The sequence below is a fragment of the Eublepharis macularius genome, unplaced genomic scaffold, assembly GCF_028583425.1.
Source record: "Eublepharis macularius isolate TG4126 unplaced genomic scaffold, MPM_Emac_v1.0 Eublepharis_29, whole genome shotgun sequence".
Lineage (NCBI taxonomy): Eukaryota > Metazoa > Chordata > Lepidosauria > Squamata > Eublepharidae > Eublepharis > Eublepharis macularius.
The window spans coordinates 6734-78822 of record NW_026559731.1 but is presented as its reverse complement, the minus strand read 5'-3'; the positions used below and the strand labels follow the sequence as shown (position 1 = coordinate 78822).

General features: G+C 45.6%; 5 pseudogenes; all 5 read left to right on the top strand.

Annotated features, from left to right (window-relative positions):
• The first annotated feature begins 22456 nt into the window (after nt 1-22456).
• On the top strand, nt 22457-27053 carry LOC129346879 (F-box only protein 34-like; annotated as a pseudogene).
• A 5173-nt stretch (nt 27054-32226) lies between these two features.
• LOC129346880 (ETS domain-containing transcription factor ERF-like) lies at nt 32227-34616 on the top strand (annotated as a pseudogene).
• Nucleotides 34617-34623: 7 nt separating this feature from the next.
• On the top strand, nt 34624-39607 carry LOC129346877 (inhibitor of nuclear factor kappa-B kinase subunit alpha-like; annotated as a pseudogene).
• A 1803-nt stretch (nt 39608-41410) lies between these two features.
• LOC129346876 (S-adenosylmethionine sensor upstream of mTORC1-like) lies at nt 41411-42143 on the top strand (annotated as a pseudogene).
• Nucleotides 42144-44377: 2234 nt separating this feature from the next.
• Nucleotides 44378-47748, top strand: LOC129346875 (protein phosphatase Slingshot homolog 2-like; annotated as a pseudogene).
• Nucleotides 47749-72089: the final 24341 nt, after the last annotated feature.

Sequence of the window (72089 nt, the reverse complement as noted above, 5' to 3'; positions counted from 1 at the left end):
AATCATCCCAAGACCATTACGAAAAAGACAAAAACTAAATACGGAACCCTGTTTGCATCTCACCCTAGGTATAGAACTCTTTAAAACTCTAAACTACAGCCCCACCCCTCCTCCAAAGACTGAATAGAACCCTATATCAAACCCTCAAAGCTGGGCAGGCAGGTAATGGGAGGAACTCTAACTCCCTTGCTCACCCGCGCTAAGGGCGAATCTTTCGCTGTTTGGAGACATCCAGCCAAAGGACATCACGTAAATCATCCCCAGACCATTACAAAAAGGACAAAAACTGAAGACGGAACCCTGTCTGCATCTCACCCTAGGTATAGAACTCTTTTAAACTCTAAACTACAGCCTTACCCCTCCTCCGACGACCGTATAGAACCCTATATCAAACCCTCAATGCTGGGCAGGGAGGTAATGGGAGGAACTCTAACTCCCTCGCTCGCCCGCCCTCAGGCGACTCGTTCTCTGTTTGGAGACAACCAGCCAAGACACATCACGTAGATCATCCCCAGACCATTATGAAAAAGACAAACACTGAATACAGAACCCTGTCTGCATCTCACCCTAGGTATAGAACACTTCCAAACTCTAAACCCCAGCCACACCCCTCCTCCAAAGACTGGATAGAAACCTATATCAAACCTTCAATGCCGGGCAGAGATGAGAGGAGACGAGCTCTCACTCCCTCGCTCGCCCACTCTCATGGCGACTCGTTCTCCGTTTGGAGACATCCAACAAAGAGACATCCCGTAAATCATCCCCAGACCATTACGAAAAAGACAAACATTGAATACGGAACCCTGTCTGCATCTCACCTTAGGTATAGAACTCTTCCAAACTCTAAACCAAAGCCCCACCCCTTCTCCAAAGACTGGATAGAACCCTATATCAAACCCTCAATGCCGGGAAGGGAGGGGAGGAGAAGAACTCTCCCTCCCTTGCTCACCCACCCTCGGGGCAACTCATTCTCTATTTGGAGACATCCAGCAAAGGGACATACCGTAAATCATCCCCAGACCATTACGAAAGAGACAAACACTGAATACGGAACCCTGTCTGCATCTCACCTTAGGTAAAGAACTCTTCCAAACTCGAAACTACAGGCCCACCCCTTCTCCAAAGACTGGATAGAACCCTATATCAAACCCTCAATGCCGGGCAGGGAGGGGAGGGGACGAGCTCTCACTCCCTCACTTGCCCACCCTCAGGGTGATTCCTTCTCCGTTTGGAGACATCCAGCAAAGGGACATCACGTAAATCATTCCCAGACCATTACGAAAAAGACAAACACTGAATACAGAACCCTGTCTGCATCTCACCCTTGGTATAGAACACTTCCAAACTCTAAACTCCAGCCACACCCCTCCTCCAAACACTGGATAGAACCCTGTATCAAACGCTCAATGCCGGGCAGGGAGGTAATGGGAGGAACTCTAACTCCCTTGCTCACTCGCCCTAAGGGCGACTCGTTCGCTGTTTGGAGACATCCAGCCAAGGGACATCACGTAAATCAATCCCAGACCATTACGAAAAAGACAAAAACTGAATACGGAACCCTGTCTGCATCTCACCCTAGGTATAGAACTCTTTTAAACTCCAAACTACAGCCCCATGCCTCCTCCAAAGACTGGATAGAACCCTATATCAAACCCTCAATGCTGGGAAGGGAGGGGAGGGGAGGAACTCTCACTCCATCGCTCAACCACCCTAAGGGCGACTCGTTCGCTGTTTGGAGACATCCAGCCAAGGGACATCCCGTAAATCATCCCCAGAACATTACGAAAAAGACAAACACTGAATACGGAACCCTGTCTGCATTTCACCTTAGGTATAGAACTCTTCCAAACTCGAAACTACAGCCCCACCCCTTCTCCAAAGACAGGATAGAACCCTATATCAAACCCTCAATGCCGGGAAGGGAGGGGAGGGGAGGAACTCTCCCTCCCTTGCTCGCCCACCCTCAGGGCGACTCGTTCTCTGTTTGGAGACATCCAGCCGAGGGACATCACGTAAATCATCCCCAGACCGTTACGAAAAAGACAAAAACTGAATACAGAACCCTGTCTGCATCTCACCCTAGGTATAGAACACTTCCAAACTCTAAACTCCAGCCACACCCCTCCTCCAAAGACTGGATAGAACCCTATATCAAACTCTCAATGCCGGGCAGGGAGGGGAGGGGACGAGCTCCCACTCCCTCGCTCGCCCACCCTCAGGGCGATTTGTTCTCCGTTTGGAGACATTCAGCAAAGGGACATCCCGTAAATCATCCCCAGACCATTACGAAAAAGACAAAAACTGAATACGGAAACCTGTTTGCATCTCACCCTAGGGATAGAACTCTTTAAAACTCTAAACTACAGCCTTACCCCTCCTCTGAAGACTGGATAGAACCCTATATCAAACCCTCAATGCCGGGCAGGGAGGTAATGGGAGAAACTCTAATTCCCTCGCTCGTTCGCCCTCTGGGTGATTCGTTCTCCATTTGGAGACATCCAGCAACGGGACATCCCGTAAATTATCCCCAGACCATTACGAAAAAGACAAACACTGAATACAGAACCCTGTCTGCATCTCACCCTAGGTATAGAACTCTTTTAAACTCTAATCTACATCCTTACCCCTCCTCCGAAGACTGGATAGAACCCTATATCAAACCCTCAATGCCGGGCAGGGAGCAGAGGGGATATGCTCTCACTCCCTCGCTTGCCCGCCCTCAGGCGACTCGTTCTCTGTTTGGAGACATCCAGCCGAGGGACATCATGTAAATCATCCCCAGACCATTACGAAAAAGACAAACACTGAATACAGAACCCTGTCTGCATCAAACCCTTGGTATAGAACACTTCCAAACTCTAAACTCCAGCCACACCCCTCCTCCAAAGACTGGATAGAACCCTATATCAAACGCTCAATGCCAGGCAGGGAGGTAATGGGAGGAACTCTAACTCCCTCGCTCGCCCACCCTCAGGGCGACTCGTTCTCTGTTTGGAGACATCCAGCAAAGGGACATCCCGTAAATCATCCCCAGACCATTACGAAAAAGACAAACACTGAATACGGAACCCTGTCTGCATCTCACACTAGGTATAGAACTCTTTTAAACTCCAAACTACAGCCTTACCCCTCCTCCGAAGACTGGATAGAACCCTATATCAAACCCTCAATGCTGGGCAGGGAGGTAATGGGAGGAACTCTAACTCCCTCGCTCACTCGCCCTAAGGGCGACTCGTTCGCTGTTTGGAGACATCCAGCCAAGGGACATCACGTAAAATATCCCCAGACCATTACGAAAAAGACAAAAACTGAATACGGAACCCTGTCTGCATCTCACCCTAGGTATAGAACTCTTTTAAACTCTAATCTACATCCTTACCCCTCCTCCGAAGACTGGATAGAACCCTATATCAAACCCTCAATGCCGGGCAGGGAGAAGAGGGGATATGCTCTCACTCCCTCGCTTGCCCGCCCTCAGGCGACTCGTTCTCTGTTTGGAGACATCCAGCCGAGGGACATCACGTAATTCATCCCCAGACCATTACGAAAAAGACAAACACTGAATACAGAAACCTGTCTGCATCTCACCCTTGGTATAGAACACTTCCAAACTCTAAACTCCAGCCACACCCCTCCTCCAAAGACTGGATAGAACCCTATATCAAACGCTCAATGCCGGGCAGGGAGGTAATGGGAGGAACTCTAACTCCCTCGCTCGCCCGCCCTCAGGGCGACCCGTTCTCTGTTTGGAGACATCCAGCAAACGGACATCCCGTAAATCATCCCCAGACCATTACCAAAAAGACAAACACTGAATACGGAACCCTGTCTGCATCTCACACTAGGTATAGAACTCTTCCAAACTCGAAACTACAGCCTTACCCCTCCTCCGAAGACTGGATAGAACCCTATATCAAACCCTGAATGCCGGGCAGGGAGGGGAGGGGACGAGCTCTCACTCCCTCACTTGCCCACCCTCAGGGTGATTCCTTCTCCGTTTGGAGACATCCAGCAAAGGGACATCACGTAAATCATTCCCAGACCATTACGAAAAAGACAAACACTGAATACAGAACCCTGTCTGCATCTCACCCTTGGTATAGAACACTTCCAAACTCTAAACTCCAGCCACACCCCTCCTCCAAACACTGGATAGAACCCTGTATCAAACGCTCAATGCCGGGCAGGGAGGTAATGTGAGGAACTCTAACTCCCTCGCTCGCCCGCCCTCAGGGCGACTCGTTCTCTGTTTGTAGACATCCAGCAAAGGGACATCCCGTAAATCATCCCCAGACCATTACGAAAAAGACAAACACTGAATACGGAACCCTGTCTGCATCTCACCTTAGGTATACAACTCTTCCAAACTCGAAACTACAGCCCCACCCCTTCTCCAAAGAAAGGATAGAACCGTATATAAAACTCTCAATGCCGGGAAGGGAGGGGAGGGGAGGAACTCTCCCTCCCTTGCTCGCCCACCCTCAGGGCGACTCGTTCTCCGTTTGGAGACATCCAGCCAAGGGACATCACGTAAATCATCCCCAGACCATTACGAAAAAGACAAAAACTGAATACAGAACCCTGTCTGCATCTCACCCTAGGTATAGAACACTTCCAAACTCTAAACTCCAGCCACACCACTCCTCCAAAGACTGGATAGAACCCTATATCAAACTCTCAATGCCGGGCAGGGAGGGGAGGGGACGAGCTCTCACTCCCTCACTCGCCCACCGTCAGGGCGATTCGTTCTCCGTTTGGAGACATCCAGCAAAGGGACATCCCCTAAATCATCCCCAGACCATTACGAAAAAGACAAAAACTGAAGACGGAACCCTGTTTGCATCTGACCCTAGGTATAGAACTCTTTAAAACTCTAAACTACAGCCTTACCCCTCCTCCGAAGACTGGATAGAACCCTATATCAAACCCTGAATGCAGGGCAGAGAGGTAATGGGAGTAACTCTAATTCCCTCGCTCGCCCGCCCTCTGGGCGATTCGTCCTCCGTTTGGAGACATTCAGCAAAGGGACATCCCGTAAATCATCCCCAGACCATTACGAAAAAGACAAACACTGAAAACGGAAGCCTGTTTGCATCTCACCCTAGGTATAGAACTCTTTTAAACTCTAAACTTCAGCCTTACCCCTCCTCCAAAGACTGGATAGAACCCTATATCAAACCCTCAATGCCGGGCAGGGAGGGGAGGGGATATGCTCTCACTCCCTCGCTTGCCCGCCCTCAGGCGACTCGTTCTCTGTTTGGAGACATCCAGCCGAGGGTCATCACGTAAATCATCCCCAGACCATTACGAAAAAGACAAACACTGAATACAGAACCCTGTCTGCATCTCACCCTTGGTATAGAACACGTCCAAACTCTAAACTCGAGCCACACCCCTCCTCCAAAGACTGGATAGAACCCTATATCAAACGCTCAATGCCTTGCAGGGAGGTAATGGGAGGAACTCTAAATCCCTCGCTCGCCCGCCCTCAGGGCGACTCGTTCTCTGTTTGGAGACATCCAGCAAAGGGACATCCCGTAAATCATCCCAAGACCATTACGAAAAAGACAAAAACTAAATACGGAACCCTGTTTGCATCTCACCCTAGGTATAGAACTCTTTAAAACTCTAAACTACAGCCCCACCCCTCCTCCAAAGACTGAATAGAACCCTATATCAAACCCTCAAAGCTGGGCAGGCAGGTAATGGGAGGAACTCTAACTCCCTTGCTCACCCGCGCTAAGGGCGAATCTTTCGCTGTTTGGAGACATCCAGCCAAAGGACATCACGTAAATCATCCCCAGACCATTACAAAAAGGACAAAAACTGAAGACGGAACCCTGTCTGCATCTCACCCTAGGTATAGAACTCTTTTAAACTCTAAACTACAGCCTTACCCCTCCTCCGACGACCGTATAGAACCCTATATCAAACCCTCAATGCTGGGCAGGGAGGTAATGGGAGGAACTCTAACTCCCTCGCTCGCCCGCCCTCAGGCGACTCGTTCTCTGTTTGGAGACAACCAGCCAAGAGACATCCCGTAAATCATCCCCAGACCATTACGAAAAAGACAAACATTGAATACGGAACCCTGTCTGCATCTCACCTTAGGTATAGAACTCTTCCAAACTCTAAACCAAAGCCCCACCCCTTCTCCAAAGACTGGATAGAACCCTATATCAAACCCTCAATGCCGGGAAGGGAGGGGAGGAGAAGAACTCTCCCTCCCTTGCTCACCCACCCTCGGGGCAACTCATTCTCTATTTGGAGACATCCAGCAAAGGGACATACCGTAAATCATCCCCAGACCATTACGAAAAAGACAAACACTGAATACGGAACCCTGTCGGCATCTCACCTTAGGTAAAGAACTCTTCCAAACTCTAAACTACAGCCCAACCCCTTCTCCAAAGACTGGATAGAACCCTATATCAAACCCTCAATGCCGGGAAGGGAGGGGAAGAACTCTCCCTCCCTTGCTCGCCCACCCTCAGGGCGACTCGTTCTCTGTTTGGAGACATCCAGCCGAGGTTCTATACCTAGGGTGAGATGCAGACAGGGTTCTGTATTCAGTTTTTGTCCTTTTCGTAATGGTCTGGGGATCACGTAAATCATCCCCAGACCATTACGAAAAGGACAAAAACTGAATACAGAACCCTGTCTGCATCTCACCCTAGGTATAGAACACTTCCAAACTCTAAACTCCAGCCACAGCCCTCCTCCAAAGACTGGATAGAACCATATATCCAACTCTCAATGCCGGGCAGGGAGGGGAGGGGACAAGCTCTCACTCCCTCACTTGCCCACCCTCAGGGTGATTCCTTCTCCGTTTGGAGACATCCAGCAAAGGGACATCCCGTAAATCATCCCCAGACAATTACGGAAAAGAAAAAAACTGAATAGGGAAACCTGTTTGCATCTCATCATAGGTATAGAACTCCTTAAAACTCTAAACTACAGCCTTACCCCTGATCCGAAGACTGGATAGAACCCTATATCAAACCCTCAATGCCGGGCAGGGAGGTAATGGGAGGAACTCTAACTCCCTCGCTCGCCCGCCCTCAGGCGACTCCTTCTCCTTTTGGAGACATCCAGCAAAAGGACATCACGTAAATCATCCCCATACCATTACGAAAAAGACAAACACGTAATACAGAACCCTGTCTAGTTTTCACCCTAGGTATAGAACACTTCCAAACTCTAAACTCCAGCCACACCCCTCCTCCAAAGACTGAATAGAAACCTATATCAAACCCTCAATGCCGAGCATGGAGGGGAGGGGACGAGCTCTCACTCCCTCGCTAACCCACTCTCAGGGCGACTCGGTCTCCGTTTGTAGACATCCAGCAAAGGGACATTCCGTAACTCATCCTCAGACCATTACGAAAAAGACAACCTCTGAATACGGAACCCAGTCTGCATCTCACCTTAGGTATAGAACTCTTCCGAACTCGAAACTACAGCCCCAGCCCTTCTCCAAAGACTGGATAGAACCCTATATCAAACCCTGAATGCCGGGAAGGGAGGGGAGGGGAGGAACTCTCCCTCCCTTGCTCGCCCACCCTCAGGGCGACTCGTTCTCTGTTTGGAGACATCCAGCCGAGGGAAATCACGTAAATCATCCCCAGACCATTACGAAAAAGACAAAAACTGAATACAGAACCCTGTCTGCATCTCACCCTAGGTATAGAACAGTTCCAAACTCTAAACTCCAGCCATACTCCTCCTCCAAAGACTGGATAGAACCCTATACCAAACTCTCAATGCCGGGCAGGGAGGGGAGGTGACGAGCTCTCACTCCCTCGCTCGCCCACCCTCAGGGCGATTTGTTCTCCGTTTGGAGACATCCAGCAAAGGGACATCCCGTAAATAATCCACAGACCATTACAAAAAAGACAAAAACTGATTACGGAACCCTGTTTGCATCTCACCCTAGGTATAGAACTCTTTAAAACTCTAAACTACAGCCTTACCCCTCCTCCAAAGACTGGATAGAACCCTTTATCAAACCCTCAATGCCGGGCAGGGAGGTAATGGGAGAAAGTCTAATTCCCTCACTCGCCCGCCCTCTGGGCGATTCTTTCTCCATATGGAGAAATCCAGCAAAGGGACATCCCGTAAATCATCCCCAGACCATTATGAAAAAGACAAACACTGAATACGGAACCCTGTCTGCATCTCACCTTAGGTATAGAACTCTTCCGAACTCGAAACTACAGCCCCACCCCGTCTCCAAAGACTGGATAGAACCCTATATCAAACCCTCAATGCCGAGAAGGGAGGGGAGGAACTCTCCCTCCCTTGCTCGCCCACCCTCAGGGCGACTCGTTCTCTGTTTGGAGACATCCAGCTGAGGGACATCACGTAAATCATCCCCAGACCATTACGAAAAATTCAAAAACTGAATACAGAACCCTGTCTCCATCTCACCCTAGGTATAGAACACTTCCAAACTCTAAACTCCAGCCACACCCCTCCTCCAAAGACTGGATAGAACCCTATATCAAACTCTCAATGCGGGGCAGGGAGGGGAGGGGACGAGCTCTCACTCCCTCACTTGCCCACCCTCAGGGTGATTTGTTCTCCGTTTGGAGACATCCAGCAAAGGGACATCCCGTAAATCATCCCCAGACCATTACGGAAAAGAAAAAAACTGAATACGGAACCCTGTTTGCATCTCACCCTAGGTATAGAACTCTTTAAAACTCTAAACTACAGCCTTACCCCTCCTCCAAAGACTGGATAGAACCATATATCAAACCATCAATGCCGGGCAGGGAGGTAATGGGAGAAACTCTAATTCCCTCGCTCGCCCGCCCTCTGGGCGATTCGTTCTCCGTTTGGAGACATCCAGCAAAGGGACATCCTGTAAATCATCCCCAAACCATTACGAAAAAGACAAACACTGAAAACGGAACCCTGTTTGCATCTCACCCTAGGTATAGAACTCTTTTAAACTCTAAACTACAGCCTTACCCCTCCTCCGAAGACTTGATAGAACCCTATATCAAACCCTCAAAGCCGGGCAGGGAGGTAATGGGAGGAACTCTAATTCCCTCGCTCGCCGGCCCTCTGGGCGACTCGTTATCTGTTTGGAGACATCCAGCCGAGGGACATCACGTAAATCATCCCCAGACCATTACGAAAAAGACAAAAACTGAATACGGAACCCTGTCTGCATCTCACCCTAGGTATAGAACTCTTCCAAACTGTAAACTGCAGCTCCACCCCTCCTCCAAAGACTGGATAGAAACCTATATCAAATCCTCAATGCCGGGCAGGGAGGGGAAGGGAGGAACTCTCACTCTCTCGCTCGCCCACCCTAAGGGCTACTCGATCGCTGTTTGGAGACATCCAGCCAAGGGACATCCCGTAAATCATCCCCAGACCATTACGAAAAAGACAAACACTGAATACGGAACCCTGTCTGCATCTCACCTTGGGTATAGAACTCTTCCAAACTCGAAACTACAGGCCCACCCCTTCTCCAAAGACTGGATAGAACCCTATATCAAACCCTCAATGCCGGGCAGGGAGGGGAGGAAACGAGCTCTCACTCCCTCACTTGCCCACCCTCAGGGTGATTCCTTCTCTGTTTGGAGACATCCAGCAAAGGGACATCCCGTAAATCATCCCCAGACCATTACGAAAAAGACAAAAACTGAATACGGAACCCTGTTTGCATCTCACCCTAGGTATAGAACTCTTTAAAACTCTAAACTACAGCCCCACCCCTCCACCAAAGACTGGATAGAACCCTATATCAAACCCTCAATACCGTGCAGGGAGGGGAGGGGAGGAACTCTCACTCCCTCGCTCGCCCACCCTAAGGGCGACTCGTTCGCTGTTTGGAGACATCCAGCAAAGTGACATCCCGTAAATCATCCCCAGACCATTACGAAAAAGACAAACACTGAAAACGGAACCCTGTTTGCATCTCACCCTAGGTAGAGAACTCTTTAAAACTCTAAACTACAGCCTTAACCCTCCTCCAAAGACTGGATAGAACCATATATCAAACCATCAATGCTGGGCAGGGAGGTAATGGGAGGAACTCTAATTCCCTCGCTCGCCAGCCCTCTGGGCGACTCGTTATCTGTTTGGAGACATCCAGCCGAGGGACATCACGTAAATCATCCCCAGACCATTACGAAAAAGATAAAAACTGAACACAGAACCCTGTCTCCATCTCACCCTAGGTATAGAACACTTCCAAACTCTAAACTCCAGCCACACCCCTCCTCCAAAGACTGGATAGAACCCTATATCAAACTCTCAATGCCGGGCAGGGAGGGAAGGGGACGAGCTCTCACTCCCTGGCTTGCCCACCCTCAGGGTGATTCGTTCTCCGTTTGGAGACATCCAGCAAAGGGACATCCCGTAAATCATCCCCAGACCATTACGAAAAAGACAAACACTGAATACGGAACTCTGTTTGCATCTCACCCTAGGTAGAGAACTCTTTAAAACTCTAAACTACAGCCTTAACCCTCCTCCAAAGACTGGATAGAACCATATATCAAACCATCAATGCTGGGCAGGGAGGTAATGGGAGGAACTCTAACTCCCTCGCTCACTCGCCCTAAGGGCGACTCTTTCGCTGTTTGGAGACATCCAGCCAAGGGACATCACGTAAATCATCCCCAGACCATTACGAAAAAGACAAAAACTGAATACGGAACACTGTCTGCATCTCACCCTAGGTATAGAACTCTTTTAATCTCTAAACTGCACCTCCACCCCTCCTCCAAAGACTGGATAGAAACCTATATCAAATCCTCAATGCCGGGCAGGGAGGGGAAGGGAGGAACTCTCACTCTCTTGCTCGCCCACCCTAAGGGCTCCTCGTTCGCTGTTTGGAGACATCCAGCCGAGGGACATCACGTAAATCATCCCCAGACCATTACGAAAAAGACAAAAACTGAATACAGAACCCTGTCTGCATCTCACCCTAGGTATAGAACACTTCCAAACTCTAAACTCCAGCCACACTCCTCCTCCAAAGACTGGATAGAACCCTATATCAAACTCTCAATGCCGGGCAGGGAGGGGAGGGGACGAGCTCTCACTCCCTCGCTCGCCCACCCTCAGGGCGATTTGTTCTCTGTTTGGAGACATCCAGCAAAGGGACATCCCGTAAATCATCCCCAGACCATTACGAAAAAGACAGACACTAAATACTGATCCCTGTTTGCATATCAGCCTAGGCAGAGAACACTTCCAAACTCTAAACTCCAGCCCCCTGACGACTCCAAAAACTTGATAGAAACCTCCGTCAAACCCTTAATGCCGGGCAGGGAGGGGAGGGGAGCAACTCTCACTCAATCGCTCGCCCACCCTCAGGGCCACTCGTTCTCCATTTGGAGACATCCAGCAAAGGGACATCCCGTAAATCATCCCTAGACCATTACGAAAAGGACAAACACTGAGCACTGAACCCTGTCTTCATCTCACCCTTGGCAGAGAACTGTTCCAAACTCTAAACTCCAGCCCCCTCCCTCCTCCAAAGACTAGACAGAACCCTCCATCAAACCCTCAATGCCGGGCAGGGAGGGGAGGGGAGGAACTCTCACTCCCTTGCTCGCCCACCCTCAGGGCGACTCGTTCTCCGTTTGGAGACATCCAGCAAAGGGACATCCTGTAAATCATCCCTAGACCATTACGAAAAAGACAAACACTGAACACTGAACCCTGTCTCCATCTCACCGTAGGCAGAGCTCTCTTCCAAATTCTCACTCCCTCGCTCGCCCACACTCAGGGCGACTCGTTCTTTGTTTGGTGACATCCACCAAAGGGACTTCCCATAAATCTTCCCTAGACCATTATGAAAAAGACAAACACTGAACACTGAACCCGGTCTGCATCTCACCCTAGGCAGAGAACACTTCCAAACTCTGAACTTCAGACCCCTCCCTCCTCCAAACACTAGATAGAATCCTCCATCAAACCCTCAATGCCGGGCAGGGAGGGGAGTGGAGGTAAAAGGAGGAACTCTCACTCCTTTGCTCGCTCGCTCGCCCACCCTCAGGGTGACTCGTTCTCTGTTTGGAGACATCCAGCAAAGGGACATCCTGTAAATAATCCCTAGACAATTACGAAATGGACAAACACTGAACACTAAACCCTGTCTACATCTCACCCTAGGCAGAGAACTCTTTCAAACTCTAAACTGCGGCCCCCTCCCTCCTCCAAAGATTAGATAGAACCCTCCATCAAACCCTCATTGCCGGGCATGGAGGCGAAGGGAGGGAAAGGGAGGATTTCTTTCTCCCTCGCTCGCCCGCCCTCAGGGCAACTTGTTCTCCATTGGGAGACATCCAGCAAAGGGACATCCCGTAAATCATCCCTAGACCATTACGAAAAAGACAAACACTGAAAACTGAACCCTGTCTGCATCTCACCCTAGGCAGAGAACTCTTCCAAACTCTCAAGTCCAGCCCTCTCCTCCAAAGAATATACAGAACCATCTATCAAACCCTACATGCTTGGCAGGGCAGGGAGGTATGGAACTCTCACTCTCTCACTTGCCCACCTTCACTAAGGGTGACTCGTTCACCCGTTGGAGACATCCAGCAAAGGGTCATCCCGTAAATAATCCCTAGACCATTACAAAAAAGACAAACACTGAACACTGAACCCTTTCTGCATCTCACCCTAGGCAGAAAACTCTTGCAAACTCTCAACTCCAGCCCCCTTCTCCATAGACAAAACCCTCTATCATTCCCTACATGCCTGGCAGGGCAGCAGAGATAGGGTAGGAACTCTCACTCCCTCTCTTGCCCGCCCATACTCACGGTGACTCGTTCTCCCTTTGGAGACATCCAGCAAAGGGACATCCCGTAAATCATCCCCAGACCATTACGAGAAAGACAAACACTGAACCCTGTCTACATCTCACCCTAGGCAGAAAACTCTTGCAAACTCTCAAGTCCAGCCCCCTCCTCCACAGCATAGACAGAACCCTCTATCAAACCCTGCATGCCTGGCAGGGCAGGGGAGGGAGGGGACGAACTCTCACTCACTCACTCACCCGCCCACACTCAGGGTGACTCCTTCTCTCTTTGGAGACATCCAGCAAAGGGACATCAAGTAAATCTTCTCTAGACCATTACGAAAAAGACAAACACTGAACACTCAACCCTGTCTGCATCTCACCCTAGGCAGAAAACTCTTGCAAACTCTCAACTCTTACAAACTCTCAACCCCCTCCCTCCTGCAAAGACTATACAGAACCCTCTATCAAACCCTACAGGCCCGGCTGGGCAGGAGATGGAGGGGAGGAACTCTCATTCCCTCACTCACCCGCCCACACTCAGCGTGACTCGTTCTCCGTTTGGAGACATCCAGCAAAGGGACATCCCGTAAATCTTCCCTGGACCATTACGAAAAAGACAAACACTAAACACTGAACCCTGTCTGCATCTCACCCTAGGCAGAAAACTTTTCCAAACTCTAAACTCCAGCCCCCTTTTTCAAAGACTAGACAGAACCCTCTATCAAACCCTACATGCCTGGCAGGGGAGGGAGGGGAGGAACACTCCCTCAGTCGCCCACCCTCAGGGTGGCTTGTTCTCCATTTGGAGACATCCACCAAAGGGACATCCCGTAAATCATCTCTACACATTTAGGAAAAAGGCAAACCGTCAACACTGAACTCTGCTAGGAAGATCCTAGTACATGTCTGTTACCCCTCTACAAGCTCTTCCTGCTCCTCTAGGCCTATAAGAAAGAGTTTTCAGCTTATTCTGTACTAGGGTGGAAAATTGAGTGTCCTATTAGCTCCCCCTGCTCCCGAGAACATCCTAGGTGATTCATGTAACCCCTTATTTCACCCCCTGGACTAATAGAAATGTTTTCTGATTGTTTGTGTGCTAAGGATGGAAATTTGGTGACTGCTCTATCTGCTCTGCTCTCTATAGGTCCCCAGACAGACTCATGTGTTGCTGGTATGCACACATCATGACTGTCCCTACCTCCAGGATGTTGTTCAAATGTACCAGTGGGTATGCAGATGGCAGGGGAGCCTTATTTTAAATGAAGAAGCAGGACTACAATCTCACCTTTTCAGCGACTGTTCTTGCTGATGCAAGATGGAGAACACACCGATAAACTTGCTTTAAACAGCAGAACTGGTGGTGGTGGTAAAATGTGAAGCCCTAAAAGGATATATATTAAGATGTCCCACAAAGGAGATGGTGGCATGTCAGTTGTGAAACACCTGTTTGGTTCACCACCAAGGACTGTTGAAAATGACCAGGCAGAACCTAATTTCAACAAAAGATGTAGCCCTGAGGGAGGCCTTTCTACAACCTAGCAGGCCGCTACTATAATAGAGGTATGCATGGCTCATTTTGAGGAGGAATGCACAGGAACGCAGTTCAGGTAGTTCTCCAAAGAGGTCATATGTCAGGTGGCCCTGCCCATATGATTGTTGGCCATTTTGGGCTGGTTGCAGGTGCCAGGTGGGGGAACCCTCCCCTGCCTGGCACCAACCCAGTACTGGCCATTATGGTCAGGTTTTGGGCCAAAAATGGTTGCTTTCGGTCATTTTGGGCCCAAAACAGCCAGGATTGGTCCTGAAATGGGCCAGATTGGGCCTCTGATGGATGGTGGATCCTGACCCTTTTGGACCCATTTTTTGGCCATTTTCAGCCCCTTTTTGCCATTCTGGATTGTTTCTACCCTGAATGGCCACAATTGCATCCAAAACAGTCAGGATAGGTGAAGCCAGAGGGTGTGGCATGTGCAAATCAGTTATGCTAATGACACACTTTCTGTGATGTCAAGGGTATTGGCATATGCTAATGAGTTATGCTAATGAGTTTCAGCAGCTCTTTTTCTACAAAATGATCCCTGGAGGTATGCGTGCTCTAATTTTACAATGCTCATCCAAGTATATGTTTGCAGACTGTAAAAGCTTGGTCTAAACTCTTTGTTGTTGATTTCTCTAGGAATGCTGCCACTTAGATACTCCTGGTCTGATATGGCCCCAGAACTGGATATCCTTCAAGAGGATTACATGAACCCTAAAAATCGAAAATCTGCAATGAATGTAGTCAAAGCTGTTTCATATTCCATTTTGAACCATTGTTTCAGTGAGATGTTTTTTAAATGTACAAGGTGTATTGAAGATATTCCTGCCTGGGGGGCAGGGGCATGATTGCCTGACATGGGAAGAAGATTTCTATAACCAGAACTTGAAATATGTATCTACTAAACTCTCCATGGGGCCCATGCGCTATATTGTAACACTGTTAGCCACAAGTATCCACTGTTTTACAATGAATAAGCGGCATATTAGATGGCTAAGAAGGTATATAGAAGTAATTCAAAATGCTACAATTGCACAAGATGCTCTAAAAGGATTATTAAAGCAGTCCAGACGTTATATAGATCTCACTATGATGATTATTAGGGATAAATTCACACATCATAACTCCTTACTGAATTACTGTGGTATATGTGCTCCAGTATTAGAGATCAGGATGTAGCCCGAGTCTGATATATAACAGAGAGAGCAGTTTTCAATTTTTAAAAATGTGTTCATGCCATTTGTCTCACAGAGAACTGGCAGCCTTCAAAAAGGAGATTGTGCAGAATTTAGTCCATGTTTGTATAAATAAAGTTGCTTTTCAATCAGTTTAATTTGTTTATTCCCTTTGACTTACCACCAGAACAATGTCTGCCTACAGATGATAAAGAATGTGCCATTGTGACATTATCACGCAGGGTGGTCATGCTGCCAGTGGAGCGGCGGCAGCACTGGTGGCTGGGAGGCCACCCGCACCACTCACCTGCCCTGCTGAGGGGGCAGCCAGCTTGCTGAATGCTCCCTGTCCTGTGGGGCAGGCAAATGGCATGGGCAGCCTCCCAGCCCTCCATGCCACTCGCTTGCCCAGCAGGACAGGGAGTGCCCAGCAAGCTGGCTGCCCCCTCAGAAGGGCAGGCAAATGGCACAGAGGGCTGGGAGGCCATTAGACTACCCTGCAGGACAGGGAGTGCGTGGCAAGTCAGCAGCCCCATCAACGGGTAGGCGAGTGGCACAGGCATCCTCCCAGCTCTCTGTGCCATTCACCTGCCTGGCTGAGGGGATGGCCAGCTTGCCATGTGTTCCCTGTCCTGCTGGGCAGGTGCGGGCGACTGCTCAGCTGCCAACGCTGCCATCAGCATGCTCCCGGAAGCTGGCAGCTTTGCCTGGCACCCTCTCTTTGGTGGTGCTGGGGCAGACTACCCTCCCTGCCCCCCCAATCTGGCTCTGCTCCTTGTTGCCCTAGAGATCTGTATCTCAGTTTGTCATTGCCTATTTTTGTCATTGATGAGTCATATGTGCTTTGAATTCATGCTTTGTAAATTGTTTAAGACAGGTCTGTCATTATAGAAATTACTCAGTGCTAAATAAATGGATGAATGCTGAGATAGATTTCTCATGTGAATGGAAAATAAGCCTGGTATGTCATTGATGCATACCAATAAATAAAGTCCCATAAAATTTCATCATGTATTGTTTTGCACATCACGTAATGGCACATCACGTAACCCCACAGGACTTCTGAAGATGGCTAACATTCATATCCCAGTGAACGAAAATAGGTAAAGGTGGTCCCCTGTGCTACCACCATGTCATTACTGACATGGGGGATGTCACATCACAATGTTTTCTTCGTGACTTTTTACAGAGTGGTTTGCCATTGCCTTCTTCAGTCATCTACACTTTAACCTCAGGAAATTGGGAACTCATTTTACCATTTTTGCAATGATGGAAGGCTGAACGAACCTTGAGCTGGCTACATGAACTCGGCCTCTGCCAGGATCGAATTCAGGTCATGAGCTTGGATTGCAGTACTGCAACTTACCACTCTATGCCACAGAGCTCATATTCCAGGGAAGAAAGACACTAAATTGAGAAGTGATGTGGTGGTGGGAATGGGGCAGACATCAACAGATGGATAGCAACCATTTCACTTTGATGAAAGTCTCAATACATCTAAATAGGAAGGAAGGTATTACACAGGTTTTAAAACCTTCCTCTTAAGTTTGAAAATAAATTTATGAAACAGTTAAACATGCACAGTTATATCCCGGTGAACCCAAGGCCGAGCCTCATAGAATCTCATTTTAGAAGCTTTTTAAATTGTCCATTTAATGCAACTGGGAACTGCAACTCTACCTCTTTGAGTCAACATTTTAGAAAATTTTTCTCTTTTAAACTTTAAGAAATTCTGTGCTGAAAAGATGTATTGTTTCCCCCTTCATTTACTTCCACCAAGGTGCTACTATTCGTTAGGTTGCAGTTGCTTTATCCTCTTCAAGATTGTGGAGAATAATTTCCTATTTTTCTTCTCCAGTTCTGAGGACCATAGAAGGATTAGTATAGTTACTGTTTACATAAAATCATGAATGATCACTCAAACAAGTTCCTTAAATTGATGGCCAAATGTTAAAATGTTTTTGTCTCTCTTAAACTTGAGTCCATAGGGCAATGAAACTTCTATGTATCACTGAAAATATCTTCCAAATTAGATATAGTTTTTGGGTGATGCAATTAGTATGTGCAATGCACAAATTCAGTGCTGCTTAGAATACTGCAGCTTCTAACCCAGTTTATTTTTTTGGATTGAATGTGTTAAAAGGTTGTACCTGACATCACCCATTGTACTGTAAAAGAATACTTAGGCTGTATTGTCGAAGGCTTTCACGGCCGGAGAATGATGGTTGTTGTGGGTATGACACTGAGAGATCTCTGTCTTTTGGTGCTACACCTCTGAAGATGCCAAGACCCGGAAAACCCCGGAAAAACCACAGCAATCATCAATACTTAGGCTTTCCATAGCTGTATTGAGAGAGGACACTGAGAGAGCTCTATCTTTTGGTGCTACACCTCTGAAGATGCCAGCCACAGCTGCTGGCGAAACGTCAGGAACTACAATGCCAACACCACGGCAATACAGCCCGGAAAACCCACAACAACCATCGTTCTCCAGCCGTGAAAGCCTTCGACAATACATTAAGACATCTCTGTATGAAGACATCTGTTAGGGATATCCTGTCAATTACCATGAAACACTAAAAAATGAGCATGACCTGGAAAAGAGAGATCAAATATTGTCTCCTTGTTTTCTCAAAAGTGATATGAATACATTATGGATCCTCGAGAATGTTGTTTTGTGTTCTTAGAACCTAGTAACATCTGAGCCCCTACAATTTAAAGTCCAATATATTCGTGTTCACTCTTCAATTCAGTAATGGCATTCTACTACCTTCACCTTTGGATTTCTTAAATTTGGATGAACCCAAATGCTGGCCATTTCTATGTATAATGAACTAGCACCTTTTCAGAGCACAGAACCACTATTTCTAAAGGCTGCCCTATAGGAATGTCACATCTAAACATAATATTTAAATTACAAAGGTTTGGTACCACATAAGATTTTGTACAGCTCTTAAAAGTCCTGTGAGTCAAGACTGTCCTCATGCACAAGCATAGAAAAGTAGACATCTTTCAGGTTCTTTGAAGACCCAGTCTAATACACAGAACTGGCTCCAGTTCCTCCTCTCTTGAGAAACAACCAGAGCAGGCAGAATGCTGGGCCAATGACTGTTGCAGTCTGTTGCAGAGTGAGAAAGAGAGGCCTTTGACGTTCCTGTGAGAAAGCAGCAGAGAGATAGCTGGCAGTTAATATGTTCTGTTACATTGAAACAGTCCATGTCTAACCACCGTTTGTTAATGAATATAAAAACCATTCACTTTTATGTGTCATCTTGTAAATAAAGTTTATTTTGTTTTGTTTAACCCTGGCTGGCTTGTAGTTGTTGGCTGAGTTGAATTAAAGAGTGCACACAAACCTCAGACCCTTTAATCAAGACAAGGGTCATTAATCTAAATGGTGGCAGTGTATACAAGATCAAAAAGAGTCCAGTAGCACCTTTAAGACTAACCAATTTTATTGTAGCATAAGCTTTCGAGAATCAAGTTCTCTTCATCAGATGCCTGTACATTGGACAAACCAGCCAACCTCTACACAAAAGAACAAATGGACACAAATCTGACATTAGAAATGGAAACGTCCAAAAACCAGTGGGAGAACACTTCAATCTACCAGGACATTCCACCAAAGACTTAAAGGTCGCTGTGGTTCAACAGAAACCTTTCAAAAACAAAATCCAACGGGAGGCTGCTGAATTGGAATTCATATGCAAATTTGACTCTGTCAAGCTGGGACTGAATAGAGACTATGAATGGTTATCACATTATCACAGGTAACTGATTTCCTTTACAGAGGCATGGTCTGGGGGAGCCCAGTGACGCCTGGTGTGGGCTTTCGGGGACCACAGTTCTCTTTGTCAGATGCATCTGGCAGGGAGAGCTGTGGTTATCGAAGGCTTATACTACATAGGAATTGGATACTTTCACTGCTGAAAACTAACACGGCAAACTGACTCCACACCAAAAGGAGATGTTTACATTTACTAGCAAAGGAATGTTTGGGTTGCCTCCCCGCTAATTGCATCCTGTCCCCTTGTGATATATGTCCCCTTCTTTCCCCTCTCTCTCCTCCTCCTCTGTATTTGACCAGTTTGGATCAGGCATCTGACGAAGAGAACTTGATTCTCGAAAGCTTATGCTACAATAAAATTGGTTAGTCTTAAAGGTGCTACTGGACTCTTTTTGATTTTGCCACTACAGACTAACACGGCTAACTCCTCTGGATCTATGAGTGTATACAAGAGAAACTATTTTTCAGTTCCCTTTTCGAGAGCTCTGGACAGTACGTGAGTGAGAGGAAGTAAACACAGGGAGTGGAGTGCTTATCTGGTGGAGGCTCCAGGATAGGAGAGGGAACCCTGGGAAGTTTTGGGTCAGGGCTCTCTGACTTAAACTTAGAAGGTAGACAGCGTGTGGTAAATGTCTTTTTCTGCCAGGGAAGCCCCTGAACCAGTGAAAAAAGGTTTAGAGAGGATGGCAGGGTGTGGGAAGGCTGTTTCTTCCACTTTCTCTGAGTTGAAGAGGTTTTTCATTGCTTTTCATATTTCACTGCAGATGCTCATAAACATTTGTAAACTTCTTTGTGTGAGAAATGTCCCCCATTAACTAGCCTGGGAAAAATTGTCCATCTATCCAAATATTTCAGAGACAATGTTTGCAATTTAAAAATGTTTTTGATTTATTTATTCTTTTATTTAATAATAACATCTTAATGCCTTTTCTACAGAGGATCCCTCCTGAGGCATCTCACAACACAAAATAGTAGTTTCGCAAAACTCAATAGAAAGAAAACTCCAGTCGTGGAATAAAAAACTTCAAATTATTTTGACACATTCAGGGTTGTAAGCACAGTATAAAAAGGTGTTAAAACATCAACCATTTACAGAGCAATCCTAAGCAGAGTTACACCGGTCTAAGCCCATTGAAATGAATGGGCTTAGACTGGTGTAACTCTGCTTAGGATTGCACTGTTAATTAAAAGCCTGGGCAAACAGAAACATTTTGACTCTAGAAGAAAATTAATACAAATATTACTGAAAGTCGTTATTTTTTACTCAAAGTTTTTATTGCTTACATCATTGGCCTCTGTCACTATGCATCATTGTGTGTTTTATCTTAAATTTTTGGCAGAGAAATTACCAAACACATTGTATCTAATTACAAAAAATTACATAACATTTCCCCTTTTATACATAATTCACATTTCAATGATTACAGAATTCAACATTTGTATACTTTACAGATAAAGTATTTGTATTTATCTTCTACTCCTCTGGTTCCACATAATCTCCGCTGAAAGAAAAATTTCTTTGCAACAGAGGATGTTCTGTAAATAAAAAATAAAAAATAAAATGTGTAGATTTTCAAAATGCTGGTAGAATTTTGGTTTACAATTCCCAATGGTGTGGGACTGCATAAACTGCTGTGCCCCCAAAATAATTTTGAGTGGCAGCTGCCCTCCCCATTGAAGGAAGGATTGGCATCGGTTCCCCTTTGGGAAGAGTCACAGGAGTTTGGGGATGCATAATTTGTGTTGCAGCTGCTCCGTTTGCTTACTTGGGGCTTATACAGAAATTGCTGGAGGTATCCACATATAAAACCTTTGTTTTCAAACCCGTTATTTTTCCATAACATATTTTGATAGTTTATTGTTTTTTCAGAGTACTAAATGTGCTTAAGTTTGTTTTCCTGCTTAATCGAAGTACACAGAAACCAGTGGCAATTAATATACAAAAACAAAGAGCAATTGTGGTAGTCAAGCATAATCTTCATTTATTTCTCACAACCTGCCTATTGACCCTATTGTCAAGATAATGCATCACACAAAACTTACTCCCAGACCACATAAACCAAGAAAAGTAAGGGGCAACAGCTTTCCTCTTCCCCACAATGAATAAAACAATCTGGTAGTACAGTGCCATAGCAACAGCTCTACCATAGTATTTCTGCATTTCTTTTTTTCCATAACAGAAATACATGAGAAAAAAATGCAAGGAGTGTTCTCTTTGAAATGTTAAAACTGACAGTAAGGTATGTTCCTTGTAGGATATTATTATGAAGGCTAGTCTGTATGTCTGCCAAAGGAGAACTGCCATTGACACTGTGTTCAGGGAGCATTTCTTTTTTTTTTAAATAAACATAAATTACAAAGACAGTCTCTTCTTTTTCCTCTGGGGATGCATGAGTGGAAAGGAGGTTTATCCTTCCCTCCTTATTTACTACAACTCTAAGAAGCTACTGTTTCCCCCTTGGAGCAGATATACTAGTTTAGAAGTTGTTTACATAATTTATACTCAGCTTGTTCTCCCTGAGCAGATCAAAATGAGCTTACAACATTACTCTCCATTTCTGTATTTTATCCTCACAATAAAAAAATTAATACTTCCTCTAGAGCTCTCTTGCACAAGCAGAACCATGAGAAAAGATGGTGATCTCTCTCTCACACACACACACACACACTCAGAAGTGCTGGATGAGTTAGCCTGGGTGGAGCGGCCTACCACCCTTGAGGCCTTGATTGCACTCAGCCTGCAAATAAATGGGTGCCTGGAGGACAGATGCCAGGCTAGGAGTAGCAGCCGGGGCCACATGACTACCAATTACCCTTCCCCCAGGGGGGCCTGCAACCTTTGACTCATTCCCCAGAAGACGTGGTGGAGCCTATGCAACTTGGGGCTGCAAGACCACGCCTTACCCCAGCGGAAAAAGGCCAGCGGCACCAAGCTAACCTGTGCCTCTATTGTGGGGCACCAGGACACTTTGCCAGCACCTGCCCTGAGAAGCAGCAGACACCGGGAAATGCCAAGCCCCAGGGGCCTTGGGCCCTGGCTTCCTGGGGCAAGCAAAAGGGCTCGATGGACCTGGTGGCAGAGGACCACAGCACATCCTAGTCCCTGTCTGGCTACAAGCACCAAGGGGGGGGCATGGATCCTGTCCCATGCCCTAGTGGATTCTGGGGCCTCATGCTTCTATATGGACCTCATCTTTGCCACCCAACACCAGGTGCCACTACAGGACAAGGCTACAGCAGTCCAGGTGGAAGCTATTGACAGCTGGCCCTTGCGCTCTGGACCAGTCATGAAAGAGACCCAACCCTTGACTTTGTGTATCCATCAGCATCAGGAGACTCTGAGGTTGGACATTGCCCATATGCCCCGTTTCCCGATTGTACTGGGAATGGACTGGCTGATGTTGCACAATCTGCTGATAGATTGGACAGCACAAGAGCTTAGTTTCTGGGATTCCTGCCCTCATCTAGACCACTGCACCCTGTTAGGAGTGACTGCGCCTACGGAGACCCAGTCTCCCTGCACCGTATGCAGATTTTCAAGATGTATTTGAAGAGAGGGGGGCAGACCAACTTCCCCCGCACTGTCCTTTTGATTGTGGGATTGACTTGCAACCAGGAGCACCCCTGCCTGTTGGTCAGTTGTACTTGCTTTCCAAGCCGGAGTGCCATGCCCTCCGGGATTTTCTGGACAAACGTGGGTTCATCCAACCCTCTACCTCACCCACCTCAGCACCTGTGTTGTTTGTGGTGAGCTTCGTCTCTGCAATGATTACCGTGCCCTCAATAAGACTATGGTGAAGAATCGGTACCCCCTGCCATTGATCCCGGAACTGTTGGAGTGAGTGAGCGGGGCACAGCAACCTCAAGTGGAAGCACCTTGGACTGGGATACAGGAAAGTGGGTTAAACGCCTTGGACAGATCCCAGTGATGTGGACTGAAGTGTAAAAGTGAAGAATTGGAGAATCAGAGAGGTAGAATGCAGATTGTTGATGAACTGCCTATATTGCCTGCAATGTTGCAAACAAACTTGGGGAACCCAGTGACAGTTGTGACAACTACTGCAACTTCAAAGCCAAATGGTGATGGTGATTATCAGTTAGTGCATCATGGGGTATGCTCTGTGACAAATACTTATGAAGTTGTTGATTTCCTTGGCTAAGGGACCTTTGGACAAGTTGCAAAGTTCTGGAAAAGAGGAACAAATGAGATAGTGGCAGTCAAAATTCTGAAGAACCATCTGTCTTATGCACGTCAAGGGCAAATTGAAGTGAGCATATTAGCAAGACTAAGTAATGAAAATGCTGATGAATTTAACTTTGTGAGAGCATATGAGTGCTTTCAGCATCACAACCTGCTTAGTTTTTGAAATGTTGGAACAGAATTTATATGATTTTCTGAAACAAAACAAGTTTAGCCCTCTTCAGTTGAAAGTTATATGGCCTATTCTGCAACAAGTGGACACTGCACTGAAAAAACTAAAAAGTCTTGGTTTAATACACGCTGACCTCAAGCCAGAAAACATGTTGGTGGATCCTGCCCTGCAGCCATACAGGGTTAAGGTAATTGACTTTGGGTCTGCTAGCCATGTATCAAAGACTGTTCAACATACTTGCAGTCTCGGTACTACAGGTATGACCTCACAAGTCTTGGTCTATCCACCATATGTTTATCAAACCCAGTCAAGTGCCTTTTGTAGTGTAAAGAAACTTAAAGTGAAGCCAAGTAGTTGTGTGTACCATGAAAGAACCTACCCACAGATCTGTGTGAATGGTAAAAATATTGGAATCATTCAGCATCCAAGCAGGGTTGGTACTTTTTTTCAGGCAACAAACCTATTGGACAGACCTCAAGGAGAGACTTGTAGGGATGTACAGATAAAGATTTTTTAACAAGATAATAGACTAAATTATTTACAAGTTTTCACTATATTGAAGTATGCCAATACATAAATATGATGTGAAGAAACCCATTATAAAGCTCTGCTCTTTGTAGCTTTCACCCTTTAATGCTAACTAATTGTTCTGTGCCACTGCTTTGAAGATTAGAAAAATAGTCTGATGTATCTGGGGTCTGAGGCACAGCCCTTGGACTTGCTGGGAGGAGGAGATGGGAGACAGCCAGGATACAGCTGCCCAGTTGCCCCAGCAGGCTACCAGGGCCAGAACCTACCAACACAGGAGGGAGGGAAAGAAGCATCCAAGCCTCAGAGGGTTAGAAGGGGCAGGTAGAGGCCAGCTAGTCTCACCCTCCAGTGGGAGTCTGTATCTCAGCCGATTATTTTGGATACACTGGAAAAATATCTTGCTGGACAACCAAAGGACATTATGCAGATTGATGAGATGATGCTGGTCAAAAAGTTGTTGATGGAGATCTGCCACTTTATCCACACCTACTGTTAAGGGAATCAACATGCAGTGGAACTTTGCAATTCTGCCTTGGGAGTTCTCTCTCAGCTGCAACAACTTCAATGCAATGTTCAGCCGCATTTCTACCCAATTACAGGAACTGACAGTGTGTTTTGAAGACAATGCCAATGTTCATGACATTGAACTTTTGCAATACATCAGGGTGGACTGTGCTAAACTGAAGCAGATCCTGCAAGAGACTGTTTAAATTCAAAGCCCTAAATCAAGTAACGCAACTGGCTGTCATTGACAGTCTTGAAAAGGCATTTTGGAACTGAGTAGAAAACTATACAGATGAGTTTATGAAACTGTACCAGACACCACAGATGGATCTTAAAGCCATATCTCAAGCTGCAAAAGAGTAGCCTCTTGAAATCAACCAGGATCCCCCACAAAGCCCACCCAAGAGCCAACAGAGACTGGGAAAAGAAGAAAACCGTAGCAGCCCCAAGGCCAATCTCTTAGCCAGCCCCTGTCTCCAGAAGCCACTGGGAAACCTCTCTGCCAACTTTCTCTGCTGCAGGAACGGCAGCCACACTTGTGTCAAAGGGCCAAACGTGAGGTAGAAAAAGAGCGCCTTGCCTGCCACCATCCACCAGGTGGAGGATGGAGGGGCTGTTGGACATCTGGGCAGTCATAAAACCAGGAAATACCAAGATCACCTTTTTGCAGCCCAGCAGTGTAGCAGCAACAGGATATCCTCCAAAAAGACATCACCTGGGACATCAATGGGAGGGTGACCAGGCGCAGGAAAAGTCACTGGACCTCAGGAAGGCAGATTCACCTGGAAAGGCCAAGAGAGGCCAGTGGGAGGTGCTACCAGTCTGAGCCATTTGCCTGAGGCATTGAACACTGCTCCATCCATAGTATGAGTGATGGCAGGGAGGGGGGGTTCCCAGGGAGGCCTCTGTCAATGATCAAGATTGTTGCTTTCTTGGAACAATGAGCAAGTGCGTTACTGGCTGACTGCACCAAAAACTGCCCCAGTGCCCCAGCTGTGACCAGGGTTCCAGAGCAGCCCAAAGTCACGCTTCCTGCACCTGCCCCATTTTCCACCTTAGGGGGCTGCAAGCCACAGTCTGAAAAGGCAATTGGGGGAGCAGTAGTGATGGAGAGCAGCAGGCTGAGCCGGTGCATGTGTTGGACATGGTGACAAAGCTTGAATCAGAGTGCCTGAGATGGCAGAGCAAATGCAAGGCAGGAAGCCTCTCAAGGAACAACAGCTTCTGGCATAATGTCGGGCGAGTGCTACTGGCAAGCAGAACACCAGCTGCGAATGAAGCTGTCAAGGTGCCTTCTGGAGTTCTTAACCAGGAAGAACAGGGCAGAGGTGATGATGGGTAGAGCTCAAAGCATGGCTCTGCGGTAGCAGATGACTTATGGGAAGTTCCACCTGTTGGCCAGTCATCTTCATTTGTGACTGCTCTTTAGGAGAACTCCAATCCTAAACTCAATCTGGAGTCTTCAGAGCCATCTGGTAGTTGGTGTGAGACTAAAAAGATCCCAACAACACTTCCCTCTACATATCCAGAAACCGCTCAGGACACCCGTGTTCTTTACATGGGAAAAATGCAGCTGTTGGTTGTATGCCTAAAGAACCAAGAGCTGTTCCTCATCTGAATTCACATCTAAGGACAAAAGAGTCCTTAAGCATTAGCATCTCTGTCACAAAGACAGATAAAGCATGTAGAAAAGTGCACCCTTCCAACTCAAGCTTCGGGGAAGATTCTCTTCCAGGGAGGTTATTCCTACTGTTGTCTGAGCATGAAATTCACCACAAGCACCTCCGTACAGGAGATGTTACCACAGAAGAGCATCAAGAGGATGCTCATGGGAAGGAAGACCCAATGACACACCTTGTATGATAAACAGCATTTTGGGAGACCCTCCAGAATCTCCCATGGAAAGTGTTTTTCAGGCTCTTCACTCTTGCCATTTAAAGAGACAGAGCTCACATGACTTTCTGGAGACCAGGTTCAAGACCCAGCAGCTGCTGGAACCCCAGAAATATCTGGTCTTCCTGCCCCACCACAGCCTCATGAAGATCTTCGGTTTGCTGCCCACCCAGAGTCCACTGGCCTTCAAATGCACTTGTGGCTATTTCAAATTTATCATTACTACATCAGGCCGGCAGATTCCCGCTGGGTTCATGATCCTCGCTACCAGGAGGACCCTTGTAAGCAGTGCAAGAAAAAGTATGTCAAGGGAGATGTCTCTCTCTGTCAGTGGCACCCAAAGCCCTATTGCCAAGCTTTATCATACGGACCTGGCTATTGGATGTATTGCCACCACTCCCAGAAGAATGTCCCCAGGTACAAACTAGGCCTTCATGACCATCATTGGATCCCTGCCTGCCACAGCTTTAACTGCTAATCGCAAAAAACCCAGGGAAACAGAAGAGGACTGTTAGCCCATTCTGTGGCTTCTTTGGGAGCCTTGGTCGTGCGTGGGTGGAAGATATCACACCTTATGCTGTTTACACTGTACATAGTTTGTGGGTGTTTTTTTTCTTTTGTCCCCTTTCCACAGGGCTTTGAAACTGCACATACTTTAAATCACAAGAGCCTTTTAGAGGAAAGAGCTCTCGGCCCACCTGTGTAAATAACACTCCAGAATCTTCAGTCTTTGAATGTCTCAACAGCTGACTGACCAACACAAATTGCTACAACACAACGATGAGAGTGTTGCGGCTACAGTCCCATGTTTTAAAGTGTCTTGTTCTTGGAAATCTGTATACCCTGTATAATATATACATATTATATATATAAATATATATTAAAATGTTTCTGAAAAGAAACTCTAAATAGGTAAAGGTGAATCTTCAATGAGATGGTTTAACTGGTCCCACAATCCTTCTGGGGGCATGGGACCTCATTGGGGTCATCCCATGGGTGGTCCACCACAAGCATGGGGACATCCAATGCAAGGTGGTCCCTAGCCATGGGGTCACCCCTCAGGGCCCATGCAAGGGGTACCCTGAGGTAGTTCACTAGGGGTCCACAACAGCCCCCAGGCTCTGAGGTGGACAGCTTCTGGGGGACGGACAGAGCAGGGCATGAGCAGGAGCACAAGTGTCACCTTGCAGATATCCAATGGGTCACCCGTCTTATACATAACTTCCAACATGTCTCTGAGGGTGGTGATTCCACTGGAGCTGCCTGCCAACTGAAACTGCCAACAGACACCCTCTCTGGGAGCCCAGCACAAGCAGTGCGGACTCTGGGTGCAGGCTGGTGAGCACATTCATTTGGGAAAGCGTTGTTTTGGGTTTACTAGCAGGGATGTTATAGTATTTGGCTGCAGAGTTCTCTTACCTTTTTTGTTTTTTAAGGAAGCAGTACAAAGAGAGGGTGGCTTTTTCAGTGGTAGGGGTGGAATGGTCTTTCTTTTCCAGTGGATTTGGACAGCTCCCTGCCTCCTGTAGTTGAAAAGCTGCCTGGGCATTCTTGGTTTCCTCTCTGTGTTTATCTGTGCCCTTTACCCCTTGGTAGGGTTGACCTCTTGCTGAAAAGGGAAGTAGGCCAAGAGGACTTTGCCTGCTGAGAGAAGCTGGGGAAGAGAGGAAGTGCAGACTCTCCACCCCAGTGCATGTTCTCTCTCTTGCACTACCTGGTGAAGTTGCTTAGGCAGGCCTTAGAAAAAGCTGCACTAGTGAAATGCACCTGCCTGAAGTCTGTTTCTGGTTCAGCCCCACAGGCCTGGGTTGTGTCATGTGCAGATGCAGGAGGAAAGAGTTGGGTCAGGAAGGCGGTTCTCCTTTCTGACTTCTCATCTTAGTGAAGCATCAGAACAACTTGCAGGACACCCAGAATCCCCCTGGTCTGTCTTGTTTCTGATTTTGCAAAGATGCCTGTGTAATCTGTGAACTGGGGAAGAAGTCTTTTTCAGGTTCTTGGTACATTTGTTTTCTATCCCTTTGTTTCTTGGAATCAATAGCCCTGGGGGTGCTTCTGTGCCCTGACCCCAGCTTTGCCAACTGAACAATGAATACTGGTTTGGTAGAGATCCAAACTGTGATTATAATTTTCTGAGGTGGAATTTGCCGCATTCTGAACTTTACAAACAGTACAGGAAGAACCACTTGTGCATCTTCAGAGATGTTTAATTGTTCTTTCTCCAAGAAATATGGACCAAAAACTTCCATGTGACTTATATTGAAGACCACAGTGCAAACGGGACCTACATCAACTTAAAATTTTCAGTTGAACAACTGCTCCATCAGCAGCCCTTGAATTGCCACACTGGCAATGGGGAGGAGGCTCAGCTTCCTTTTTCCTTTATTTGTCTTTCTCTGGACTTTTAAAAAGCGAACACCCCCCAAGCCAAGTCCTTGCAGCCCACAAGAACAGCACATTGACATTAGCTTAGGGGTTACTGGAGTGCTGCTCACCAAGGAAGGCTTAGCTCAGACACAGAAAGTGTGGAAATTTTTGTAATAAGACTATACTGATCACCAAACCTGAACGCATAGGAAATGGCAAGTGTCCATAAGCAAAGGTATTTTTGAACTTTAATTGCCTACCAAAGAATATGTCTAAAAAAACATAAAGGCAGAGGTGATTCATACTCAAACTTACAAAGAAGTGTAAAAAAACTTTTCAACCAAGGTATTGGGCTGTCAATCTTTTGAAGTTTTTATATGAAAGCTGGGAGTAGGGAGAGAAGAGATATAAAGGAACAGGTTACTACTCTCTTTACACACAATAACTCTGAAAAGGCTGCAGTAGCAAAGTCTGATTGACCCCTGCATGACTGGTTGCGCCGGGATTTACTAATGCAAGTTCCTACAAAACAGAAGTGAAATGCACTTCCTACTCTGTGCTAAGAGATCACTGGAAAGGGAAATGCTTAAACAAAGTATTCAAACTTGGCAGAACGGAAGTCAACTTTGGTAGCGTGGCTAGATCAATTTTTTTGTGTATCCTAAAATATTAAAAACAGAAGATGGAATCCATTTTCAAAGATAAGACAGAATGACTGGAATTAAAGGGGGAGGGGAACAAATACCTCTTTATCCCCAGAAAAGATTATTAAACCATCTAATTCTAGAATAGAATATTACATATGAGTTCTTCTAAGAATGAAAGTAGCTTATGTCTCCAATTACTGGCCATTTACTTCTTGTAAATTTTGCAATGCAGGCAGCGACAGAATCAGACTAGCCAATAATTGGGGATTCCTTTAGCCAACCATAGAAAGTGCAGAGACAGCTGTTAGTTCTTCTAAGCTACTGGAATGGCTGATACAAGTAATTCACTTTTGAGTAAGTCTTTATAGGAGATATTTTAGTGTTTTTTAATTTGAGCAGGCTTCACATTTAGTAAAAATCTGTTTTCCAAAAGATTTAATAACAGTTCCAGTTCTGAGGAGATTGTTCCATTAAGCAATACTGATGGGTGAGAGTCTCTGGGGAAGACTGATGGAAATTGGAACAGACCTAGGTATCTCATCAGCTGCCCACATTGTCACCTAGCTTATCAGATTTCAAAGCAAATGGAATAAAATGGGCTGTGTCCTCTACAGTCTTTCAGAGTCCCCCCATTCCTATTTTCTAGCTTGAGAGAAAGGTTTGTTTATGAGAGGTGTCTGCATCCCAGTGCCGGTGCATAAAGGGTCAGGGAATGTGTCTTGTACTGTGAATGCAAATTGGATGTCAGTATGCCGAGCAGCATCTCTGGGATGAGTGTGGTGTTGCCCCATTGTGGTTCCTGGGACTGGATTTGGGCCCTGTCACTATTGTGTGTTTTGACTCAGGCTTTGGAGAGCACCTGATACCAGATACAGATTTTTGACTGAGGAGGAGGTTACAGTAGATTCCTTCTGATCTGATCTCTCTTCCCTGTCTGTCTGCTTTCAATTATTACCCACCACCTTCTTGTTCTGAGTCAGGCTTCTGCTCTAGATCCTGTAGTCAGCTTTGCCTTCCACCCCTGGGAAGAAGGCTGAACCTTTTCACCTGTGTCGGGGTTCTTCTTCTTTGAGAATTGGGTGCTGCTGAGCTTCTGAGCCTGAGCCTGCTTTAGTGCAGACTGTGGTGGATTTCAGCAGCTGCTTTGAAGCAGCCCCAGTGCTGTAGCTGTTCAACACAGTGAATCATCTTGGCTGAATTGAGAAGTCTTGTGGCCTTTTAACCTGTTCCACCAACATTTTTGAAAGTGTTCTGAGGAAGAAAGTTAGCCAAGTAGCTTTTATGAAGCCGATAAGTGTATTTTTTGTTCACAGAAGTCACTGACTGGCTTTTCAGTTACCATGCAATGTTCTGAGGCTTTTGTGTTACAATAAAAGACAAAACACCCTTCCCTCCTTGTAGCATCCCAAAAACGTTCAGCTCCTTTATTAAGACAACAGGTCAAAAGAAACTGTGTGAAATTATCACAAAAATTGCTTTTAGAAAGCTCTGGCTAAACTTTGCCCTTGCTTACATATAAAATGTACTAGGGTTGCAGCAGGTGTGATGGAGTCTGAGGCGGCAATACATCTGGGAGTCTGCAGCACCCGAGGGAGGATCCATGGCACTCAAGCCCTAGGATGACTTCCGGGTGCATAAACATATGCAGCACTTCAGTGCTTTGAAAAAGGGCCATTTGGGAGATGCTGTCAATTCCTACACTGGCCAGGAGGTTTTTTTACCCATAGGTACCATTCCATATATTATGTTTGTGGACCTAGCACTGCAGCATGTATTTCTGATGGAACTTTTCTACATGTGTCCTTTTTGTCCATTTCTAGTGTCTTGAGATTTAAAGTGGCATTGTCTTTGAACCAAGGATAAGCAGGTGTATCCCACAAGTTGCCCTTCTGTGTCCAAAATGAGCTGAGAGGGATTGCAATTGTACAGGAGAGTGCATCAGGAGAGAAATCTTACTCCAGCATGTGATTTTCTAATTGCTTTCTTGGTCTGTCTGCTTTCTCCTTAATAAGGATTTGAATGGTATTTTTAGTGGTAGAATTAGCTCTTACATCCAAAACAATGTAAGAATTCATGGTATTAAAGCTGTAATGATATAAAGGAGAAGGAGTGTTTGGGGAGATGTTTCTATATTTATGAGGAAGCTGAGATTGTCAATGGGTACTCTGATAATCCAAAAGTATGTACATTACACGTTGTTGGAGGAAAATGAGCAGGAGTAATAGGAGGAAATGTGTGGAAGACTCCAGCACTAAAAATCAGACCAACATGAACCAGGCCCGGTTCTCTATAGAAGATTGCACACATGTCTGCAGTTGACTTCCCCATGTCATCTGGAAAATTCACCCAACATTCCAGCTGCAACAGCCCCTGAAGGACTCACTAACCAGGAGAGAAATGTGAGAGGTGGAAGAAGGCAACACAGTGACAGATACTGTGGCCACAATTCTGACAATACCACCAAGCCTGCAGACAGGATTTTCTCATAAAGGTCTGGAAAAAATGGAAACATCAATAAAGGCCTTTGACCTTATACAGGAATTTCTGATGGTGGAGTGGGGGCCAGCGGGGGGTGGGGGTAGAGCCCGAGAGCGACCTGGCGGCTGGAGGCTGCACACACCAGGAGCGAAGAAGACCCTGGCGGACGCAGGTTTCGCCTTACCAGACTGGGCCTACAAGCCCGAGTTGAGTCCTGGCTCATGGCAAATCCAGCTGTGGCATTTTATTCTGGAGCTGTTGCATAAAGAGGAGTGCCATGATGCCATCACCTGGCAGGGGGACTATGGGGAATTTGTCATCAAATCTCCAGACGAGTGGGGTCGCGAGCAACATGAGTGAGCCCAACCACTGGACCTTCCCCCTACTGTCGTTTTTCTTCTTGCCTCCCTCATCCTTTCCTTTTGCAGGTTTTCTCCCTTCCCCCCATGACCGGTCGAGTTTCTTCCTCACCTGCAACCCGTGCCTTTTCATTTATTCCTCCGTCACCTCAGCCGCGCATCGCCTTTTTCCTCCCCCTTTTTTTAAATCACACGTTGCAGACAAGCCAAAGAGAAAGGCTGAAGGAGATACCAAGGGTGATAAGGCCAAAGTAAAGGATGAGCCACAGCGGAGATCAGCAAGGTTATCTGCTAAACCTGCTCCTCCAAAGACAGAAACTAAATCTAAAAAGGCAGCTCCAAAGAAGAGTGAGAAGGTACCTAAGGGAAAGGGGAAAGCTGATGCAGGCAAGGATGGGAATAACCCTGCAGAAAATGGAGATGCCAAAACAGATCAGGCACAGAAAACTGAAGGTGCTGGAGATGCCAAGTGAATTGTGTGAATTTTTGATAACTACTTCTGGTGACTGTACAGTTTGAAATACTATTTTTTATCTAGTTTTAGAACAATGCAGAATTTTTGTTTTCCTTTTTTAAAAAAGCTGTGTTGTTAGCACACAGAGCGCTTCGTTGTTGTGTTTTGGGGGAGGAGAGGGGACAAATGTAATTGACTCTGTTACTTAGAACTTGAACTTTTAAAGGTCCTTCATCTTTGCAAGAGGGATTCTTGGGCTCCAGAAAGGGGGGTTTGCTAATACTGTAAATCTGTCATGTTCTCTGAAATGCCTTGGAGTAAATACTGAAATTCCCTAAAAAAAAAAAGTCTCCAGACAAAGTGGCCTGGCTCTGGGTAGAAATGTAAGCCCCAAATGAACAATGACAAGCTCAGCCAGGCACTCAGGTACTACTAGAACAAGCAGATCTGGCACAAGACCAAGGGCAAGCATTTCACCTACAAGTTCAACTTCAACAAGTTGGTGCTGGTCAGCTATCCCTTCATTAACATGGGCATGGGAGGTGGAGCAGTGCCCCAGAATGCCCCGCCGGTGCCCTTAGGTGGCTCCCACTTCCAGTTCCCACCCTCCACGCCATCTGACATGCTGTCCTCTGCTGATGAGCTGCACTCACCTGGCATATTCTCAGCGGTGGCTCACCACTTGGCCCGTGGCTCAGTCAGCGACTAGTGATGGGACGTCAGCTAACGCCAAAGTGGAGGAGTCCTTGGATGAGGAGCAGAGGCATGGTGGAGAGGGATGTTGTTTCCGTGGGGGCCCCGTGCCTAGCCACCCCTGCTTGACCCATGACAGCCTCTTCAGGTTTTATCCTCGCCTTCAGGTTCCTGAGCCCCTCAGTACATTTCCAGTGTCCCCCATGGCTGGACCCGCTGCCCTTCTACCTCCTCAGTTGTCCCCAGCACTCCCTCTCACTCAAACACACATGAACTACACTCCTTCACCCACCCTCAGCCCCATGTATCTAGGTGGCAGCCACTTCTTCAATCCTGACGACATGAAGCGCTATCTTCAGGCCCATACCCAGAGTACATGTAACTACCACCTTAGTCCCAGAGCTTTCCTACACAACCCCAACATTGTTATCCCCCAGCCCCAGCACCTTGACAAGGCCCCTCTTCCACCACTGCCACCACAGGCTGAGGATCCATCAAGCTCTTTCAAGTTTAAGCTGCAGCTGCCACTGCTGGAGTGCCACAACCGCGAGAAGCAGCAGCTCCCAACAGTGGCCCCTGGAGAATCCAGCAGCGGCCTCCCCTCTTCTTTCTCTGCATCGGTGGCCGATCTGCCTCCATTCCCTCAAATCAAAGTGGAACCCATCTCAGAGGGGGAGTCGGAAGAGGATCTCACAGTGGAAATCACAGATATCAGCAAGGAAGAAGACAACAATGAGGATGTCTTCAAGGCCCCTCCTACACCCCCAGAAAAGGTTGGGGGAGAAGAGGAGATGCAGCCAGCAGCTCCCCCTATTGCCCGGGCTGGGGAAAGTGGGAAGTGTATCCCACTCAAGCTATGACTCAAGCGTCGTTGGAGTGAGGATCAGTGGCTGGAAGCTGGTGCAGGGGGCAAGGAGACAGACAACAAGGTGAAGGGGGAAGGTGACACCAGCAGTCACGGAGACGGAGTAAGCGGGTGGCGGATCAGCACGGAGCTGCAGCAGGCCACTGCTGAACTTACCCTTGAGAACTGGGACTCCTAGAGCTGTGATGCTGGCCCCCTCTCTTCCCAGGACAGACAGACTTACGGGTGGGGGACTGGTTTTGCTGCCTTAACTCAGAGATTATCTTGCTACTGTTGTCGATTCCCTTTTCTTCCTTGAAACTCTGTAAATTTTATTTTATTTTGCCTCCCTCGAAAGCCTGACAAATTTGGGGGTAGTGGTAATGTTGAAGAGTTTTTACTTGTCTATACACATACAAAGTTATATATATAAAAAACATTAAAAAACCTCTTTGTGGGGATGGGGGGATTTCTAAAATATTAATACACTGGGGCAACTTTACTTTTAGTGGTTATCTTTCCTGTTGAGCCCCCCCTAAAATTCTTTAAGGTATAGAGCCACCAGGGCATTTTTTTAAAGGAAAAAAATGAGTATTTTAAATTGACCAAGATCTTGTCTTTTCCGCTGCATTATGAGGAAAGTTTCCATTCACTTCAGTGTCAGATTGAGTCTGAGACTGGCATAAGCACAGTCAACCAGGAACTTCTCAAAATGCGGCTATGCCTGGACCCCCAGGAGCCAGCCTCTGAGTGTATTATTGATGGCATAAGAGACTGGGATAGCTACATGGTTTATTTGTTCATTAAAAGCAAAACTATATATGATGGTCCCTTTTCTTCTAGGAACCTGCATTGTACAGGACAGCAAAATTCAGTTGCCTATTTTGCAACTTTGTAAGATATGGGCTGAAGCTGTGTACTACGTGATGGGACTGAAAGAAGATTATAGCTGAATGTTCCGAGGGCAGAGAGCTGCCATGCTGAGTCTTCTTAGATACAATGCCAATTTAACCAAAATGAAAAACAACATGGTGTCAGCATCACAGCAGTTCTTCCAGCAGAGCATCCACCTTGACTTGGAAAGATACAGTGATCAAATAACCTACGGGATTATCCTCAGAAAAAATGCTGAAAGCCTGGAAAGAAATGGAAGAGAAAGCCTTGCAGTGTGAACAGGCTGGAGATATTGGCTACCTCGATGACCAGATCATGCCTTTGCATACAGAGATTGTAGAATTGTGAAGGAACCCCCATGCACGGCGTCAAGGCGATATACAAAGACCGATAGAACTCTACAAGCAGTTAAAGCCCTGGGCCCCAGATCATTCCTACAGCGACAGCACAGAGATGGTGAAGATCATCACTCAGATGGCTCAGAGTCAGGACTGGGTGTTCAAGGAACTCTACAGACATCTTTGCAAGCTATTAGGCTGCAAGCAGAACATAACTGATTTGCTGCCCAAGATTGAAGTGGCTCTGAATAATATCAAGGAAGCCAACATTTCTGTGATGCAGATGCAGAGAGAAATCTGGCATTTGCTCAAAATAGCTTGCACTCAGAGTTCTGCTAAATCTCCTAGTTCCAGTGTAGATGCTTCCCCGGTGTCTACGTGGCTCTCACAAATGTCTCCAGGAAATGGCTGCCATATCTCAGCCAGAAAGCAGAGGGAGCCCTCATTCTCACAGGTTGTGAACCATTTTTGCTTTTTAGAAGGCATGCTGGTTGACTGATCTGAGCCCCAAACAGAACTCTTTTCTGGCATCACTCACAGATGCCATGTTCTTTTTCCACAGCCCAAGCCACTGCAGCCTTCCAGGCCCAGTACTCCCGACATATTCAACACCAAGGTTTGCCTGCAGCTCAAGATCCAAGAGGTGTGGCAGAAGATTATGGAGGCAGCCACTCCCACAGAGCAGGCACCCAGCACACCAGAGCCTGGAAGCTCCACCGGCCAAGGTGGCTCTGCCGAAGGACAGCCTTTGGAACTGGTTCTTGCACAGGACTCGTCACCAGAAATGGAGGCGACAGCTGCAGCTGCTCCCACCCCAGCCCCCCCTTCCAACACAGCTGCTGGCTGGGACTGTAACCAGCAGTCTCTCCCCCCCCCCCCCCCGGGGGTGGTGGCAACAGCAGCAGCACCAGCAGCAGAGATGAACAGCCTGCAAGTAGCTGAGCAAGATAAAAAACAGTCTTGTGGGAGGAGGGCGGGATCCTGGAGCTTCCCCTCATCTATCCTCCCCGCACATCCTCTTCCCCGCTAACTTTGCCTTCCCCAAAAGAGACTGAAATGGGAAATTGGTTACCCTTGCCCTGAGCACTTTCTGGCCTCCCTTTTCTTGCTCCTGCCCAGCTGGTTTGCTCTGCAGGGGGGGGGGGCCTGTGGACTCCTGCAGCTCCCTTCCACAGACGGGAGCAGTGGTGCTGAAATTGCAGCCATTCCAGGATGTAGGTGGAGATGCCGGGAAACTTCCAGGGGCAGGGTGGGACTGGGGGCGCCGTGGGCAGGACACACCTGTAAAGCGGCATTCTAGTCCTCACACCTCCTTTTAATGTTAAATATTTTCAGACCACCCAGCCTCCATGCATACTCATTGCTTCTGTGTCAGTAACTGGGGAGGGGGAGGGAAGTGTCTTCCCCCCCCCCCATGCTGCAGAGGGGGTGCATTTATGGCCATGCCTCCTGAACAGGCAACTTGCTTTGGCTATTCTAAAGGCCAGGTTAGGAGAGGAAGAAGAAAGCGAACTAGGAGACTTTCCCCAGGTGTTCAAAATGGGGAGTGGAGTGGGACTGGGGGGGGGAGAGGTTGATTGGCTTGCAGCACAGCCTGGATCCAACCGGGCGCAGAGACGATCTTTGGGTGCAGGAGACGACCCAGCTAGAGGGCTGTGCTGGCAGGTGGGGGCTCCCCCCCCCCAAAGCGTGAGCATGCTGGTGGCCAAAGCCACATGTTGACCATGTGTAACCCCTTCTGTATCGGCGTGGTCCCACCTCACATGCTATTAAAGCTCCTGAACAATCAAAAATCTAGAGTTGGACAGTGTGTTAGCATTGGATAGTGTGACAGACTGATTTACCTCAGTCCAGTCATTACAGGGGGATTCCCAGTATTTACCAAGTAAGAATAGAAAGTTTCTTTATGAATAATGCTGCACTGATAGCATGCCACCCCACCTGCGTTTTAACAGTTTCTGCTGACATGTCCTTTTTAACAGGTATTGGCACATTGTAGTATAGCCTGCCAACTGTCTCTGCAGGCCTTGCCCTTACGGTGGTGTCATTGTCCTAGCAGGGCTTGAAGTCACAGGTGGGTTTTAAAAAGTAATACTATTACAGAATGTTTTGTGCAAGACAAGAGATGCCAGCATAGCAGTGTATTTTACTGCAATGTCTTTTGCTGTTTAGATAACTGTTCTCGAGATTTTTTTCCATGATGTTCCTGGATGTTTATAAAACCAAACCTTACCCTATTTGTAAACATTTAATGAAATTTGATACTAAGTTGTATAAGATCCTTGAAAAAGAAATGGGGAAAAGGTCTGTCATTGTATGTAACATAATACCTCATTCTGTCTGTCAGATTATGTATTTTATGTTTGGGGAGATAACATGAATCTTCAGAATATATTAATGTATTCAGTCCAGCAGTTGGAACACTGCATTAGTATAGATATTGAAATGAATCCAAGAAAGCACTAGCATTGGTCAGCTTTAAAAAAAAAAAAAACTTTGCCATCTCCTATTGATAACCCATGACGTACATCCACCAATGGTTCTCAGTCATATTCACTTCATGTCAACCAGTTTCTCTCCAAGGGACAATGCTAGTTATCATTGTGTAAATGAATGTAAGCACTCTCGCTTCTCCTTGCTCTTGTCCAGGAAATTACAAATATTGCTATGCTCAGTATATCATTTCATGCAAATCACAGCTATGGTTGGTTCTGTCTTAAAAGCAACTTAAATCTTGATTTAGAGGATAGAGACTAAATCTTAGCTTGTCATTTTGGCTGAATCATAAACTATGATAGATACAAAACCACTCTATTTATTAGCCTCATACTGAGAGAGTAGAGCACATGAACACAACAATGTCCCATAGATATATTTCTGTAGTGAAAAACCATGGTTTGCTATTTTGTGAATCATGGTGGGGCATCTCCCTTTTCCTACTGTGTGTTTTAGAATGCAGTGGAAACACCTTGTTGAGGGAGACTATCTATTCTACTATAAACATAGGAGCATGTAACATCTTAAGTATACTTTTTCCAGTAATAAAAAGTTCAATGTGTGTGAAACATAATGGTGTAATACTACAACTGTGGTAGAGGTTTCTCATTTAGCTAGTCTGACTAGCAAAAGAGAAGTATTGAATTCCCTATCTTTCATGGAAGTACTATTAGACATACTATGAATTACAATAGCTACAGCTACAAATGTTTTTGGATTCACCCATTAGAGTGTTTTTGCAACCATTTTGAATGTTTTTTTTATTTTTCAGAGTTGTAGTTCTCTCTCTGTCCTTAAGACAAGTAGCTAGTCCTCTTGACCACAGAACTATTCTATTTCCTGCCTTTCCCTTACAAGGGACTACAGGCTAGTACAAGAAATAGATTTTAACCACAAGAACAGAAAATGTTGTCGGTGGCAGAAGCTAGAACTGTAAGGGGAGGGGCCCTAGGCAGGATTTTCAGTTATTGTGGGTCTGGGTAGGCATGCTGACCTTTAGCAGAATACATTTGGATAGGAATGTACATTTAGGAACTTGGGGAAGAACTCCAGATCACTGCATCAGAACAAAATCCACTTAAAACTGATTACAGTCTCATTCTTGTCAAAAGGAAAAGAATTTCTGTGCCAGCCTTTAAGAAGCTCCTTTCCAACCTGGCAAGCCCTGGGCACCAGCCAGAGCCAGCTGGCGCCCATGGATGGCTCCCATGCTTTCCCCAGCCGCAGCGACCTGTGCAATCACTGGAATGGTGCAGGGCAGTCAGGAGCCAGTAGTGGGGAGCTCCCTGCCACATCCCTCTGGGGGAGCACTAACTATTCCGCCAGCCTCTGGGGGGGCTCCCTGGGCAGCAGCGACAGCCAGGGCATGGGCAGCCCCTCTCCACTCAATGCATTCCTCTCTGTGGACCACCTGGGGGCAGGGGGGATTCCGTGTAACCCTCTTTCCTCCTTCAGCGAATGAAATTGTGACCTCAGAAGCTGCAAGGACACAGCACTGAATTTGGACTCACCCCCCCCCAATCCCAGACCACCTGTATCTTCCAGGGGTCACCTGCGGAAACACTTACTTTTGTGTACATTTTCCCAATTTTGTGTTACCTTCAAACATGCCAGTTGGAATACTTGAATCATACAGACCAATTCTATAATGTGAAAAAAGTTATGTATGGAAACTCCCAGCTAGTGCTTTGGGCAGTTTCAAAAGCCTCTCCAGAGTCAGCTTGCTTTAAGTGTGCATGTGTCTGTCATGTGGTTTTCCTTTGAATTGGTTCCATTTGTGCTTTTTGCTGATCATACGTGCGTTTGAGCCTTTCTCGCTCTGCACAGACTCGGTCTGCTTCCTGCCTGGCAATACTGTGATGAGGAAGCAGCTGTTTGCATGCAGCATTTCCTAGTGGCTGATGTCAGGGCCAGGGGATTGCTCCACAGTGCCTGGAAGACCACCCAGCCACAATCAAGCACCTGACCAAGGACGAGGAGGATGGGCAAAGCCAGGATGCAGCCAAGATTTTGAACCCAGCCTGGTACCCCTGGCAGGTTCTGCACTTTCAATAGGCTTCTGGGTTTTTTTAAATTTTTGTGCGGGGAGGGAAGGGGCTCCTGTGTTGGGGGCACTGCCTTGTTTACAGAAATTTTGGTGGGTTTTTTTGAAAAACAATGTTTACTCTTCCTTCCCTTTAAAAAATATTTTTTTTAAATGACACGAACAGAAGCAGGGCTGATTAAGATGCTTCTTTTTCTGGGAATCCCGATTAGTTCATGGCCATGTTGTGTGCATGTGTGCATAGCCTCTCCTTGCTTCCTGATTCACAGAGCATGGCTCTCAGGAAAACCAAGGTCCCAGTCTAACTCCTATAGTTCCTTATAGGAAAAGAACATTTAGCACTGATCTTACGATTTGCTCAGTAAAACTTTCTTCTGCCAAAAATTGCTTCAAATCAATCGACCAGTCCTACTTTCCAAAGCTGGTGGGGTGGGCTTGGCCTCTGACATTCTTGATTCCTTCCCCACCTTTGTGAGTTTGTTCAGTGTTTAACCTTAAAGCTGAATTGAGTAACTATGCAGAAGTTCCTTTAAGACCAATATTAAACCAGTATGAATCCAACGGTACATTTCTCTTTTACATCTCAACAAGAGATGCAGCAATACTTTTGAATACATATCAGTTATACAAACATTTGAGTAAACCCTGTTTATGCTATTAGACAAGCCATTCTACATAACACACGCACTTCCAATTCTCAATACAATAAATTTTAAAATTTCTTAGAAGAAAAAAAAAGTGAGTTCTCAGAACCTTTTGTATTTCCTTTTTTGTACAGGAACAGATGTCATTATGGCAGATTTAGTTTCATGGTAACGAGATTCTGAACCAGATTTTTAATTGTTACATTAACTTAGAAGTAAAATAGGATCTTCTGGCTCACAGAAAGGGATTGAGCTGGCCTGGCTCTCCCCAGAATCTGAATCATGAGGAGCATCTGGGAGTTCCATGAAGCTGTATGCTAGTGGTTCATCTGCAACATCTGACCAGATATAGCAAGCAGAGTTCAAAAACTCCTCTTCATCTACACTGTTGAAATGCTGGGGGATATATAACACCGCAGGAACACCGAGTTCCTGCTCACAAAGTAACTAGTACTTTTAAGTGAGATCTTTCTAAATGCAATGAGATGCATGTGAGAAAACTTGGAATATTTGAAACATTTAAAGCCCAGGGATTCTACTGCAATTTTCCAGCTTTTCAGCATCATAGCATGGCGATTTTGATGGGAAGAGTCAGGAGTAATAATAAGCACCGGCACCTGCACAAGAAATACTGTGAAGTGGGAGACTTTGACAAAATCTGGCGTGAACATTGTGAGGATGAGGAAACTGTGAATATGCTGAGGCAATGAAAACCCTGGCAGACAATCACTGGACTAAAACCTGTGAAGGAGGGCCGTATTGAATGGTGTTGCAGTGTGTGTCAGGAGTATTTTCAAATTGGTGGGAAAAGGAAGGCACTCGAAAAAGATGAGAAACGAGCAGTTCTTGCTACACAAAGTACTCAAACTATGAGTGTTCACCTGACTCCAAAAATAGAGAATTCTTCTGAAAACTTCATCAACCCCACTTCTTTAATGGATGAATTGCTGCATCCTTCAGAGAAGGTCAGATTACTTGATGTTGTCAGCTGTTTTAATCCCTTTCTGAAGTTTGAAGAATTTTTGACTGTAGGTATTGACATTGTGCCAGCAGTTGAGAGCATCTACAAATGTGATTTCTTAAACCTCCAGATTCAGCAGCATCTTTAGCTGGCACAAGATGCCATAGATGCTTTTCTGAAGCAAATGAAAAATCTTATTGACTCTCTGCCTGGAGAATTATTCCATGTTATTGTCTTCTCCCTTCTTCCTTTCACCCTCCCCCTTTGGAACAGGATAGTCACGGGGGAATTGGCAGCTGCCTCTCCAACAAATTCTCTCCACTTTTTTTTAAAAACTTTAAGATGGTAGACTTTTTTGCTCCCGCAGTCAAGTTATGAAGCGTCCACCTCTAAATTGGGCAGGGGATCCACGGGTGCTGCTCGCTGTGCTTCATCTCAGCATGGCTGCCTGCAGCATTGGCAGAGGTGGCTGCCAGATCTCCCATCTCTTCAATCTCTGGCTCTTTGCCTGGGCCTCTCTTGCACCCAATTAAAATCCCTGGCACTCAGTGCCTTGAAATAATTCTCCTGTATTCTGAATATTCAGAATAGTGAGATAGAAATGCAAAAGATGGCCTCACGTTTATCCTGCTTCCCAGACTGCTCTTCTGTGACTTTTGAAATGGATTGTGTACCTACACTTTACATTCAAAAAGGGCTGTTTTGGACTAATACAGGAGAACTGCAGATAACTGCATAAACACATGACAAAGCTCTACACTGCTGGCAAGGAAGGACTGACCCATCATATGGGTAGAGAATACAGCAGCTTGTGCCTGCATTTCTTAGGGATGTAAAGAAAATTGTTTTCTTGAACCAAGAGAGTAGAATCAAATAGTATTTACAAGGTTTCTTGACATTGCTATATGCAAGGCTATACAAATAAGAAGTGAAGAGACCCACTGTAAAGCTCTCCTCTTGGTAGCTTTCCCTCATTTAATGCTAACTGATTGGCCTATGCCACTACTTTGAAGATTAGGAAAATGGATGGGGCAGGAATGTAAACCTCTGGGCCCTCATTAGGTACTCAGCAAGAACCACAAGCCTGCAGGAACATGCATTACACAGAGCTAGCATCTAACTCCTCTGCCATGTTGGCATCACCCATGGCAGACTGTTGCCTCTAGGGACCTGCTCCTACACATCTTCCTGGGCCATTTATGTCACCTGCATTGCTGGCCTTCTGTGTGCTCGGGCACAAAGGCCCTTGAACCATGTGTAAACTGCCACCTCCAGATCATGCTTGTCCAGTGCCAGAGATGGCATCACTACATCCTGACCTCCCCATTCTTGTCCAGTGCTGTGCAGCAATGGCTCTGTGTGTAATCCTGTGCACAGAGGATACACAAAGCAAGAAAATGACATGTACAGGGCAACGTTTCATACAAATTGAATGTGCACTGGTCATTGTGTTAACAGCCCTTAATCTGAGTTTTAAAAATTCCTTGTCAAAAGGAATTCCTGTGCCAGCCTTTAAGAAGTTCCATTAAGACCAATATGAAATCAGTATGAATCCAATGGTACATTTCTCTTTTACATCTCAACAAGAGACGCAGCCATCCTTTCGATTATGGGATGCTAAAAAAATTCTCAATTGAATGACAAAACGGATTTTTGCTGAGCAGAATAAGAGTTGACAGTAGCATATTCAGATATATGATTGATAAGCAACAAGAAATGAAGAACTCAATGCAGCCAAGTTTCCCTGGGAGAAATATTAAGAGAGAAATATTAAATATGAAGTACCTATAACATTGGCATCGCTGGGACTTTGCATTCATTGCAGCCAAACGTAGCACATGGTTCCCCTCCCCCACAAACTAGTATTTTTTAAGCCATAAAGATAATCTGACCTATACAGCTAAACATTATCACCGTTTTGCTGGTATACCATACCAAGCAGAGTGAAAGCTGACTTTTTAAATGGATTGTGTTCTTAACTCTTTACATTCTAAAAGGGCTCTATGTTTTGGACTAATACAGGAAAACTATAGATAATGGCATAAAGAGATGACAAAGCTCTTCACTTTTGGCTGGGGAAAACTCCCCATTCATATGGGAAGAGAATACAGCAGTTTCCGCCTGCATTTGTTAGGGATGTTAAGAGAATGGTTTGTTTACCATGTTTGTTTACATTCAATTAGTATTTACAAGTTTTCTTGACATTGCTATATGCCAGACTATACAAATATGAAGTTGAGACCCATTGTAAAGCTCTCCTTTTTGTAGCTTCCCCCCTTTAAGGCTAACTAATTGGTCTATGCCACTGCTTTGCAGATTAGGAAAATGGATGGGGCAGGAATGTAAACCTCTGGGCCCTCATTAGGTGCCATCAGCAGGAACCACAAGCCTGCAGGAACATGCATTTCACTGAGCAACTAGTCTACAAGTGATGTGATGTGTGAAACAATGGGGGGCAGAAAGCGAGGGTTTTTTTAAGTTTAAATGGGGCCAAGAGTGACTTCACAGGAAGGGGCAGTTTTGTGGAAGGGAGGTAACTGAAGTGATATCACAAAATGGGCGTGTTCAGCCAGCAAGCAGGGGATGACATGGGCAAAATGTTACAGTTCCTGGCTGCCTGTGGCCACTCAGATCCAGCAGGATGTGATCAAAGCTTACGGCTTCAGTAACAATGGGGAAGGAGTCCTTGAGTTTGCCTGCTTGATAAAATCTTGTGAATCTCAGGACCTGGAGATTGCCAGCATGCCCGGGAGGCTGAAATCCATGTTACTCCCTCCAATGACGCTGCCCCCATGGAGCTGGAAATGGGGGCCTGGCAGCATCCTGAAGCCCTCAGCCATCTCTCTGGCCCCTGTCAGTGTCCTGGCAAGCACGTTAGTTGCCTGGATTCTGGGACATTTGATTTTTTTGATTTCCGTATACTCTCTTGGACTTTGCCCTTTCTGTGACTTCCTTTTGTGCAGGACAAAGTTTCGGTGTAAATATTTTTTTTTTGTCATTTTTTCTGAATGAGTCTGTGTCAAAGTTCACCGCAGTGGGGACCCATTTTAGGGGCAAATAAGATGGAAGTGTTGCTTCATTCTATGTAAACTCATCCTGGAACCCTAATAAGTGCTGAGACTTTATATACATGCACATGGATGGATATATATATATATATAAAAATGTAATGTATATATATAAAAAATACTGGGCAGTTGGGCAAAGAGCAGAGAGAGGACCACAGAGTTCTCTGGGCTGGGAATGGTGTCTTACAATTAGGTCAGAGGGTTCAGGACTGGATAGAGGGGATGAGGGATAGTGGGGGAAGAAGCCGGAGCTGGGGTATCTGGAGGGGGGAGTGTACTGGAATGGAAAGGAAGTGGAAGCAGCAGGGAGCAGGAGAGGGAGAACTCCCAGCTTTGTGGGGAAAGGAGGATATAGCCCCAGATGCATTAACACAAGTGAAGCAAGAACAAGGACTTTTCCATTGTTGAGGAGGGTGGGAACAGGGTCCGGTGTCGTGGTTGTACTGGCTGCTCAACAGATTCCCTGAATCTCTTCCTTGGGGTGGGAATATCTCAATCCGATGGACAGCTCCCAAAGTCATCACCTTCCACAAATTCACTTCAGCAAGCGATGTCTGGAGTTATGGCATTGTGATGTGGGAAGTGACGTCCTTTTGAGAGAGGCCATACTGGGACATGACCAATCAGGATGTGAGTGACACTTTCAGGTCCTTGAAGGGGGTCCTCAACCTGAGGCCACCCACCAGATCTCTTGGATGGGGTCTCTGCCTGTTTTCCACCCACCCTCATGATGGCCTGTGTTGCTCTGAGGCTGCAAGTTCTTCTTTTCTTTGCTGCTACACTGATGTAGCAGAAAGGGTTATCAAATATTACAGTTCTTTAAAATTAAGCTTTTGCAATTTTGCAATAAACAGGGAAACTGTCTGCCTAATCAAGCTTGCTAGGCCTAAAAGTGGTCGGGCCAGAGTTTGAGTCTGCCTCAGTGGCTTTCAGTCAGCAAATTTTGGACCAGGAGTCCATCCACCCAGTTGAATGTTTGTTTCAGGCACAGCTGGAGTGAACGGAATAGAGAAAAGAATTTGGCAGCCAAAGCATCTGTCCTTAAGACAAGTCTCTAGTCCTCCTGACCACAAAACTATTCTACTTCTGGGCCTGGGACAATAAACCTGGGAAACCTGAGCATGGAGAAGGAGCCAGCTTGCTGCCAAAGGAGGCAGCCAGAGAGCCTTTGAAACTGGATCAAGGAAGCATGTCAGTCCCACAGATGCCTCACGCTAAGCTGGAAGAGAGTGACAACTTGACAGAAGACTCGCTGGAGAGTCATCTGAATCCTGGGCCCAACTGGTGCCCAGGCTCTGTGCAGCGTGCCACCCTGGAGTTTGAGGAGTGCCTCTGGCAGGAACAGGAACTCCAACACGCCTCCCCTGCTGCGCCATTACCCATCCACAAGAACTCCAAGAACGAATCAGCAGCGGCTGATGCATCCTTGAAGGGCAAGGATGAAGAACCATCTCCTGAGCTGGCCCAGACCTCCAGGGATAAGGAGGCTGCAAGAGTTGGGTACACCAAGAATGAGACGGGTTCCGAACAGCCCACTGCGCTGTCTGTCTCTCCCCCTCAGGATGACCTGTTGGAGAGCTCTCATGCAGAGGTCTCAGGGTTGGCCAAAGAGCAAAGAACAGTGATTTCAATGGAAGGCCACAAAAAGATCCCTGCTCCTTGCCTTCTCCCAAAGAGAATTGAGATTATCGAGTACACCCATGTGGCCAGGTTGCCCAGTCTCTCTGGAGCAGATTTCCCAGCAACAGAGCAGAACCATGAATCTGAGGTGCCAGAGAAAGCCCAGGTGATAGTTGCAGCATCCATGGTTGATGAGAACTGCAATGCACCATTATGCTCTGAAAATCCTCTTGACTGTTATTGAGGCCTTCAAGACTGGAGCACAGGGACTTCAAGAAAGCTGTCTTCTCCTTGGGGAGTCTTGAGGAGGAGGACTTTGGGGCATTGACAGACCCGGAAGCTTCACTGTTAGTGAGCCAGGTAAGCTGTCCGCCCCCACTGCACTCAGATTGCCTTGCTCCCAAGCACTTTGTTTGCTTAAAGGGGGTCACGCAGGACAGCACAAGCTCAGACCCAGAGCCTGCCCCTTTGCAGGGCTATGTTGGAAACGGACAGTTTGCATTTGAGGAGTGAGGGGACACCTTTTGCTGAAGGAGCAAGGGGGCCCTAGCACAGTGGAGCCTGGGGGACTTAAACATGCCCTGTCAGCTAGACCCATCTGCTGGGGCAGCTCCAGAAACCATGGCTGCCTCCTCTCTTTGCTGCAGCCTCCCCCACAGCGCCAGCAGTGACAGCATGCAAGACATGAGTGGCAGCCCTTGCTCAGTGAAACAATGCGCAAAGGAAATGGAGGCCCAGATCCAGCAAGCAGGCCTCACCACGCCTTCCCACATGAAACGATCAGCGTCCTTAACCACGCTCGGTTGCCTGGATATGTTAAAGGACACTCTCTCTTCCTGCGCCAGCCCAGCCTCCGTTGACCCGCTTCCTGCCATCTGTGGCCAGAGAGAGCATGCAAATGCTTTGGAGCACAGTGCACAAGGCCTGGATGTGACACTTTTGCCCCCTGTCCTCCAGGCACACCAGCTAACAGTGCATTTTGTGGAGCTGCTCGAGATGACAGAATGCATCGCCCTCAGCAAACCATTGGAGGGGCCGCCAGCACAGTATGCCAAAGAGTTCAGTCTGACTCCACCGCTCTCAGAAGTGAAATTGACTAACCCCCAAACGGCTGGGTTGCCGGGTTTGCCGATGCCCCTAAGGCTGGCTGTGGTGCCCAGGTATCAACACGGTAGAACTCGACTGCCAAGGAGACTGAAAAAAGCAAATGACAGGAAACGTGCAACCAATCCCCTGTATAATACCACGTGATCTTTGGTCACCCCCCTTGCCCCCTCCATTTAAAAAAAAAAAAGAAATCCTTGACATTTTTTGCAAAACCATTATTGTGTTCTTCAGATGGGGCAGATGTGATATATATTGAAACATGCACATTATTGGTTAATTTTATATACGTTTGTCATTTTTACTGTTCCTGTTGCATGTAGGTTTCAAGGTGGCTGGTTTCTTGGTTCTCCCCCACATGAGTGACTGCAAAGTTGCAGTTTTATTATTTTCATATTCTACTTCCTGCCTTTCCCTTCCAAGGGACCACAGGCCAGTACAAGAAATACATTTTAACCACAAGAACAGAAAATGTTGTCAGTGGCAGAAGCTCAAACTGTAAGGGGCGGGGGCCCTAGGCAGGATTTTCAGTCATTGTGAGTCTGGGTGGGCATGCTGGCCTTGAGCAGAATGTACACTTCGATGGGAACGTACATTTAGGACCTTGGGGTAGAATTCCAGAACACTGCATCAGAACAGTGCATTCACAGGGAGAAGGCACAGCCAGCCAGTTGCAACAAAGATCTACTCGCGTTTATACAATTTTGCACTGACTTTCATTGATGATATACCCACATTCACCAAAAACTTCCCAGGGCACCTCATACACTTAGAAAAACATCTCTGTTTTGAAAAAGGCAGTCTTGACAGTAAATGCTAACAAATGCCACTTGGGGTTACCAGAAATCATATATCTGAGACACAGAATAGGAAGTGGGAACATACCACTGTTATAGGACACAGAGGAAGCAATTAAGAAACTAGCCATATCACAGACCAAAAAACAAGTGAGTGTACTCCACAGAACGGAAGGTATCTATAGATGATTCATCCCAAATTTTGGGGAGATTGCAGTTCCCCTACATAACCTCATGAGGAAGGGCAACCCACCCCACAGTAAAGTAGGCAGAGAAGTGTCAAGAGGCTTTTCAGTCTTTAAAAGAGGCCTTCATATCGAAGCCTGTGCTGTGAGCCCCAGAGTATTTTATGCAATTCATCATAGCAACTGATGCCAGTCAGGGAGCAGTTCTGAAGCAAAACCAACATTGTCTAAGACATCATGTGTCTTATCTGAGCCGTAAGCTAAATGACAGATTGCAAAACTATTCACCTGTTCAGAAAATGTGCCTAGCCATCATATGGGCTCCCTCCAAGCATTATATTTGGCACTAAACACACATTATTAGGAGACCACCATTCTTTGAAATGGCTGCAAACAATTAGAAAAAACAACGCATTATTACAGAGAATGTCCTGGTGTATCCATGAATGCAATTTTAGTAGCCACTCATAAAAAACAAAGAGAACACTGTTGCAGATTTCTCAGTGTGAGGTGTAGGTCAGTGACCAGAGGAAAGTTCCCAGACCAGAGCAACCCATGCTGACTAATGGCCAGTGACAAATAACCAGACTAGAGTAACAGGTGATAAAAGTGAACCGATTCAAGTACACAGACCCGAGAAAACAGATGACCGGCACCCAGAAACAAGTACCAAGACGAGATCAGCCAGTGATGGAGAGTGATCTGAGGTGGATGTCCAGCCAAGACTGAGTAGGGGTGATCAGAGACCAGGAAGTCAAGACCAAGTCCGTGAGAGTTGACATCAGACCGGAGAACAATTGTGTGCCTGACAAAAGGGAAGAAGAGAATCCGACTTTAGCAGAGGCAATGGCAGAGACTCCCAAGGGGTACTGCATTGCGAAAGGGATGCTACATGCTGCCCTTCTGGGAGAGACAGTGTTCTGCTACGAAAAAGTGGGGGATCTGTAATGTTTTGTATTTAAATACTTTAGGCTTCTTTTCTGCTTGCTAATGTGGGTTAATTTATTAATGTTAGTTTAAATGGAGGCCTCTGAGGACAGAAGGAGGGGGCAGGATGGATGAGTGGAGTATAATCAGATTGGACAGTAGCTGCACCACAGAGGGTGGAGTGAACTGCAGTACTGAGTGCTGTGAGAGAGCCCAGCACAGGCTCATCCCTTCATGCCCTCCCTCTGCCAATCTGCATATATTCACATTGGTGGCAGGTGACTATCTAGCCTCTTCTTAAATGCTTCCAAGGAAGGAGAGCTCGGCACCTTCTGAGGAAGCCTGTTCCCCCAAGAAACCACTCTGTCAGGGAGTCCTTCCTAGTGTTTGGCCAAAAAATCTTTTGCTTTAATTTTGTCCCAGTGTTTCTGGTCCAACCCTCTAGACACTCTCCATCTTTGAATTGCTCCTTTGAGCATGTTACAGCTTGTCAACATCCTTCTTAAACTGTCATGCCAAAAACTGAGCACAGTACTCAGAGTGAGGTCTAACCAGAGCAAAGCGATACCATCACTTTGTTAGATCCGGATACCATATTTCTGTGGATACAGCCTAGAATCGCATTTGCCTTTTTATCTACTGCATCACACTGCTGACTTATGTCCAGTGTGTGATCTATTAAGCCCCCTAGATGCTCTTCATATGCACTACTGACAAGACAAGTCCCCCTCATCCTATAATTATGTCTTTGGTTTTTCCTACCCAATACAGAAGTTTACGTGTATCTCTGTTGAAATGTATTTTCTTAGTTTTAGCCCAGTTTTCCAGCCTGTCAAGATCATCCTGAATCTTGGGTACCAGATTGCATACAAGTAAGTTGTGTTAGGCCCAGATTTTAAGCTAGAGTCTCACCTGAGCTGTCTCTGATTCAGTGGTCATTCTGACAGCCTCAGCGTTTGTGGGATCAGGCACAGCTTAATACAAACACTTTCTTGCCCTAGAAAAGAACAAGGGAGGTTAGTGAGAGGGGCTGCTTGAGGGGACAGGCTTTGGCTTTGTGATAGTGCCCCCCTACTCAAAGTACACAGGAAAACCCTTTCATATAACCCTGTAAGGAGGGCAATACAATCAGCCCCACATTACAGATCGAGGACATTGATTGGGTGGATTATCTCAGGCCCCCTTGTGAGTTTGTGGCTGAGCTGAGAACTAGCCTTCTCCAGCTCCTACAGTCAGCCTTTCTGTCACACCACCTGCTGATAAGAGCATCCCAACTCCCACTATTTCGCTCATTTAATGATCTGACTATTTTGAAAAACGCAATTGTGGGGGTTGTGATATACAAATAAAGTGGCTCAAGAGTTCACTTGGTTTCATGATGGCAGTTTGTTCTAGATTATTGCCAGGTTGCAGTGAATCAGACTGCTGTTCCATTTGGCCTGCTACCACCTGCTCTGATTAGATTTCCTAGCCTGTCTTGGATCAGTGTTCTCTCTGTCTCTTTCTGGATTCTCTTTTCTACGCTACAGGACTGAAGTGGATGGAATTTGTTTTTATTTTACATATTTAATTTTATTAATATATCAGTAAGTAAAGCCCTGCAAACTCAGCTGCATACTCAGTTTTTCTAGATAAAAGGTGTGGGACTGCAGAAGTCAACCAGACTTCAGCGTTCAGAGACAGAAAGGTGGGATGTGTTTGATCCCGTCGTCACAGTCTCTGCCCCCCCAGCCAAAGCTCAGCCAGCAACAACAAAGGAACCCCCCTAAAAGACATATACTTTGCAAAAAGTGAAAAGAGTCCAGTAGCACCTTTAAGACTAACCAACTTTACTGTAGCATAGGCTTTCGAGAACCACAGTTCTCTTCGTCAGATGCATGGAGGGTATGAATCTGACTGTGGTTCTCTGTAGGCCGGAGTAGGCATGCCACACAGCCTCCATTAACTGCTCTTTACATTTCTACATTCCTGATCTCCTGGTCAGTTGGCACACAACAGGAATCAGGAAGTAGTTGTAACATGTTTCATCTTGTTCTCTCATCATTCACAGAGCACAACATTCCCATACACTCTAAGTAACATTCTCCTATGCTCAGAAGCTCATGATGTACCTTTCTTTCCGTCATGCTTCCTAGATAAGGCAAAAGTCTGATCACAGCATATTTTGCTTAGTTGGCTGAGAATGGAATGTGTAACTTGTAACTGTTGCTATAGCCATATTTGGGCATCCGGGACTTCCTGAATACAAGCTAATAAAACTCTCACCTCCATCTTTGGAGGGACAGACTTTGCATCCAGATCCTGCCTCGTGTCGTTCTCGAGAGCCTATGCTACAGTAAAGTTGGTTAGTATTAAAGGTGCTACTGGACTCTTTTCTATTTTGCTACTGCAGACTAACATGGCTAACTCCTCTGGATCTATTGCAAAAAGTGGAAACCCACAATTCAAGAGAAATCTCTGTATAAGACCACATACAAAAAAGAGATCTTAATAAATATTTATAAATAGATTATAAAGTCCAAAGTGACTAGGTGCTACAATACATTATAAAGACATTAAAGACAGTCTCTTCTCAATAAATATGAACTATTTACTTCAGAGAATATCCATATCTCACAATAAATATTCTGGCACAGAAATAGGTGTGTTTTTACAAAATTGGATGAATGGCCAAATTGGGAAAATGCACTAACTTCAGAAAGTAGGAAGTTCTTTCTCTTCTTTACTAGGTGAGATGAGAAAAAGCATTCCTGAAAGAGAATTCAACAGGTAAGTTCAACAGGTAAATATCAAAGATGAACCTACATGGACCCAACAAGTGGCCAGCGGCTTTATTTTGTTTCATTAAGTAATCGAGCCCAGACATGCGCAGAGCGTGAAGAGGCTAGCTCTGCATTCTGGCTGGCTGCATGACTGGCCCACAGCAGCTCTTCCCTGGACTGAGCTTCAGCTGCTGATCCTCAGCCCATCATGGTTCAGAGCGCCCACTGCACAAGCAGGCTCCAGTCTCAAAAGCCAAAGAGAGCCGAGAAAAATGGGCCACACTTTCCTGTCTCATTCCCAGCTAAGGCTGCCTATTACGCAAACTGGAGAAAGCCAGACTGAGACGGTTTAGAAGATCGTTAGCCTTATCCAAGATTTGGGTGTGATCTCAGTTGCACTGAAGCTGAACAGGCTACTTTCCTGGCAGAAGAGCCTTTTAGCAAGTTATAAAACTAAGGACTAGGAACAGAGGGGCACCTGCAAGTTTGTTTTCTGTTTCCCCTTCTGTGTGATTCTCTGTCTGTGCAGGCACGCAACCATTACGCATATGCAACACAGCCGCTCAATATATTTGATGCTGTCCCTGGTGCTGAACTGACTGTTCTCTCAACTATTTGTCTTCGGACAAAAACCAAAGATGAACAACTGTCTCTTAGGCAGGGAATCTGTGCCAGAAAGAGTGCAACAAGAAGCCAGAATTTGGTACCAAGGCAAACAGCAATCGCTCTCCTTCACTAAGGCGCAGCCACATCGGCAGAACTCTGCCCATTTCTGAACAGAAACAAAAGCAGGCAGAAGAGAGTGCAAGTTACACCAGATGTGTATAAAGCATAGCAGCTTACTATCTAAAGGACCCCCATGGGTGACCACACTAGGCGACACCAGTTGCTAAGGCACTGTGTTAAAGGCGCACTTATCAAATGCTTCAATATCTTGCAGGCACGGACACACAAGTTTTCAAACTCTGCATCTCACCCCTCTGAACTTCAAACAAGCCACGTATCAGTTCCTTCTGAGTTCTACCAGAGCAGACATTTCCCTACTTCTCCTCCTTTGGAAAGGCAGGTCTGTACTCCCCAAGAGCCACCACCACGCATGCTGACAGAGAAGAGCCAGCAGCCAGCACTCCAGTTTGTGCCTGCAGAGCACAAAATCATGCTCCCTTGGAACAATGAGGCTATGACCTAAAGGCTTCTGCAGATTATTACAGAAACATCTGATCTAAGACCTTGACGGAAACACAGGGACAAAGAGTTATAAATAAATAAGGTGGCATAAGGTCCTGCATTTCTTTCAAAACCAAACTCTCCGATTCTTTAGCTCAAACATCCGCCCAGCAGTATTCACACAGAAGGGGAAAAGGATATCAGAGAAGGGCTTCGATGGTTCACACCTGACCTGCCGCAGGGCACAGTTCTAAAGCAAAGAGAGGGCATTTCTGAACCAGCCCACGGCCGCAGGCGCTTGAACCAGCCATTCCCACCACCCACACAAACCACCCACTGCAGCGGGTGCCTCACCGGAGAGCCTTCGCCTTCTCGTCTAGGTGGACGGATGCAGGAGAGGTGAACAGTTTTCTAGTCACCAGAGTTAAGCTTCACCACAACGGCATCTGCATTCAGCACCTGCATCACCTGAGCAGACAGAGGAACAGGAATCGATGGGGAATCCCAATGCCATCCTGAGCTCTGTGGGCAGGAATGTTCTCTCATCTACAGGAAATCAACTACAGGGCCAAAAGGCTCCCAAGAACCCCTTTTTTATCAGCAAGTTTTAGGAGGAGGTCAGGATTTCTCCTACACAGCCCCACAGTCTCCCCACCCCACCCCAGGCTCAGAGCAGCACCAGAGGCAAAACAGGCTCAGCTGCCCACCCACCCCCCCGGGCCCAGAGATGCTGGCGGTGCCTGCTGCAGAAGGCAAGCCCGTGAGCCACACCAAAGCACTCCCAGAAGAGCAGACAGGCGTCTGTCCCAACCCCTCAGCCAGCCCTCAAGTGCAAGAGGGAGCATGAGGCTGGGCAGGCCATGGTCAGCCCAGCAGAGCTTTGCTTGGCCTCCTATTCGGCCAGTCTCACCTTTCCCCAGATACACCATTCCATACTCCTTTCTGGCCTTGGCGAGTCTTGTGCTCCACTCTGAAGCAAGCCTCCTTTCCTTTCCGAAGGGATTCACGGGCTGGAAATCCCCACGGCTGGGAGGAGAAAGCAAGGCACAAGTCACTTGTGGATGAAGTCACTGCCATGCAATTCTAGCCCTACCCCTTCTTTTTGGACAAAACCGTACTTTGCTGTAGGAAAGCCACCAACCTTCCTGCTGACAAGAGGACACTGTTACCTTCACCTCACCTGCTTGACAGGCTATCCTGAAACATCACTGAAATCCACCCACTACCAGTCTTGCAATAAAAACATATCCCTCTGCCACAGATTAACAGGGCCCCACAGCAATCTCAGGGATGACCAAACCCACTAGGTATCAATCGCTCATTTCTATAAACCATGTCTGAGCAGATAAGAGTATACCCGTAGGGCTGGCATTTCAAACATACGTACGTACATACATACTGCTTTTTCAAGCTTTTAAAAATCAATTAACGTTTTGCTGCAGCACAATACTGTTACAGCAACAAAGTGTTAATTTCAAGCTACCATTTTTTAAGTCTCTAACGCTCTTGATTGCAAAGTTGTAAGGGGAAGTGTGCAGCGTGCACATTTCACCTTATCAATCTGGAAGGAAAACGACTAGAGAGTGACCATTAGTTCTGGGGGGGCCAAGTGGGGTACTCTCCAGGAAGATCCGTACTTCAGTCAAAGGGCAAGGGGCAGAAGCACCAAACACACAACTGTTGCTTGCCTTTTGAATAGCGCAAGACCCCCTGGTGCTTTACTCACAGGTTCTATTAAAGGCTGAACAGAAGCATGAAGAAATTATCCTACTTGTTAATGATACAAACTGGCAGCAGCTACAATGACTGTAGAGGAACAGATACACATTCCCAGCAGTCTCGATACCAACCATGGCGAGGACCAGCTCTGCGCCTCCTTTTGTGTCACCAACAGCTAGGAGTCAGTGTGAACAGGCCTCTTGGCAATGCAAAGGGGTTCACCTTGGGAAATAAACATTATGGGGACAGAACTACAATTACCTTCATGAAGAAAAACGGGATGCCAGGGAGCAAGTCTGCTAGATTTCAAGTCTTGAAGTCTCTCTCGACTGCTGGCAGGAAAGTTCCCCTCAAGCATGAACAAACTTATAATCCTACAAAATTTGTTTCCATCCGTTACCTCCACTGGGAGAAATGTTTTTGTGTCAAAGATACACAGGTTATACCCATCTTCTAGAAGATCAAGGACATACTTCACAGAGGGATATCTTCCCTTCAACACCCTTGACACCCAAAACCTTGAAAACGCAGCTTGTTTGACAGTGAGGTGTTTTATGGGATGTTCCTTTGGCTCAGATAGCTTATAATTTTTTTCATAGTATTTGACTCCTGAGATGATTCTCAAAGATTGGGGACCTTTATTTTATACTCTTGCCTCACCCTCCTCTTCCGCTCGGAGAGTATGCTGGGAGATGGTTCAGTGCCTTCCCTGCTGGTGCTGGGCTCAGACTGGGAACTGGGCTCTTCCATTGTCATGAGGGGGGTGGATCTCAACTTTGTCCTGAAGGCTTCTGAGAAGGGCCCCTCTTCAGTGGCAGAATCCGGCACAAACACACTCTCTTCCAGAAAAGGCTTTTCGACTGGTGGAGCTCCAGGTGAAGCTGTTTCTGAGGGAGGGCATACCAGGCTTGGCCTCTGGAGGAGGTCTTCTTTGCCATCTGCAGCCTCCGTTGCTGATGGTATTGCCTCTCCCTCACCTTTTTCACCTTTGTGTGGGTGGCCTTTTTCTGAACTGACAGATGTTCGCTGTTCAGAACATTTCCTTTTCCAAAATTCTGTGGATCCTTTTGCCTCCTCGATTGTTTTTTGCGGGAGCTCAATTGTTTCGTTAGCCTCCTTTTTTCAGTTTTTATTGAAACTGCATAAAATACAAAAATGCAAAAAATATTAGAAGTCGTAAAATGATAATTACAAATGACAATGAAGCAATACATAGTGCATTGAATTACAACAGATTGTAGCTGGTTAATTACAGATTACAGAGAGAATGTGCTTAACAATACCCAACATGGATAGCCTTAATGTAGTAAAACAATATTTAATAAGAGCGTAAAGATAACTTACACATTGGCACACACGCTTGACAGCTTGCTGTTGATTCTGTATTTTGTCCTTTACCCTTCTCTGAATTTCATCTAGCCTGGATTTTATGACATGGACCTGCTTGCTGAATGCCTTTATTTCACTCCTCCTCTCCTCAGCTTCCTTTTCATAATTTCCCAGTGATTCTTTGTGCCTCAAAAGCCTTTCTTCCTTTTCTTTGGCTCTGTGCAATATCCGCTTGGCTGGCGCTGAACACTTCTGAGAAGAACTCCTCTCCAACAGCAGAATCTTGCACAAACATGCTCTCTTCCAGAAAAAGCTTTTGTCATTCTGAGGAAGGGCATATTGGATTGGCCTGCTTTCTGTCAGTACGAGTGCTTTTTCATAATGTATCCTGAGAAGGTCTTCTTTGAGATTTGCAACATCAGTGGCTGATGGCACCACCTCTTCCTCGGTGTCTTCACCTTCTTTTTCCGGGCCTTTTAAAAAACTGACAGCTTGTTACTGTGGCTTAAACCAGCAGGTTAAAAATAATTTTCTCTGGGTGCTCCAGCCCAAGTATTTCTGAAAGAATGGTGCATGTTAACTAGTTAATCAATTGCCAAAGCATGTTTATATTACAACTAAACAGAGTATCTAAATTTTCCAGGATGGCATACTTTGATAGATCTAAAAACAGAAGCTTAATTTTCCCACAAAATGTTCACATAGACAACCATTCCGCATCCCCTAAGCTGTCCTTAAAATGTCTGAATCTATATTCATTGTAGGCCTGGAGTTGGCACGCCACGCAGTCTACATGACGACTTCCTGCATTCCTGATTCCTGGTCGATCGGCACACCACCCAGGAACCGGGAAAGTAGCGTCAATATGTTTCATCTGAGCGTAATAAAAGTCACTCATCCTTCTCAGAGCACAATACTCCCATACACTCCAAGTAATACTCTTACATGTCTTAAGGTCCACTGTGTTCCTTTCGCTATGCCTGATAGATAAGACAGAAGCCTGATCACAGCATATCTGCTTAGCTAGCCATGACTGGTTTAGAATGTGTAGCTGTTGCTATAGACATATATGGGCATTGCTCTTATCCGGGTTCCTGAAAGCTTTCTCAATAAAACAGTCGCCTCCATGTTGGAGGGACAGACTTTGCATCCAGATCTTGTCTCGTGTCGTTACTACAATTCATAATACGAGAGGCAAGCAAACCAAAGGGCTCAGATATTTAAGAGCAGGAAATTACACAAGTTCACAAGGTGGGCCCAGTGCACAATCCTCTAAATGTTACAGAAGATGACATCTCCAGGAGTCAGGGCTAGACCAGCCAGACCCTGGCTCCCACTATCAACAATAATAATAATGACATTCGATTTATATACCGCCCTTCAGGACAACTTAATGCCCACTCAGAGTGGTTTACAAAGTGTTATTATTACCCCACAACAATCACCCTGTGAGGTAGGTGGGGCCGAGAGACCTCCAGAGAACTGTGACTCGCCCAAGGTCACCCAGCTGGTTTCATGGAGGAGTGGGGAATCAAACCCGGCTCTCCAGATTACAGTCCCATGCTCTTAACCACTACACCAAACTGGCTCTCAAGCCAATCACCATTCCTAAGAGTAACCAGTGTGGCTCATATGCCAATCAGGAAAGGAGCAAACCGAATCCACTCACAGGAAAGGGCTTCCAGATAACTGGGGGAAGGCTCAGGCATGCAGAAAAACAGGACTGTAAAGTTAACTATAAAAAACCGAAAAAAAGGTCTAAGGAGGACTGAGTTTGCTCAAAGAAAAAAAATAAGGCATCATGAATAAAGCCACGAGTCTGCAGAATCCCAGAAGTGGGAAGGGGGGGGGTCCCCACTCCTGCAATCCCTCACGGATTTCTACTTTGTCACCCATAATGCAGGACACTCTGCTCATCATGATGTTTGAACAAGGTTGTTTACTCATGTTTGTTAGCTTATTAAGAAGAGCACTCTTTGATTGATACAAAACCATGATTCTGTTATAAACAAGCTACTTTGAAAGAGAACCTGAAGTATATTTTTTAAATCACCCACTTTTATTCACCCCGTAAGCCACCCAGTCATCATTCAAAACAATTTAGGTCTCAAAATATTCTTAACCGGAGCATGACTGGGCTCGCTTTTCCCCCCGTTGAAGCCTTCCCCAAAGACTGGCAACTCTGCTTACTTGTACTGTGGCAGCCAAGAAGCATCTTCAACTCACCAGGATTCCTCCTCCAGACTAAGCTTAGGAAAAAGAGGGCAACCCCATCCATTTTGCCAATTAAAGGAGACAGGGAGAAAAAGAATTGCTGTGGAAACAGAAGAGCAATACTAAGAACATAAGAGAAGTCGTGTTGGATCAGGCCAATGGCCCGTCCAGTCCAACACTCTGTATCACACAGTGGCCAAAAACCAGGTGTCATCAGGAGGTCTGGCAGTGGGGAAGGGACACTAGAAGCCCTCCCACTGATTGCCCCCCCCCCAAACACCAAGCATACAGAGCATCACTGCCCTAGACAGAGAGTTCCATCTATACCTTGGGGCTAATAGCCTCTGATGGACCTCTGCTCCCTATGTTTATCCAATCCCCTCCTGAAGCTGTCTGTGCTTGAAGCTGCCACCACCTCCTGAGGCAGTGAATTCCACGTGTTAATCACCCTTTGGATAAAGAAGTACTTCCTTTTATCCATTCTAACCTGACTGCTCAGCAATTTCATTGAGTGCCCTCGAGTTCTTGTATTGTGAGTAAGGGAGAAAAATACTTGTTTCTCTACCTTCTGTATCCCATGCATAATCTTGTAAACCTCTATCATGTCACCCCTCAGTCTTTGTTTCTCCAAGCTAAAGAGCCCCAAGGCAGCCTCTGACTAATTTGATTCCTTGCCACAGACAAGCGTGCTGTCCTCACATGAAGTGCAATGGGACTATGTAGTTCTACATACGCACCCCTCTGTCACTAAACACAAGTACTGTTCATTTTTGAAGTGACTAGACCAAGTGTGGACCCTTCTCTTTTTTTAAACAATCCCTTTTACCTGGGTGGAGGAGACTCCACCCAGGGAAAGGGTTTCATAACAACAGCTACCAACGTTTACTCGTGCAAAATAGCCAATACACTCTATTTGAAGCAAGAAATCTTCTGAGAAGGACGTAAAGAGACTGTTCAATGTCACCTCTTTACTGTTCATTGCTGAATGCAAATATTTCCCCCCATGGCTCCCAGATCCACAGACAGACTACTGGAGAATGTAAAAGGGTTTCAGGAAATTCTAGCAGCAATCTTTAGCACAAAGCCCAAAAGACTGCATTGGCACCACTGGGCAAGCTATTCATATATACCCCCTGGAAGGTGCAGAGTCATTAAAAATAACTGTCAGAAAGTTTCAAAGATACTTTTGGTTTGGGGTAAGCAAATTCCACTTTCCAGACTCCTACCTGTGTGGAAGCTAAATTAAAAGGAGTGAAATTTATTAAGTATAGTCCTGTGACACTTTCAAAACTGACAGATTTATTTTTGCACAAGCTTTTGGGGAGCAGAACCAACTTCATCAGGTGCATGGTTAGGTGTATGTTAGACAGAGAGAAAACATTTTCTTCATATCCATGTCAAATGTTAGAAGACTCCTTTTTCTAAGTTCCATTCTCCAGTGGGAAGCAGGCCTAGACTCTGAGGAATTAAAGCAAGAGGGCTCCATGTTGCTGACCAGCTTCCAAAAAACAGTGGGATGAGCAGGGGCCCAGTTTGGTGTGGTGGTTAAGAGCACGGGACTCTAATCTGGAGAACTGGGTTTGATTCTTCACTCCCCCGCTTGAAGCCAGCTGGATGACCTTGGGTCGGTCACAGCTTCTAGGAGCTCTCTCAGGCCCACCCACCTCATAGGAAGTTGTGGGGATAACAACATACTTTGCAAACCGCTCTGAGTGGGTGATAATTGATCCTGAAGGGCGGTATGTAAATCAATTGTTGTTGTTATTCAGTTACCCAGTTCTCAGGATCCACGAGAGGCATTCAAGGGACATTTCACGGTGGCTTTTTTCTTCTAGGCAACATACCTCCAGTCCCAACGCAAACCTTTCCTCCCTATGTCTTCCAATTTCTCACACAGAGCAGAAAGCCAGCACTAGGAGTGATACAGCCTGCCACTAGAGAAGCTGAATACAAGGAAGCCTCACCTATATCCTATGCTTTCTCAGCTGATACTGATAATGCAGTTAGATGTTTCTTCTCGAAGGGAAAAAACCCTTATTCATGGGGTAAAAAAAACACATGTGAACGTATGGCAAGCTGGGATTGCAGCAGGTTGGCTGTATAAGCAAAACCACTTTGGCTGCAGATATTCACTGGCCCAGACTGTAGGAACTTGGGTTTTAGTCTTTTGGAAACCATACACCAGGCACCACTGGAGCTTAATGTGATCAAATGCTCTGTGGGGTTTCAAACTGCCCCCCTCCAAGTAATTTATTGTAAATCACTGACTGTAGCCTGGGGGTATTTGGGACATTTTATCCCTATTGCGCTGAGAAACTTAAAGGAGTATACAAGGTGAATCTGACGGTACACCATATTTTCTCCATTTATTTATATAACCTTAGTCCCTGATCTCTTTGCTACTGTGCTGTGCCAGCATTGTCAAAGGGAAATACTTAATACTTTACACAAAGGGTAAGAGGTTTTTTTTCTTTGTGTTTGGTATGCTGAATGCATCATCCAAGGTTTTTTTAATTATTGTTTTTATGGCTTTGGAAGATATTAGTAAAACACACTCTTAATCTGATTGCAAATTTAACATTAACAATCGGAATTAACTTTGGTACATCGTGCTACGTCTGAAACTGTAAACTGGAAAGTTAGATGAAATAAAGAAATTCAAAGTTGCAACGGAATTGTGATTCTATAAATTCTTTGCCTTCTGAATTAACACTTGCAACTCCCTATTCGTTCAAGAATCAGTTACTATTAAAATGCCAGGGTACCCAAGTCAAAGTGCTTCTTGCTGTTGGGAAAGGCTTGTGTTACCCAAACATCAAGATCTGGCCCCATTTGGTCAAAACAGTCTTTTCTGCACTGGAATAGGTCTGTTTTCAGAACACAAATTGATGCTGGAAGCAGGAATGGAAATTGCCTCTTCAGGCCTCAGATTTACATTTGCATTCTTTCTGGGAGGTCAGAAGGAAGACAGACTCAAACTTGGAAAAACAATTCTGCTTAGCAGCACTAGGATCTTACACCTACATGTTCGTTATCAGCTCTGTGAAATACAGCTGAAAAAACCACTATCAAAAGCCACTTCAGCCTCACTCCTGCACAGAGGAGCAATGACCCTTCAAGCTTCTCTAATGAAAAGTGTATGAAATGAGAATTACACTCAGGTTTAACGTTACAGAAAGATTCCAGCCACGAGTCCATGAAATGTCAGCTCTGAGTGATGGTGAGAAAGAGCAGAAAAACAAGAGTGTGCTGCTTTGGTGAGACCAAGATCAACCAGAAACAATATCAACCTAAAGCATGTGCCTTAGTGACAATAAGTGCCCAATGCCATTCAACAGTTCGGTCATGTTGTATTTTTAATGCATTTTGCATTAAATTAGGCAAGATCCTAGTTTTAGCAGAGTGCTACAGAGATGCTTGCACGCAGTTCAGGAACTAACATGGCACAACAGGAGCTACACAGCTGCCACTAAAGCTTAGATAAAATCCAAACTGAAACACAGCAACAATCTCATTAAAAAGAAACAGCTGCAGGTAATCAATCAAAACACCCCAAAAGCTGGAGACACAAAAAAAATCCTACAGGCTATCCATCACTATACAGGACACGGCCTAATACCACTGGGAATGTTGTTTGGACCAACTTCCACCTCTATTTTTTCTTTTGACAGACTCACATCAGCAGATGAAATCACAATGTCTCTGCTTAAGACTGTTGTCCAAGCAGAGGGTCTTTTGGACACTCTCAGCAACAGACAAAACTCCTCAGCACACATTGCTTAGAATAGAAGTGATACAGGGTGCTCTGAAAAGTGGCACTTACTGAAGTGTTCTATCAGCATTCTGCTTGAAAAAGTACATTGCAAAAAGGCTTCTCCCACTCATGGCATAAGACAGAGGCAGTGTGGTACAGTGGTTAGTGTCCTTCCCTCACTGTCCCTCCTACAAGCCTGCCTGCAGTAAGTTTTCAGTATGTCCAAAGCCCCTGTGTGGGCGGGAGGAGATTCACACCCTTGCAGAACTGAGGGAAGGACACTAACCAATGAACCACACCACCCCTGTTATACTATGAGCAGGAGAAACCTTTTTGCAAGGTTCTTTTTCATGCAGAATGCTAGTAGAGGAGTGAGAAAATTTTCACTCTGTTCTTGGACACTAACCATTATACCACCCTGCCTCTTCACCAAGCCATCAGTAGAGTGAGCGGTTATTAATACTACTTCGCTTGCAGAATGCTAGAGCTGCAGTGAGTATCTCCAAAAACCCTATTGGGGGGGAGGGAACTGCACCTTGGCAGAACCGAGGGAAGGGCACTAACCACTGTACTACACTGCCTCTCTGTTATGCCATGAGTGGGAGAAGCCTTTTTGCAATGCGCTTTATCACGCAGAATGCTAATAGAGCAGTGAGAAAATGTTCAGTGTCTCCTTGGACACTAACCACTATACCACACTGCCTCTTCATGGAGCCCTGAGTGGAGGCAGCATTTATTAATGCTGCTTCTCTTGCAGACTGCTATAGCAGCAGTGAGATAAGTTTCAGTATGTTCCTGCATACTAAAACTGTCTCTCACTGCTCTACTCGCATTCAGCATGAAAAAGAAGCAAACTCTAAAGCTTAGATAAAATCCAAACTGAAACATAGCAATAATCTCATTAAAAATAAACAGCTGCAGGCAATCAATCAAAATATCCCAAAAGCTGGAGACTCAAAAAAATCACTATACAGAACACAGCCTAATGCCACTGGGAATGTTGTTTGGACCATCTTCCCCCTCTATTTTTTCTTTGGACAGCCTCACAACCATCAGATGAAATCACAATGTCTCTGCTTAAGACTGTTGTCCAAGCAGAGGGTCTTTTGGACAGTCTGAGCAGCAGACACACCTCGCTCAGCACACCTTGCTTTGAACCTTATTTCAAAGAATAGAAGTGAAACAGGGTGCTCTGAAAAGTGGCACTTACTGAAGTGGAATCATTGCACTTGAGCTTCTTGATCAAAATCGTTACTGGGAAGATTTTTATAGCGTTTTCATATAACTCTTAAAGCAGACTACAAAATCCATTAAAATGCAAATTAGCAAAACATGCCTTCCTCCACAATAGCTACATGAAATCAGGTTCAAATCATCTAAGCAGAGGCTAAATGGCCCTCTGACAGCAATGCTGATTCTATGAACCAAAGCAGAGCATGAGGGGGAGGGCAGGAAGGGTTGCATCAGTGCATAGTTCTCGTGGCCCTTTCTAACATGCCCAGGGAGATGTCAATCACCATTTGGGAGTCAAGAAGCAATTTTCTCCAAGCCAGTTTGGCCAGGAATCCAGGATGTTTTTTGCCATCTTCTGGGCATGGAGCAGGGTTCACTCGGGGTGTAGGAGGGTTAGTTGTGAACTTCCTGCATTACGCAAGGGGTTGGACTAGATGACCCTGGAGATCCCTTCCAACTTCCTCCAAGCAGCAAGAAATATTTGTATTCGTATGTGGTAGGGTGCTTTCATTGTCAAAACCAGAATTGTCTAGAATAAAAATAACATTCTGGTTAAAACTTTCAATTTAATCATGGCTCCTTTTTCCCCAAAATTGACAAGTTGATTTTCTCCCATCTCACTAGATCGCTTATAATTTCATTCCAGTTCTTAATATAATTATTTTGATACAACATACAATTCATATTTTCAAAACAATACCCAAATATTTTACTTTTTTCTCAATTCCAACTCAGCCATTCTCTCAAGTTCTATTCAAATATTTGTATTGAAGAATGGAGAGCGCATCACTATCATATCTGTATCTTCATTTCATATACACTTTTATATAAATTATTACACTGATCAAGGAGAAAGTGCTTAAGTAAAAAGACAGCAAAGTATTTACCGACTCCATGGCTGAAAGTAGCAGTTAGCAGGCCGTGGATAAAATCCAAAAGGACGTCCCCTCCTCCAACCAAGTTCTGTATCCTGAAAGGCAAAAGTTAGCTGGTATAAATATTAAGACCTGTAGGCCAACCCTCGGGGGCGGGGGGGGAGCATGTTAAAATTACTCTGCCTGATAAATCCATAAAAATCTCTTCTGAATTCTATTCTTGCGGTGCTTTGCTATTTCGACAGCCCATTATTAGGACGGGTAGAAAAACACTGCCAAGAGGGAGTGTAATTAAAGTGTCATAAATATATATTAGTGATAGAAAAGGGTTTCCTGGCTCGAGGCCTGACCACAGGTCCCTTCACAAATGACCGCAATCTCACTGTCACGGTTGTGCTCCTACCTCCAAGATGCAATTTCTTCTCAGAAAAGGGTTCAGATTCAAAAACAGAGAAGAGTGCAAATAATAGTTGACAAAATCCTGTCAAAAACCCAGGCTAAAATGAAGACATTTGCCTTCCTTGTTTGGGGCAGAGAGCATTTAAAAACAAAAAACATTGCCATTTAATTTGCACAAACCCTTGCAATGATGCTGATTGCAATAACACAGTAGGCTGCAATAAGTTTTACAAGACCAGAAAATTGGACACAATGCTCACAAGAATCAAGAGAAAGGGATACAATTTCTCCTACAAAGAAAAAAAATTACCACTGCAAATAAACTTTGAATTTATTTACTGTCCAAGTTTAAAAACACAAGCAGTAACCGATGCTATCAACCCAAGTTGGTGCTTACAAATGTGCGTTATGTGCCATCAAGTCACTTCCGACCGATGGCAACCCTATGAAGGAAGGACCTCCAAAACGTACTATTGTTAATTGAGTTGGTCAGATCTTGCAAACTAGTGGAAGAGGCTTCCTTTATTGAGCCAAGCCATTTCCTTTTAGTTCTTCCTCTTCTCCCACTGTCTTGCACATTCCCTAGCATTACTGCATTTTCCAGTGAGTCTTTCTTCTTAATTGTACCTACTTTACAACTATCCCATACTAGCCATTCACTACAAACAGTAAGAGGAGAAATAAAATACCCCCTCCTTTTAAAATATTACCCTTATAGATTTTTAAAAAACCTAACCACTACGAAAAAGAATATCTGCTGTCTGCTTTTACTATTCTAGAAGAAGCAGAGAAGCCAGCTGTTAAGTAAAAAAAGCCAACACTAACTTATAAAAGGAAAAGATTTGTGCATTTGAAAGCTACATGTACAATCTTTACTAGAGAAAGAATGCAGGAAAAATTACATTTGAGCAATGCAATAATTAGGGCTACGGAATGGTCTGAAGGTACCTGATGCAGTTCTGTTGCAGGTTTAGTTTGGCAAGAACCCTTGGAAGGGAGAACACGTGTGACCCCTACGTAATCCTCCAAGGAAAGCATGGGCCATTAAATTTGACAAAAACAATACAAGTGAGAGTCCCCATCTTCAGAGGCAAGCATTCATATGCTCACTAAGCTACAAAGCTCTGAGAAATTAGCTTCAATTGTGCATCTTGATAGTGAAACCACCATCAATGCTGTAGAGCAAGAATTGTAAAGTACTTTGTACAGCTAGACATTTAAACAATAAAGAGGTTTGATGCTTTCAGAGAGACAATGAACAACATATCCTTCCCCAAACCAGCTATGCCATTTAGCCAAGGAAGAATTCTCTCGGGTTTGAAAAATAACTAGTTTTCTTGTAACTATGGGTGGAAACCACTGCATGGCAATGTCTGTGTATTTGCCTAATTCCAACCACGTCAAATATGCCAGTACAACAGAGTCAAGAGCATTGATAAAATATGAAATTGAACTCACGTGCTGCAATGCATACAAGCTGATCTCGACAGCAGAAGGATAAAAACTATGCCAAGCCAAGTACAGAACAGTACATTTTACAAAAAACAAAGCAACATGCATTTTTAATGTTGCACTTCTATTTCTGTTAGCTGCCGGGGGGATCTTTTGTGGTTCTAAAGAGAAAGCAGGCTGTGTGCCATATTGAGAAGAAAACAGAGCAGGTAAAACAACACATTTGATCATGCCAACCAGGCACAACCAGTTTGTGGTATTGGTTAAGCGTGTGGATTTGGTTCCACTTGAAGCCAGCTGGGTGACCTTGGGTCAGTCACAGCTCTTTCAGAGCTCTCTCAGCACCACCTACCTCACAGGGCGATTGTTGTGGGGACAATAGCAACATACTTTGTACACCGCTCTGAGTGGTGTAAAGTTGTCCTGAGGGGTGGTATATAAATCCTATGTTATTGTTATTGTTGTAACAGATGAGTAGGAAACTTTTTATGCTCGTTTTGTGGTGTGCTAAAGTTAGTGTTAATCAATTTTAGCACGCCCCAAATCAATCAATTTTTTTCAAAGATTTAAACAATGTAACAGAAGTGCATGCAATATTGCCTTAAACTTTACAAGTATTACTCGAATAACAATAATTTCCAGATAAAGTTTGAATGTAAATGTAAAAAATAAAACACACTGTGTTTTTCTGCAATCAAATATTTCAGTTCAAGAATTTGTTGCTAGGGGGCATAAAATGAACATGGGGTATATTTAAAGGTTTACTAAATGAAAGTCAAAACAAATGTGCTAAAACAGATCACATTCTGTTTAGAGCATCCAAATGTTTTGCAGAGAAATTCTGGAAATGTTTTATTTTCAGAAATCCCGCATCTTTTCCCCCCCTCTCACTCAGGACAATGTTTTTACACTTTACAATGCTTCCTTGCCAGGTCTGAGAACTAATGCTGCTGGGACACCTGGAACGGTGTGCATACTGGTGGTGGTGGACAGCACTAGCAATTCGTAGCTGACTGATGGTGCTGGAGTCTGCATAGTGATTTAGGTCTTCTTTGGAAGTCTCTCACCCAATTAGTAACCGAGGCTAACCCTGCTAAATGTCCAAGATCTGAAGAGGTGGGGCTTGCCTGCGCTATCCATGTCAAGGTACCATACATATTACTCACATTTATTGGGGGGGGGGGGGAACAGTAACTCTCTGTAGTATTGTGGGTCAGGACAGTGTTTCAAACATGGTTGACAGTCTTTACCGAACAGCCACGTTTGCTGAACAAATCTATACATGTCCTGGATCTACAGCACATTGTAATGGGAGCTTTTGCTCACATTTTATCTGCAAGCCTGAATCAAGGCCATATATGACACGACTTGGTACTTTTTAATAGAAATTAGCTCTTTTCAAAATTTACTTACAAACTATGTCCTCCAAAGGGTCTTATTTTCTGACCACCTCCAATGCTTAGCAGCTCTAATATGGACTCTGAAATTAAAGAACTAGGAGGCACTTTCTTCACCAGCACCACCAACAGTGAGGTTATTAACTAGAACAGAGGATATTTGAGGAAAGAGAAATGCGCCTTGTGTGTCTTACTTAATGGTGTCCAGTTTTAAGAAAACATCAACAAGTAAAACAAATTAATTGCTCAAAGCTTCACACCAGTCCACCTTAGCCAAGAACTCAGAAGGCACACCCCAGAAGGTCACTGAGCACCCAATCTTCCCCCTTAGCTTGGCCTCTCTCTGCAGATCAAGACAGCCACGAGCTGATCAGTGTTGGCCACCTGATTTCCCCATCGTGGAACACATTCAGATGCTTTGGTTAGGGCTACTGAGTCCCACAAACAGTCACTGCCTGGCACATGTGTCAACCTGTCCCACACTGAACACCACTGCCCTAACACAGAGACCAAAATAATCAATGGATGTCAAACAGGCACACACAACGCCCCCATTAACAAGCAGCCTAGGATTTATACAACACAAGGCAGAATTAAAAACACATAACACCAAACCACCCTTTGGTCAAGCTTCTCTGACAAGTCTGAAGAGTCTCACATGGAAGCCTTTTTAGGCTGAAGTTCACTGCCTTTCCAGCATACCGCACGTGCTTTGCTCCACTTCTCCCCCTCCCCCCACTCAACACCAGAGAATATAATGGCCTTTAAACCAATCAGGGATATTTGCAAGCTTCACAAAAAAGAATTTAGTAACATGCAGTGGCCTGGTCAGCTTTTGCCTCCAAAGCTAACTCCCATTACTCTAAATGAACCCTCAAAGCAGCACACACCCATGAACCTGAACACTACGGGGAGCCCTAAAAAGAAGGCTTGCCTAAGCAAGACACGTGGCAGCACCTTGGTGATAGTAGACAAAAAGGAGAACACTCTCACATTCCTGACAAGGCAACAAGAGCAAACCACACTCAGGTCCTGAATGTTAAATTCATTTAAATATTGCATAAAACCAATTCTCTAGAAGGATTTATCCCTAAAAGGGCAAGGGAAATATAAAACTAAAATTCTTCCATTACTCGTATTGCTTTGAATTAAAAAGAGGAGGTAGACACAGCTTGCTTGTGTACATGAGTAGACAAAGCATTTGCAGTTCAATGACCTGGAAAAATGCTCACATGTGGCTCACAGCCACAACTCTGTCTTTGGGTGCTACAACTCTGAAGATGCCAGCCACAGCTGCTGGCGAAACGTCAGGAACTACAATGCCAAGACCACAGCTATACAGCCCGAAAAATCCACAACAACCATCATTCTCCGGCCGTGAAAGCCTTCGACCACAATTCAGTGTTTGCACAAAATGAAGCACTGACGTCTGGACTAAATGAAGCTCCTCCCTCTAAATCAAGCCTTCCAAGCCACTTTTTTATCAATAGAAAATTGTCTCAAAATAGCCTCTTCATTCTTGAGAAAGAAATCCTGATTTAGCATGATGCTCTGAACAATTATACTGCATTGAAATTGGATGGTCTAGCTGTTTTGCTGCCACAAACTAACAAGGCAAACTCCTTTGAAGCCTCACACAAGCCAACTGATCCCAACACCAAAAGGAGATGTTTACCAGTGCAATCCTACACAGAGTTACACCGGTCTAAGCCCATTGAAGTCAATGGCCTTAGACTGGAGTAACTCTCCATAGGATTGCACTGTACATTTACTAGCAAAGGAATGTTTTGGTTGCACCCTCCCTCTCTCCCCCCCCCCCAATTGCATCTTCTCTCTCCTCCCCTCCTCTTCTATATTTGACCAGTTTCTGTACCATGCATCTGACGAAGAGAACTTGATTCTCGAAAGCTTATGCTACAATAAACTTGGTTACTCTTAAAGGTGCTACTGGACTCTTTTTGATTTTCCTTTAAATCAAGCCTTCCAAGCCACTTTTCACTCTTCATTCTTGAGAAAGAAATCCTGATTTAGCATGATGCTCTGAACAATTATTTTTTTTCCTTTTTTTCCTTTTACAATGAGATGCCCAAGCCTTGAGAAAACTTTGAAGCAAATATTCTTTAAGAAAAGCTGGAAGTGATTTGCTTAAGGCCACTTAGTCTTTAATATCCAATTTTCTGCCAATATTGGCTCCCAAAGCTATCTACAATAATTAAAATCCACCACAAAGATAAAATGTATTAGTAAATCGACACCTGTTTGGGGCATGTTCTGAATGCCCTCCTCCTTGAGGCTTGTCTGGCACCTGCTTCACTTTCTTTTAGGCGTCAGGCTAAAACACACAAGTTTGTCCATGCTTTTTAAGGGGTGGGTAGGTGGGTGGGTTTGCCAGATTTTTAATGGTCTGATTCTGCTTTATGGATAGGTCTTATGCTGCTTATGTCCAGTGGCTGGCTTTTAATGGCTTGTTGGAATATTAGGGTGATTTTACTGGTGAGCTGCCTCGAGCAGGACTCTGAAGAGGCGGCACAGAAACCTTGTAAATAAATGAAATTCTGCATACATTTAAAATACTACATTGACAGTAGCACTACATGCTATTGCAACATTTATGCCATTTAGGAGGATGGGAATGTCACAAATCCCAAAGAGCCAACAACACCCAACGAGTTGGGAATCTCTAGTCTGACCAAACAACTCTCCACCCATCACTTCCAAAGAGATGCAAGCAAAAACTCATCATTTTTCAACTGTGGAGTTAACCCCAAGAGGTTTCTAGCACACAAGAGGCATGCATGGCTCTGACAGAACCCCAAGCAAGGGAGATGCTTCAGGATGTGAAATTGAAAGAGTGAGTTACATACCGAGGTTGTACCAGACGCTCATCTCACCGGTGAGGGTTCTTGCTGTAATAATGGTTTGCCTCTCCTGCAAAGTCATCCAATTCCATTTTGCAATGCAGCTTCATGTGGAATTTTAGATCATGATCTTCATCCCAGGCTCTTACTTTGATTCTGTCAATGGAGATATGGCACTCATTGAAAACGACACACAAGGAAAAAGACTGTGGTTCCAAGACACTGCAGCCACAAGGGCAAGAGCACAACACCCCCTCAGACCAACAGTGTCAGAGTACCCCAAACGTGGGCTGAACTGTTCGGCCTGCATGTCAAAGGCCGTCTAGAAGAAACAAACCTCTCACATTTTAAACTCTGTCCTTCCTGCCAGGGGCCCAGGGCAGCACACACAATTTGCTAAACCAGATTTGGTATGGGCAACGTCTTCTTTGCCTTATAGGCAGGTTAAGCAGACAACAAAGAACTAGCCAGTGAGCCCCTGGGCCCATGGTGTATCTCACAGAGCTGTTGTGCAGAAGAAACAGAGGAGAACAACGTATGCTGCTTTGGGCCTCCAATGGGGAGAATGGTGAGATATAAATGAAACAAACAAACTCATGGAGCAGGGTAGCAGGGAGAATAAAATGTTTAGGCAAATGCCTTGGGCCCTGACCAGGATGGCCTAGGCTAGCCTAGTCCCAGAAGCTGAGCAACACTGCCCTGGTCTATTACATGGCTGGGAGACCACCGAGGAAGTCTTAGGTCGCTACACAGAGACAGGCAATGGCAAACCACCACTGTCCACCTCTTGACTTGAGAACTCCATGAGGGTTTGCTGTCTGTCAGCTCTGCACTTCCCACTCAGTGACTTGGAGACAGAACCGAAAGCTCATGAAGTGATCCTGTGCACCTCTGCAAAGAGAAAGTGAAAGGCTTCTTGGGGAGGACGTGGGATAGCCAGGGGCTTTCAAGTACCTGTTCAAAAGCAACTGCCATAAAGCCACAGCTACGCTATTCTATGACATTGCTTTGTTTTCTTACAGGAACTCAGCAGGTGGCCTGGAGTCAGCTGCTCCACTGGGGCCCACCTCCCCAGCTGTATTGTGGGGACAATAATATACCGACTTTGTTCACTGCTCTCTAAGCAGGCACCAATCTGTCCAGAAGGACACTACATGAGCACACTGCTGTTGTTGCTGTAGTTACCTCTACTTCGTGCATAATTTTTAAAACCTCCATCATGTCCCCCTTGACTTCTCTCTTTTAAAAAATCATTCCTTATCATGGGAAATAGTTGTCTGTGCTTCTTGTAGATGAACTGAAGTTCATCTGGGTGGGCCAGTAAACATCTGAGTAAAAATGTCACATTCCCTCATTAGAACACTGAAAAAGGCAGAAAAACCCTGAAAGCCAACGAGAGGACACAATTTTGCCCACAAGCAAGGGGTGCTGAGCA